At 48.6% G+C, this 72,089-nt stretch overlaps 1 protein-coding gene across 2 annotated transcripts; it reads right to left on the reverse strand.

Annotated features, from left to right (window-relative positions):
- Positions 1-11,296: 11,296 nt before the first annotated feature.
- Positions 11,297-40,954, reverse strand: LOC138663435 (gastrula zinc finger protein XlCGF66.1-like). 2 transcript variants are annotated; one of them, XM_069749641.1, is made up of 7 exons: positions 40,632-40,954; positions 26,250-26,399; positions 25,944-26,120; positions 25,737-25,860; positions 25,556-25,653; positions 24,363-24,451; positions 11,297-12,457 (listed from the first exon to the last, which is right to left on the reverse strand). In XM_069749641.1, the coding sequence occupies exons 1-6, from the start codon at positions 40,701-40,703 to the stop codon at positions 24,404-24,406; spliced, it is 669 nt and encodes a 222-aa protein (XP_069605742.1). In that variant the 5' UTR covers positions 40,704-40,954; the 3' UTR covers positions 11,297-12,457; positions 24,363-24,403. The 2 variants fall into 2 exon arrangements, with proteins under 2 accessions (XP_069605742.1, XP_069605743.1); XM_069749642.1 differs by lacking the exon at positions 40,632-40,954 and adding an exon at positions 38,453-38,561.
- Between the last annotated feature and the right edge of the window lie 31,135 nt (positions 40,955-72,089).

The raw sequence follows: 72,089 nt of genomic DNA on the forward strand, positions 1-72,089 counted from the left end.
AAAAAGGAAACAGAGAAGCACATTGCTAAGGAGAGTAAAACTAATCCCAAACTGTTCTTCAACTATATCAATAGTAAAAGAATAAAAACTGAAAATGTAGGCCCCTTAAAAAATAGTGAGGAAAGAATGGTTGTAGATGACGAGGAAAAAGCTAACATATTAAACACCTTCTTCTCCACGGTATTCACGGTGGAAAATGAAATGCTAGGTGAAATCCCAAGAAACAATGAAAACCCTATATTAAGGGTCACCAATCTAACCCAAGAAGAGGTGCGAAATCGGCTAAATAAGATTAAAATAGATAAATCTCCGGGTCCGGATGGCATACACCCACGAGTACTAAGAGAACTAAGTAATGTAATAGATAAACCATTATTTCTTATTTTTAGTGACTCTATAGCGACAGGGTCTGTTCCGCAGGACTGGCGCATAGCAAATATGGTGCCAATATTCAAAAAGGGCTCTAAAAGTGAACCTGGAAATTATAGGCCAGTAAGTCTAACCTCTATTGTTGGTAAAATATTTGAAGGGTTTCTGAGGGATGTTATTCTGGATTATCTCAATGAGAATAACTGTTTAACTCCATATCAGCATGGGTTTATGAGAAATCGCTCCTGTCAAACCAATCTAATCAGTTTTTATGAAGAGGTAAGCTATAGGCTGGACCACGGTGAGTCATTGGACGTGGTATATCTCGATTTTTCCAAAGCGTTTGATACCGTGCCGCACAAGAGGTTGGTACACAAAATGAGAATGCTTGGTCTGGGGGAAAATGTGTGTAAATGGGTTAGTAACTGGCTTAGTGATAGAAAGCAGAGGGTGGTTATAAATGGTATAGTCTCTAACTGGGTCGCTGTGACCAGTGGGGTACCGCAGGGGTCAGTATTGGGACCTGTTCTCTTCAACATATTCATTAATGATCTGGTAGAAGGTTTACACAGTAAAATATCGATATTTGCAGATGATACAAAACTATGTAAAGCAGTTAATACAAGAGAAGATAGTATTCTGCTACAGATGAATCTGGATAAGTTGGAAACTTGGGCTGAAAGGTGGCAGATGAGGTTTAACAATGATAAATGTAAGGTTATACACATGGGAAGAGGGAATCAATATCACCATTACACACTGAACGGGAAACCACTGGGTAAATCTGACAGGGAGAAGGACTTGGGGATCCTAGTTAATGATAAACTTACCTGGAGCAGCCAGTGCCAGGCAGCAGCTGCCAAGGCAAACAGGATCATGGGGTGCATTAAAAGAGGTCTGGATACACATGATGAGAGCATTATACTGCCTCTGTACAAATCCCTAGTTAGACCGTACATGGAGTACTGTGTCCAGTTTTGGGCACCGGTGCTCAGGAAGGATATAATGGAACTAGAGAGTACAAAGGAGGGCAACAAAATTAATAAAGGGGATGGGAGAACTACAATACCCAGATAGATTAGCGAAATTAGGATTATTTAGTCTAGAAAAAAGACGACTGAGGGGCGATCTAATAACCATGTATAAGTATATAAGGGGACAATACAAATATCTCGCTGAGGATCTGTTTATACCAAGGAAGGTGACGGGCACAAGGGGGCATTCTTTGCGTCTGGAGGAGAGAAGGTTTTTCCACCAACATAGAAGAGGATTCTTTACTGTTAGGGCAGTGAGAATCTGGAATTGCTTGCCTGAGGAGGTGGTGATGGCGAACTCAGTCGAGGGGTTCAAGAGAGGCCTGGATGTCTTCCTGGAGCAGAACAATATTGAATCATACAATTATTAGGTTCTGTAGAAGGACGTAGATCTGGGTATTTATTATGATGGAATATAGGCTGAACTGGATGGACAAATGTCTTTTTTCGGCCTTACTAACTATGTTACTATGTTACTATGTTACACACTGCAGCAGGGATTTTGGCCCACTCCCCCATACAGATCTCCAGTTAGTTCAGGTTTCAGGGCTGTCATCGGGCAACATTAAGTTTCAGCTCCCTCCAAAGTTTTTCTGGAGACTGGCTAGGCCACTTCAGGACTTTGAAATGCTTCTTACGAAGCCACTTTTAGTTGCCAAGACTGTGTTTGGGGTCAATGTCATGATGGAAGACCCAGCCATGACCCACCTTCAATGCTCTTACTGAGGAAAAGAGGTTGTTGGCCATAATCTTATGATACATGACCCCATTCATCCTCCCTTCAATATGGTGCAGTCATCTGATTTCTTTCGCATAAAAGCACCATAAGGTTTCCCCTATCATGCTTCATGGTTGGGATGTACTCATCCTTCTCACTCAAAACACAGAGTGGAGTTTATACCACAAAGTTATATTTTGTTCTCATCTGACCATATGACCTTCTCCCATGCTTCCTCTGGATCATCCACATGGTCACTGACAGATTTCCAACGGCCTGAACTTTTGCCGGAGTGAGCAGGGGGAACTTGTGTGCCCTGCAGGATTTTAATCTATGACAGCATAGTAGGTTACTGACAGTAAGTTTGAGACTGTAGTCCCAGCTCTTTTCAGGTCTTTGACCAGGTCCTGCCAATTAGTTCTGGGCTGATTCCTGACTTTTCTTAGAATCATACTTATCCCTTGAGACGAGATCTTGCAGGGAGCCCCAAATCGAGGAAGATTGACAGTGATCTTGTGTTTCTTCTATTTTCTAATAATTGCACCAAGGGTTGTTGCCTTCTCACCAAGCAGCTTGCCTATTGTCCTGGAACCCATGCAAGTCTTGTGCAGGTCTACCCTGGAGCCCATCCCAGTCTTATGCAGGTCTACAATTTTGTCCCTGGTGTCCTTAGACAGTTTTTTGTGCTTGGCCATGGTGGAGAGCTTTGAGACTGATTGAGTGTGGGGACAAGGGTCTTCTATACAGGTAATGATTTCAAACAGGTGCAATTAATACAGGTAATGAGTACAGAGTAGGAGAGTTTCTTAATCAAAAACTAACAGGTCTGTGAGAGACAGATTTCTTGCTGGTTGGTAAGTGATCAAATACTTACCGTATTTTTTGGAATATAAGATGCACTTTTTCCTCCAAAAAAGTGGAGGAAAATGGGGAGTGCGTATTATAGTCTGGTTGTGTTGGGGAGGTGGGTGAGTGGCATCGGGGGAGCAGCGGGTCACAGGAGGCTGTAGCCCGCTGCTGTGGCTAACTCCTGTGCGCGCTGCTAAAGAGAAATGAATATTCACTGCATGCCACGCTCATGGATGTGGAGGGCAATGAATATTTATTTCTCTTTAATAGTATCTTGGTATGATTGGCCCCCAACCCCGGTCTTGGTAAGCATGGCCCCCACCCCCATCTTTTCCTAGTATGCATGGCCCCATCCTTATTCTGGTATGATTGCCCCCCCCATCCCGCTCCTGGTATGCATGGCCCCATCAGAAAACATAAAAAAAAAAAAACATTACTTACCTTCCTGGCACTTCCTCAGAGCATTTTGTTCCGATGCCAGCAGCTGCTTTATGCTTGTAAGCAGCACATGGCAGGGTCATCATGCGCTGCTTGCAAGCCGATTGGCAGCTGCCGTAATACTCATTGCTCTGCACACCGGGACTGTGTGTGTGGTGGGTAGTGAGTATTCATTGCTCTTCAGTAGCGTGCACAGTGTCAGCTGCCGGCTTCCTGTTGCTGCCAGGCAGCCACGTGTGCCACTACTTAAGAGAAATGAATATTCACCTCTCTCCACGCCCAGAGAAGTGAATATTCATTTATCTTAAGCAGCTGCACATGTGACCACGGGCAGCAGCAGGAAGGCTCTGGCTGACACTGCACTACTGGAGCAATAAATACTGCTCTATGCGCACAGTCCCGGTCTGCAGAGCAGTGAGTATTCTGGCAGCTGTGCTCTGCTTATGAGCTGCGCATGACATCCCTGCCATGCGTTGCTTACAAGCATAAAGCAGCTGCTGGCACCAGAACAAGATGCTGCGAGGGGGCGCAGGGAATGTAAGTGAAATGATTTATTTTTTTAATGTTTGGGCGGGGCCAATCATAATCTACTATATAATTGTCTAAGGGTCACTTCTGTCTTTCTGTCTGTCTGTCCTTCTGTGACGGATATTCATTGGTCGCGGCCTCTGTCTGTCATGGAATCCAAGTCGCTGATTGGTCTCGCGAGCTGTCCGTCATGACTGCCGCGACCAATCAGCGACAGCCACAGTCCAATTAGTCCCTCCCTACTCCCTTGCAGTCAGTGCCCAGCGCCCACTCCTTACTCCCCGCAGTCACCGCTCACACAGGGTTAATGCCAGCGGTAACGGACCGCATTATGCCGCGGGTAACTCACTCTGTTACCGCCGCTATTAACCCTGTGTGACCAAATTTTTACTATTGATGCTGCCTATGCAGCGTCAACAGTAAAAAGATCTAATGTTAAAAATAATTTAAAAAAATAAAAAATCATTATATACTCACCTTTCGCGACGCTCCGGTGACCGCTCCATGCAAGCGGCAGGTTCCGGTGCTAAGGATGGTATGCGACAAGGACCTGCCATGACGTCACGGTCATGTGACCGTGATGTCATCACAGCTCCTGCGCGAGAAGGACTTGCCATGACGTCACGGTCATGTGACCGGGACGTCATCACACCCTGAGACCGGAAAGCTGCCGCGTGCACCACGCACAGGCAACAGAACTACAAGGGGACCTCGGATCGGAAGGTGTGTATATGTTTATTTTTTAACCTGTGACATACATGGCTGGGCAATATACTATGTGGCTCTGTGCTGTATACTACGTCATTGGGCAATATACTACGTAACTGGGCAATATTCTACGTGGCTGGGCAATATACTACGTGGCTGTGCAATATACTACGTGGACATGCATATTCTAGAATACCCGATGCGTTAGAATCGGGCCACCATCTAGTAATATTTATTTATTTATATCGCTCCAACATATTCCGCAGCGCTTTACAGTTTAACAGTTTCAAACACAACAGTCATAAGTAACAATTTTAACAATACAATAATTAAAGCAAAATAAGACGACCCTACTCATGAGAGCTTACAATCTACAATGAGGTGGGGAAGATACAAAGTAAAGGTGTGTATTTACAATGATGTATTTACAATGATGGTCCAACCATCTTCAGGGGGTGGGGGATAGGAGGAAGTAGTGAATGGGCTACACACATAAAATGACTGATTAGTGAATGTGATAGGCCGCTCTGAACAAATGTGTTTTGAGGGAGCGCCTAAAACTATGCAAATTGTAGATGGTCCTAATATCTAGAGGTAGATCATTCCAGAGGATTGGCGTAGCACGGGAGAAGTCTTGGAGTCAGGAGTGGGAGGTACGGATCAGTGCAGTTGAAAGTCGTTTGCAGAGCGCAGTGGTCAGTTAGGCCGATAGACCAAAATGAGGGAGGAGACATAAGGGGGTGCTGCACTGTGGAGAGCTTTGTGGGTGAGAACAAGTACTTTGAGTTGGATTCTATAATGAATGGGCAGCCAGTGTAATGACTGGTGAAGAGCGGACACGTCTGAATACCGATTAGCTACATGGACAACCCTGGCTGCTGCATTAAGGATAGACTGGGACCATGCATACCAGGACCGGGATGGGGGCCAATCATACCAGAATAAGGTTGGGGACATGCATACTAGGATGAGATGGGGGCCCTGTATACCAGAATAGGGGTGGGGCCATACATAATAGGACGAGATGGGGGCTCTGCATACCAGGATAGGGATTAGGCCATGCATACTAGGATGAGATTGGGGCCCTGCATACCAGGATAGAAATGAGGATGATCATTCCTGCCAGGATAGGAATGAAGAGGACCAATCTTACCAAGATAGGGATGAGAGGGCCCTGCATACCAGAGTAGGGATGAGGTGACCATGTGTGTCACGGTTACCACTGTGCTGCCAACAATATGTCACGGATCCCAATATATCAGGCATCCCAGATACCTTGATAATAAGGGGGCTGTTTGATTTCCCCTGGTTCCTTCCGAAGGGGATTTAGCTACATCCCACTTTCCAGTTCCGGTTTGGAACTTGCAGCTCTCGGGCGCCCCCTCTACCCTCAGGTCAGATCAGGTACTGCGCCTAGGGTAATTAGTCGCCAGAAAGGCTGCCTGCTATGTACTGGTTATTGGGCACACTGCAGCGAGGACAATATAACTACTCCCACTCAGCCGGGAACAATAATTATCAATGCCGCCGGTCGCTGCAAAGACGCCCAATTGCACAGAACAAGGTTGCTGCAACCAGCTCCGATTTTCACCAAAGGTTAACGGGTCCGGAGCCAACCCAAATCAGTAGCGTTATTCACCTTAGAGGACGCATAGTTGTATAGAGCATGAAGACAAGCTAGTAAAATTATAAATTTTACTCCATAAAAGATAGGCAGTATTTACAAAAATATTAAAAAGATATTATAAAGACGACGAATCATGTGTATATCGCAATTATAAATAAAAAGGGATTAACATTGAAAATTGACTTACAATTCTTTTATATCATTCAATGGTGGCTGGGGGAGGGGAGGGGACCTTCCCCACTTATTCTCACGTCAGATTGCACAGCCTGTCATAGCTAAATCCCCAGCAAAAGACACTGCAAGAATCCTGCTTTACACAGATATTTCCTGCCTAAAGCCCAGGCACTCCCCCTGTGGTGACATCACTTAGGGGCTGAAACCTCCCCTTTTCTTACAATATGAAAACTATTTTTTATGCATAATTTGCTGTGTGAACCTCACATAAGTACGACACGATGCTCATGATGTTCCCCACGTCAGGGGCGTTCTGTTAAGTGTAAAATCGGAGCCATTACATGAACTGCTTAAGGAGAAATCTGGAATTTGAACTCGTTGCGCCTAGTTGCTCGCGCTTTCAGTGGCCGATATATTCCGAATGTCCATCAGTAGACCTGTAATTCGTATAGTTCCAGCCCAAATCGGTGCCGCGATATGTAACTTTAATAGAACAAAGAAACTCATGTCTTACACCAGTTACAACTAGTACTAGATCAGAGGAGTGAGCAGCCTTCGCAGAAACTGCTATTTGCCGGGGGCAATAAAAATTCTTCTTCACACACACACAGGCAACCAGCAGAGAAAAGAGGGGGGGGGGGGGGGTCAGAATAGCCCACAGCATGTGTCTTATAAAGCTAGGCAGACTCAAACATGGCATATTCACATTATCGTGACAATGTATATCAGGATGTGGATGAGGGGACCATATACCAGGATAGGAGATATTAAGTACAAAATTTACCACATTTTTTGCTTCAGCTTTTATTTCCCTAATTTCCTCCGTTAAAAACCTAGGTGAGTCTTATGGTCCAGTGCATCTTATAGTCCGAAAAATACGTTATTTCATGCAATAAAATGCAACTTAATTATGCAAAAATCATAAAATGTTATTTCCTGGCTTTTATTTTTAGATTCTGTCTCTTACAGTTGAAGTGTACCTACAAAAAAAAAAAATTACAGACTTCATTCTTTGTAGCTGGAAAAACTTGCAAAAATCAGTATAGTATCCAATAGTTATTTTCCCCATTGTATATATTTTCTCCAGGTCAGAGCTAGTTTTGACAGTCAACAAAATACAATTTTCAAGTAATTCATTATTTACACTCTAGGTATGATAATGATCTCTCACTGTGTGGGATTTTTTTTTATGTTTTAAAGGGTTGTTCTTTACTTGGACAATCCCTTCTCAAGCCTTATGTTTGATCCTGTTAAAATAATTATTCAAACCTTCCATGCCGATGCAGTTCCAGCAGTGTCAGCACTTGCGTTCATGAAGCTCATGTGAGTTTGTCACGTCATGTGAGCCCTGCGGCCAATCAGCGCTGATGTCACTGTCCCCAACTTCAAATTAAACAACAGGAGGAAGTAGAGAGCAGTCGCAGCTCTGGTCTCCTTTTTATGTTCAATACTTCCGAAGGCAGGGACAGTGAAGCCGGCACCGATTGGGAGCAGGGCTTGGGTACTGTTACAACCTCACATGAATCCTGACACCGCTGAATTGGCGCTGGCAAGGGAGCTGTGTATGAGTATTTCTGTTTTAATGAGACCAAACATAAGGAATGACAAATCTCTTGTTGAATTGTTAATATTAAACCAGGGTAACCATTAATGTACTAAATCATATAATACCCCATAAAACCACTTTTATTTATAAATTATTAAAATACCACCAACCCTGTGGTAATACCATGTAAACAAAACACACCGTGAACAAACTGGTATAGGTGTTCCTACACTAATACCTAAACTGGTACCTGCTTGTTTGCAGGGGTTAATGCAAGTAGAGGAGCTGCGGAGACACCATCACGTGTTTCTCAACGCAGGCAGTGAATAGCCAGGCCTTTCCCCGGGAAGGAAAAACCAAGGGAAGGGCAGCATCCAATAAAGGAAAACATCCAATAAAGGAAAACCACCTATGCCAAGCATGGTATCCATCCACAGACAGCGGTTTCGGGGTTTTTGCCCCTCATCAGTGTGGAGTAGGAAACTGGCTATCAGGAGCAGTGCCTAGTAGAAAGTCTATAAAGGCACGGATGATTGACCTCGTGGAGACCAAAACATCCAACACCGCGGAGACACCATCACGTGTTTCTCAACGCAGTGATCCAGAACACTGCCCCCAAATATGCAAGTAGAGCCTTCACTGCCTGCGTTGAGAAACACGTGATGGTGTCTCCGCAGCTCCTCTACTTGCATTTGCATATTTGGGGGCAGTGTTCTGGATCACTGCGTTGAGAAACACGTGATGGTGTCTCCACGAGGTCAATCATCCGTGCCTTTATAGACTTTCTACTAGGCACTGCTCCTGATAGCCAGTTTCCTATTCCACACTGATGAGGGGCAAAAACCCCGAAACAGCTGTCTGTGGATGGATACCATGCTTGGCATAGGTGGTTTTCCTTTATTGGATGTTTTCCTTTATTGGATGCTGCCCTTCCCTTGGTTTTTCCTTCCCGGGGTAAGGCCTGGCTATTCACTGCCTGCGTTGAGAAACACGTGATGGTGTCTCCGCAGCTCCTCTACTTGCATTTGCATATTTGGGGGCAGTGTTCTGGATCACTGCGTTGAGAAACACGTGATGGTGTCTCCGCGGTGTTGGATGTTTTGGTCTCCACGAGGTCAATCATCCGTGCCTTTATAGACTGTTTGCGGGGGTTGGCACCCTAGGGGGAACGTTGTGGTGCCCCCACTCCACGACAGCTGGCTCTAGGGTCCTTGATGAACCCTATTGGATGCCCAGGGTCCCTCTACCCAATTATATAACTGAGGATACCCCTGACCACTATACACAGAACAATCCTATGTCTAAGGAATCCAAATCCCCACACCGTGCCATAAAAACAATGGAGAACACGTAGAAAGGTTTAGGACAGTAATTCGATCAATGCAGCACGCTGGCTCTCATTCCACATTCTAATGGGTCTTTATGCCCTTCAGATTTGAGATCTCAATATGTACTCAATTGTGTGGTTAATGCCCCTATATGATGTGCTGCACATATGCTGCCATAAATATAGGTAAGTATACTGGTGAGTATACATTCCGATACAAAACAATAAAGTACTCATCCAGCCAAAGCATGCCGTCCGCCTTTCCAAAGTACCGCCTCAACGCGTTTCGCCTCTCCGGCTCATCAGGAGGCCCAATTTAAGAACATGTGTCCCGATGGTGTCAGAAAGCTATGAACTTTGATACACTACCTCTGATTTAAAAAGGCCGCCCGGGCTCTATGTCCCTCTCATTTCTGGTTCAGCCAGAGGTCCGCCTCTGCGACCTTGCGTAGATACAGCATACTGCACAGAATCACCGTGGGATGCACTCATGATCTCGCGTTATCCAACCGTGTATTGCGCATGCTCCTTTCAGAACACACCTACCCTTTCGATTCAGGTGTGTGAAGACGTCACTGGGCCTATTGCGCTTGCAACTAGATGGGACGCATCGATTGCGTTCCACCCAATAAACACCAACTAGATGCTTCTGCGCAGACTCCTGGTTGTGCATCGCAAATGTTAGCCATCCAGTGCCTGCCGGCAGCATAACAGTGAATGTAAATTGTTGCCGCTTATGATATAGATATGCATATCTTATTCTTTCAAAATGTACCATTCTGAATACAGCTTAATGTCAAAAAGATCATACCAATACGTGGCACTATCTCTTACCCATGATCTAACGGTAAGAGTACAACATATATAAGCTTAGCCCGTTTCTTTAACATCGAAGACCCATAAGTAAGAGGATTTCTATTGTATGTTATATTTATCATACTAATCTATGTATCACCCTATCAAAGGATGAATTTTAGAGTAAAAGCATAGCCAGAATTTCTTCATGGAGATATACATCAAGTCCCTCCCAACTAACAGGAAATGGGGAACACTCTAATGACCAGAAAAAGCAATCACTTTACATAAAGCCCCACGCTACAGGAAACAAGCAAAGGACAATTGTTCATTCAGCCCCTTAGGGGTCATTGCGTCCATTCTAAAGGTCAATTCACATTCTCTCTAAGATATTTTTATCCATATTACCCCCTCTAGGGTTGGGTTTTATCACCTCAATGGCAATAAATCTGACATTCATCATATCACCCAGATGTTGAAGTCTCATGTGTCTCGCTAGAGTGGTGTCCCTGTTATTTCTGATGTCCCCCATATGTTCACCTACCCTCCTATGCAGCTCCCTCTTAGTTTTGCCAATATAGTCATTTGGACAGGGACAGGTGGCCATGTATTCCACCCCTGAAGACCTGCAGTTAGAAAAATCCCTCTGATAGAAGACCTTTCCTGTGGAGGAGCTCACAAAGGCCTTATTTGGTTTCATCCATTTACACATCTGACAGTCTCCACAACGAAATAAACCACAGGGTTTTTTATCATGCCACGAGCCCCCACCTTTTGGTCTACTGTAGTGGCTATAAACCAATACATCTTTTAGTGACTTTCTTCTTCAATAGGTGATATCTGGGTGAGGACCTAACAGATCCCTGAGGTCCGGATCCATTTTAAAGGATGTCCCAGTGTCTATTTATGATTTTCCTCACTTTATGATGTTGATGATCATAGGTCCCTATGATCCTGATCACATCCCGTGAGACGTCATGCTTGTGTAGTAGCTGTTGTCTACTTTTATTAGTTGCACCCTGATAATCTGTTTCCAAAACATGCCTAGGGTAGCCTTTTTCCATAACATAACATAAGGAATGACAAGGTGTTGTCCTAGTAGTAAGACAACTGTTTTAAGAAGTTACAATTTTTGGTTAAATATTTCCAACATTCTGAATATGAAAAAGGCTTCTCCCCTGTGCAACGTCTCTGATGTTTTATTAAAGAGTTGAATTCCATATAAAACATTTCCCACATTAGGAACAGGAAAAAGGCTTCTCCGCTGTGTGAATTCTTTGGTGTCTAACAAGATCTGATTTCCGATTAAAATATTTCCCACATTCTGAACATGAAAAGGGCTTCTCCCCTGTGTGAGTTCTCTGGTGACTAACAAGATTTGATTTATGGTTAAAACATTTCCCACATTCTGAACATGAGAAAGGCTTCTCTCCTGTGTGGATTCTCTGGTGGCTATCAAGATTCACTTTCTGAATAAAACATTTCCCACATTCTGAACATGAAAAAGGCTTTTCACCTGTGTGAGTTCTCTGGTGCTTAACCAAATCTGATTTCTGGTTAAAATATTTCCCACATTCTGAACATGAAAAAGGCTTCTCCCCTGTGTGGATTCTCTGGTGGCTATCAAGATGCGCTTTCTGATTAAAACATTTCCCACATTCTGAACATGAAAAAGGCTTCTCACCTGTGTGAGTTCTCTGGTGCTTAACCAAATCTGATTTCTGGTTAAAATATTTCCCACATTCTGAACATGAAAAAGGCTTCTCCCCTGTGTGGATTCTCTGGTGGCTATCAAGATGCGCTTTCCGATTAAAAGATTTCCCACATTCTGAAAATGAAAAAGACTGCTCACCTGTGTGAGTTCTCTGGTGCTCAACAAAATTTGATTTGTGTGTAAAATATTTACCACATTCTGAACATGAAAAAGGCTTCTCCCCTGTGTGAGTTCTTTGGTGTATAACAAGATTCCACTTCTGGTTAAAACATCTCCCACACTTGGAACAAAAAAATCTATTCTCTGCTGTGTGAATTTTTTGATGCTTAAGAAAAGATTCTTTGAGGGGAAAATGATTTCCATATTCTAAAAGTGAAAATGGCTTCTTTACTTCAGGACCAATTTGTTTTTTAATGCTCGTTTTGTGACTTCGATTTTCCTTAGTAGTCGGTAATGAATCAGAAGACAGGACCTGTTTCAAAAGATCAGACGATAGATCTTTGCTGTGAAGGGTTGATGGTATATCTGGAGTAATGGCATTCACTTCAATTGTATCCTGTGGGATCTCAAGATTATCTGATTTAAAAACTGAAGATGTCAGCTGCCCCTCTGATCGCCTGGTGCAGTCATCTGTTAAAAATAAAACCAATTAGTTTTCATAAAAAATTCCTTGAATTTTACATATTTTAACATTTGTACGTAAACTGTCCATAACATGACAAGTTATGTTGAATATGTAATTATTCACTAAGACAATGACAGCTCACAGTCTAATAGAAAACCTCATAGGATGAACCAGTAGAGTGTGGTGTTCAACTGTTTGTCCATTCTGCCTCCGAAATATAGAGTAAAAAGTCACCAAGCAATGTTATGTTGAGGAAAATTATACCAATAAACCTTCTACTCTTCTCCCAAAAAAACAAGTCCCCACTCAGGGCCATCATCTGTCAGTGAAAGCATTAAGCTACTTACTGGTAGCGGCATTTCTCGGAGGCCCATGACAGCACGACGAGAGAGGGGATCCGCCCATCAGGAACAGGAAACCTACAGATACAAAAGGGCGGCACCTCTCCCTTGCCTCAGTTGTACTTCAGAGTCTTGAGAGGACAACCGCGGTTAGTGGCACACAAAAATATACACTATATACAGATTATATACAAAATTTCAGCCATATATTGGAACTGGGTATCATATGTGAGATATATACATTTATAGGAAGTGCAACTCCCACGTGAATAGGGAGGGAACTAAGGGTGCTGTCATGGGCCTCCGAGAAATGCCGCTACCAGTAAGTAGCTTAATGCTTTACTCGGACTCCCATGACAGCACGACGAGAGAATTACAGAGATGTAAGGTACCTTAGGGAAGGACTATGGCCTGTAGCACCCTTAACCCGAATGTGAGATCAGAGGAAGCCCCCAAATCCAACCTATAGTGTTTAAAGAAGGTGGACGGGGATGACCATGTGGCCGCCTTACATATCTGGTCGATTGATACTCCAGATTTTTCCGCCCAGGATGTAGCCATGGCCCTGGTGGAATGCGCCCTCAGATTCTGCGGAGCCGGACCCCACCTGCAGTATAAGCCAAAGAGATAGCCTCCCTAATCCACTTTGCTAGTGTGTACTTTGATACCCTGAGTCCCTTTCTAGGATTTTGGAAAGATAAAAATAACGCATTATCTTTCTTCCACGTATCGGTAACAGAGATGTATTCTAGCAGGCATCTCCTAACATCTAATGTATGGAGTAGTTCTTCTTTAGGGTTGGAAGGATTGGGAAGGAAGGATGGTAAAACGATCTCCTGTGACCTGTGAAACCGTGATGACACCTTTGGTAAATAGGCCGGGTCCGGTCTGAGGACTACCCTATCCGGCAGAAACTCTGTATAAGGGGAAAGCCTGGAGAGAGCTTGTATGTCTCCCACTCTACGGGCAGATGTAATTGCTACCAGAAATGCTGTTTTAAGGGATAAGGCCTTAATTGAAGCTGATTGTAAATGGTTCAAACGGCTCCCTAGTCAATGCTGACAGGACTAGGTTGAGATCCCAAGGCATAGATCTATCTTTATGTATGGGTCTAGTTCTACCAGATGCTTTAATGAACCTTGAGATCCAATAATTATTGGCGATGTTACAGGAAAATAGGGCCCCTAGGGCCGAGACCTGTACCCTTAGAGTACTAGTGGATAGATCTAGCTCTAAGCCTCTTTGCAGGAATTCTAAGATTTGTTTTATAGGTATTCCCTCTTCTAAATTAAAATCAGAAGAGGCCAGAAACTTCCGCCAGGTTCTAGCATAGATTGTTGTGGTTATCTGCTTCCTACTTTTCATAAGGGTCTCAAATTCGGGGAGAACCCTTTGTTTTTTAGTAACGCCCTCTCAAACTCCATGCCGTTAAATGGAGATTCTTTACTTGCGGATGGCTGATCGGACCCTGGTAGAGCAAATCTGGAATCTCCGGAAGTACCCAGGGGTCCTCCACTGACATGATCCTGAGCCAAGTGAACCAGGCCCTTCTGGGCCAGAATGGGGCAATCAATATAACTCTGGCTCGATCTTCTCTTATCTTCCTGATTACCAGGGGTATCAGGCCTAGCGGGTGGGAACGCATAAGCCAGCCGAAAATCCCAATTGATAAGAAAGGCGTCTACCGCCAGAGGATTCTCCCTGGGATTTAGGGAACAGAATTTTATTGTCTTTCGGTTGTCCCTGGTGGCAAATAAATCTACCTCTGGATGTCCCCATTTGTGGACAATCTGGTCGAACACGAGAATGTTTAGAGACCACTCCCCTTGCCTTAAGGTGTTGCGGCTTAGAAAGTCCGCTTTGACATTTTCTTTTCCTCTTATATGTAGAGCGGTTAAAAATAAGAAATGATTTTCCGCTGTTTGGAACAGACGATCCGCCACTCTCATCAGTGATTCGGAATGAGTTCCACCCTGGTGATTTATGTATGCGACCGCCACCTGGTTGTCCGAGAGGATCTTGACATGATGACCCTGCAGATATATGAGGAATTTTTTAACTGAAAGTTCAACTGCCATTAACTCTTTTTGGTTGGAGGAGGCTGATGTTAGGGGGTTCCATAGACCCTGAACTATCATGTCCTCCATGTGTGCTCCCCAACCCGAAGGGCTAGCGTCTGTTACAATACGTGTTACCTGTGTCACCCAGGAAACTCCCGCCGATAAATTTTCATTGTTTAGCCACCACTTAAGAGATGTAAGAGCTTTTGGTCCCAAAGTAATCTGGCTCTGCAAGGACCCATGTAAAACTCTATCATTAACCAGCACCTCGGTTTGTAAAGGTCTGGTGTGAAATTGGGCCCAACGGACAGCGGGAATGCAAGAGGTTAGAGATCCTAATAGTGACATAGCCTGCCTAAGGGTCATGGATGGTTTATCAATTGCCTTAGACACCTGCTGCTGGATGTGTAACAATTTGTCGGGAGGAAGACAACACTGTTGGGATTCTGAATTTAACAACAGTCCTAAGAAACTTTGTATTTTTTTGGGCTGTAAACGGGATTTTTCATAATTTACGATCCACTCCAGACGCTCAAGTTTGGGTGTGCCTGTTTCTAGTTGAGAAAGGTAATGGTCTGCTGAACTCCCTACTATAAGGAAATCATCCAAGTAGGGAATAATCAGGATGTCAGACTCTCGTAAGTGCGCCATGACTTCGGCCACTAGCTTTGTAAACACCCTAGGAGCCGCTGATAAGCCAAAGGGAAGAGCTCTGTACTGGAAATGGCGAATCTGTCCCCCCATTGACACAGCTACTCTCAGGAACCTCTGGAAGTCTTCATGTATTGGAACATGATAGTATGCATCCTTTAGATCTACAACTACCATGAAGCAGTGGTTAAACAACATTTTTATTGCTGAATTAATTGTTTCCATTTTGAAAGATTAATTGACCAGGAACTCATTAAGACATTTGAGATTTATGATCGTTCTAAACGATCTGTCTGGCTTCTTGATCAGAAAAAGAGGAGAGTAAAATCCCCTCCCTCTTTCTGATTCTGGGATTTCAATCAAAACATTTTTGGAGCATAAGTTCATAACCTCTGCTTCTAGAGCTGCTTGTTCAAGGGGGGGGGAGGAACGTAAAGGGGTTAACTTAAATTTTTCTCGAGGCCAGTGATCGAAGTCCAGTCTTAGACCTTTTGTTATAATGCCTCTGACCCATTTACTGTTCGTAATGTCAAACCATGCTGAGGAGAACGCTGACAGTCTACCCCCCACAGGGATCGCTAGTCATTGGTCCGTTTTTTTCTGATCTTTTGAGGAACGGCGAAACATGTAGCCCGTACCTCTTCCGCGTCTATCTTCCCATCTAAAACTCTCTCTAGAGGGAGAGGACCCGCGTTTCTTCCCGCGACCAAACCGCCTTCTATTGAAGGGTCGGCGGTAGGATGCTGAATACAGATTGGGAAACTTCTTTTTGTCATCCCCTGCCTTTTCCAGTAACTCATCCAGAGTTGGACCAAAGAGATATTGTCCTTTACACGGAATGGTGCAGAGTTTAGTTCTGGACTGAATGTCACCTGACCAGCATTTTAACCATAAAGCCCTGCGAGCTGCGTTAGAGAGTCCTGCCGCTCTAGCCGCCATTCTGACTGAGTCCCCAGATGCGTCCGATAGGAAAGCCGCAGCATTCTGAATTGTTGGTAGAGCCTTCAGAATAGTATCTCTGGACGCACCGTCCTTAAGCTGGGACTCTAACTGATCTAGCCAGACCATTAATGACCTGGCTGTACATGTTGCGGCCACGGCTGGTCTGAGAGATCCAGCCGCCATCTCCCTTCCTGTCCAGAGGATCTTTGAGGGTCCCCATATCCTCAAAAGGTAATGAGGCTTTCTTTGACGCTTTTGCTACTGCCGCATCCAACTTAGGGGCTTTATCCCACGTATCCACAACCGGATCATCAAAGGGATACCTGCGTTTTAATGCTGGCGGTAAGGCACCCTTTTTTTCCGTTTTTTTCCATTCTCGGAGGATCAAGTCCTGGATCTTTTCGTTTACCGGAAAAGATCTATGTTTTTTACGATCCAATCCGCTAAACATCAACTCCTGTTTTGAGGGCTGTGATTTGGGTTCCTCTATACCCATCGTGCCTCTAACTGATTTGACTACTTTGTCTATCCTATCCAGGGGCAGACAGAATCGTCCAGACTCCTCATCCGATGAAGAGGAGAAAGGACTAGAGAGATAGGCACTTTCCTCTCTTTCTTCCTCTGAAGAATTAGAGTCCAGGGGGGTCCTATGTTTCGAGCCTTCCGCTTGGGATAGGGACTGTAGTGATTCCCTTACTTCCAGCCGGATCATTTCCTTTAGGTTTGCCGCACTCACAGACTCTTCCGCTACCTAGGGGAGGACAATATAGGTGATAACTACTATCTGACCTAAAGTCACTTCCACCCAACCACTCCTGTAGACCTCACAGTCTGTTGTATACAGGGGGCACATAACTTTTTAGAACAAGAATCAGGTAAGGGGACTCCACAGAGGGCACACTCCTTATGTTTTGATTTGTCCGTACTCTTCTTCCCCTGGAAAGATAAAGTATAAGGGGCCCGCGTCACAGAGTGAACTTTCACGTAGATCACTTACCCGTGCGCCAAAGTAAAGTACCGGAATACGAGGGGGTTCTTTCCGAGTCGAAGCTCTGGATCCCTGCTCGGATGAGCTTTTACGACTGGGCTGGTCGCCTCTGTCTTTCTGCTTGGGCTTCTGACGCACCTCGTCTGGCAGCTGCTGCTGCTCACCACCACTCTCCATGACGAATTGCGACCAAAAGCAGGGTTCTAACATCATCACCTGCTTAAATCCCCCTTGGATCCGGTCAGCAGATGGGCCAGCGCTGTCCCTATTGGCCCAGGACACAGCAGGGAGGGCAGGAGGACTTGCAGACAAACCGGCGTTCAGGATGCGATGGGCGCCGCCATCTTGGATCGACCGCGCATGCGCAGACGTCCGGCGACCCGGAAGCGGCTACTAACTCCGCCCCCCACGTCACTGCACCCGGAAACGCTCCAGCACGCGCTGAGAGCGGTGCAGGACGCCGGGGATGGATCGCAGCGCTCCGGGAGCTCACCCACACAGACCTGACCCCGGCACCCGCAACCACGCCGTACCGCTGCGCCACCAATGGGAGATACTTACCTGCGCCGACGCTGATGGAGGCAGGAAATCCTCCGGACTCCGCTCCCTGCTGCGAACGCCACCGCGTGCAATCCAGCAAGGACCACCGTGGCGTCTCCAGGGATCTCCGCACCGGCCGAGGTAGGAGACCCCCCCGCTACCGTATTCGGCCGGCCGGCCTGGGCTCCTCCTGTAGGCACCCGTCCCCTCATGAACTGGAAACCAACTGAGGCAAGAGAGAGGTGCCGCCCTTTTTTATCTGTAGGTTTCCTGTTCCTGATGGGCGGATCCCCTCTCTCGTCGTGCTGTCATGGGAGTCCGAGTAAAAACAGGTTTCTACATTACAAGTGGCTCAAAGGCTCTTGAAAAGCACCATGGCTTCCATACACCAATCCAGCAATATCCGCTCTCCCAAAGTCAAATTTTCCCCTCGCTTCTGAGCCTTGCAGTGTGCCCAAACCACATTTAGCATCCATGTATAGAGCACGTGTAAAGCGCCATGGAATAAATGGCGCTATAAAAATGAATAATGATAATAAATAATAATGTATTTGGCATTACTATAGTGATAAGAACCCACTTAATTTACAATGTGTGTCTCCTGGACCACAATCTGGGCACTGTGTGTTGGGTAATAAAATGGCATATTTGCAGTTTTCACTCTCCAAAATCCACTGCGTGCTAATTTTTGGAAAGTGGCTCTGGGGTGAACATAGTCACTACTACAATACATTAATCCCCTGAGGGTTATAATTTCCAAAATGAAGTCAATTTATGGGGATTTCTACTGCTCTGGTTTTCTGCCATTTTCTCATATTAGGGCTTCTGCATATGGTATATTCTATCTCCTCCAGGGGCGGATTATCAGAGGGTCAATATGGGCGGTAGCCCAGGGCCCAGTGGTCTGGGGGGGCCCTGGGCTACCGCAGATTAACCCTCTGATAATCGTCTGTGACTGCCCGCCGGGCGGCGTTTATGTGCCCCCGGACCCGGTGGGCAGAGAGAGGGGGCCCGCATTGGGCCCCTTCTCATCTGCTCACCGGGCCCCTTCCGGCGCTGCGGCGGCTTCCTATTGATGTGCGGGCGCGCGCCCGCACGTCAATAGTTAACAACAACAGCCGCCAGCCAATTGGAGGCTGGCAGCTGATGTCGGCCTCAGCGCACACGTCGCCGGCGTCTGACATCATTGTCAGTCGCCGGCGAGTGTGCGCTGCTGCAGGGAGCTCGCCGCCTGGAACGCGGACAGGTGAGGAGACTGCTTGTTTTTTTTTTTTTGTTTGTTTTTTTTGGATCAGTTATCGGTGGACATACTGGGGGGCAATGCTGGAGGACACACTGTGGGGCAATGCTGGAGACACTGGGGCAGATTGGAGGACACACTAAGGGAAATGCTGGAGACAGTGGGGCAGATTGCTGGAGACAGTGGGGCAGAATGCTGGAGACAGTGAGGCAGATTGGAGGACACACTGGGGGGGCAATGCTGGAGACACTGGGGTAGATTGGAGGACACACTGGGGGCAATGCTAGAGACAGTGAGGCAGATTGGAGGACATACTGGGGGGGCAATGCTGGAGGACACAGTGGGGCAGATTGCTGGAGACAGTGGGGCAGATTGCTGGAGACAGTGGGGCAGAATGCTGGAGACAGTGGGGCAGATTGGAGGACACACTGGGGGCAATGCTGGAGACAGTGGGGCAGATTGGAGGACACACTGGGGGCAGATTGCTGGAGACACTGGGGGCAGATTGCTGGAGACACTGGGGGCAGATTGCTGGAGACACTGGGGGCAGATTGCTGGAGACACTGGGGGCAGATTGCTGGAGACACTGGGGGCAGATTGCTGGAGACACTGGGGGCAGATTGCTGGAGACACTGGGGCAGATGATTGCTGGACACACTGGGGCAATGCTGGATACACTGGGGCAGATGATTGCTGGACACACTGGGGCAATGCTGGAGACACTGGGCCAGATTGCTGGACACACTGGTGGTAATATGCTGGACACACTGTCTGGGGGCAATATGCTGGACATACTGGGGCAGATTGCTGGACACACTGTCTGGGGGTAATATGCTGGACACACTGGGGGCAGGACTGGAGGCATGGGCAGAATGTAGACACGGGGCATGATTGGAGACATGGGGCAGGATTGGATCATGGGGCAGGATTGGATCATGGGGCAGGATGGATACGATGGAGACAGATGGGGCAGGATGGGGAGATCATATGGTGTAGAATGGATACTCATGAGTGCAGGATGGGAGAACATATGGCTGGAGCCAGGAATGAGATAAACGGAGCCAGGGTGGGGAATATTATTACCATAGGGGCTAATTAAGGGATATTATTACTGCAGTGATGTATTTATTTTATTTTTTGAGTATACTGTTTTAAATGGGGGGCGGTCCTGTTATTGTGCAGAGTGACACTATATCGCCTTTTTATCTTCATGTGGTGTAATGTAGAAGCTGTGAAAAATTAAGTAATGTGTTCTGCAAGTGGAGCTTGAGATAACTGTGTTATTTCCTGCAGAAACGAGTCCTGGCTGGAAGAAATGATGTCGGTCTGTGCTGGATGAAAGACGAAGGACTTCACCTAGAGACGTCACTGGTGAGTCAGTGTTGCCTATACACTGACACTATACACTGTATACTATATACAGAGCTCCTGTGTATAATACCACCAGTGATCTCTGTATTACCTCTACACAGACACTGCATACTAAGTACAGATCTCCTGTGAATACTGGCACTTATGGTGATAGTATTGTGTTTTTTGTTTTTTTATTATTGATCAGTATTGTGGTACTCAGTCACTATGTGGTGATAATATGTGGTCTGGAAATGGTGTTGTGGTATTTGTCCCTTGTATGTGCTATTTGGTCACCAAGTGGTAATATGTGGTCTTGACATGGTGCGGTGGTATTTGTTCCTTGTATGTGATATTATTCGATCACTGTGGTTGTAATTTGTGGTCTGGTCATGGCGCGGTGGTATTTGTTCCTTGTATGTGATATTATTCGATCACTGTGGTTGTAATTTGTGGTCTGGTCACGGTGCGGTTGTATTTGTTCCTTGTATGTGATATTATTGGTCAAGATATACCTAAATTGTATTGCAGATTTTAACAAATATTTAATAGGTTACAGTAGAGTAGGGCCCGGCCATTTTTCTGGAATAATCTGGTTCGGGTATATCATGACCCCCGTCTCGTGACCCCCGTCACATGACCGGGGGGGGGGGCCCAGTGTGTGTGAACAGCCCGGGGCCCTGGCTACCCTTAATCCACCCCTGATCTCCTCTGGGATCCGCTCATGTGATGTTTGGTTCTGTTACCAGGCACAACCTTATTCATTCTACAGGCGGCACTAGTAATGGAGGAGACATCGAAACCAGAAGCTCTGGGCGACCCATGCTCTGCCCTGCCACTGAGATTAGGGTGCCTGGGATTTGTAGTACCATCCAGTCTCGCAGTATGGATACGTGTTATCCAGCTCCCTGCTCCAGCCAGTTTGAAAGCACCACACCCTCCTAAAGCTGGAAGCATATTGCTGGAAGCTGTCAGATACAGCCTTCTCCTCTGGTTAATTCCTCTGTGCTCCTCTCCTGGCTTGTTTGTTTAATGTTGTGACCTCGGCTAGCTTAGGCTACGTTCACATTTGCGGTGTGCGCCGCAGCGTCGCCGCCGCAACAAAACGCATGCGTCGTGCGGCCCTATCTTTAACATTGGCGCCGCATGGGGCCGCATGTACATGCGTTGTAATGCGTTTTGGTGCGTTGTACGCCGCATGCGGCGTTAGGGCGCACCTGTCAGGGCGCGGCAAACGCAACATGTTGCATTTTTCGGGCGGCGCCGACCTTTTAAAAAACGCATGCGTCGTGTTTGCGTCGTTGATGTGCCTTTTCCCCCATTGACTTGTATTGACAACGCAGACGACGCAAGTACTTGCGTTGTACGACGCATGCGTTTTCCAATAAAAAATGCAAAACATTGTTTAGACACTAAAAAAAAAAAAACTTATATATATATATATATATATATATATATATATATATATATATAAAAAAGGGGTTTGGCATTGTCTTTCACAAGGCATCACACAAGACAAGACAGAGAGGAGAATCTGCTTTCCAAACCTGTAAACGCTCCATCATGAATACCAGCAAAATGGGAGGAATTCATCTCTGCCAGGGTATATACACAATTACATAACACCAACCCTCTTCTAGCCATTGGTGGTCCTTATCTATTGTGTAGACAATTTTTTTTTTGGGGGGGGGGGGATGAAGAATGACTCACTGCACAAAAAACGCATGCGTCGAAAAACGCTGCGTTTTTTGGTCAAAACGCAACTGCGTTTCAAAAAAACGCTGCGTTTTGCTGCGTTTTTGTTTGCGTTGTGGCGACGACGCTGCGGCGCACACCGCAAATGTGAACGTAGACTTACTGACTACTCTTGTGTCTTCTGATTTTGTATTTTCTCTGCTCTCCTAGCACTGACCCGATTACCTGACTATTCTTGCTACATCTCGCATCACATAACAGAAGGGAACACCATGGCCAAAGCCTAGGGGTCTCTGTCTAAGATCAGACCCAAGTAGAAGGGTTAAAGTAAGTGAACAAGGCAATCCCTGGGATCTGTAAAATGAAGTAGATAGCGCCAAGTCTGTTCATGGTGGCCATCTTTTGAGCTGCCAGGTGACCACGAACAGTGCCCCCAATGCATCGTATCTGCAAACTATTTCTGCAAGATCTGCAGTCAAATAGCTAAATAGCTTCTTAACCCTGCCATGTGCCCAGACAGTAGTGTACAATTGTATATAGGGTACTGTCAGATTCAAGAGAAGTTGGAAAATAATTTGTAAGGTCCATTTGTTTCCTATTATCCTTTGTGAAAAATTCCAAAGTTATCACTGCAAAGTGACACACATCAGGTTCGAAAAATTGGGTCCCGATTAGGAACAAAAAAGGACTGTGGGAAGTGGTTAAGTCAAAGGATTTGAGCAGTAACTACTGTAGTCAAAAACTGTGACTAAAGACAATAACACATCTACTGAAATGATCAAACTCAACAGTCACTTCCGTCTGTCTGTCCCGGAAATCCTGCGTCGCTGATTGGTTGCGGCCGCCAGGCACAGTCCGGCTGAGAATTAGTCCCTCCCTACTCCCCAGACGTCAGTGCCGGCTCCATACTCCCCTCCAGTCAGCGCTCACACAGGGTTAATGGCAGCGTTACACCGCATTATGCCGCGGTGTAACGCACTCCGTTAACGCTGCTATTAACCCTGTGTGACCAACTTTTTACTATTGATGCTACCTATGCAGCATCAATAGTAAGAAGATCTAATGTTAAAAAAAATAATAATAAAAAAAAAATCATTATATACTCACATTCCGGCGCCTTTCCCGCTCCTCCGGACGCTTCTGTGACTGGTCCATGCATTGCGGTCTCGTGAGGTGATGACGTAGCGGTCTCACCACACCGCTACGTCATCATCTCGCAAGACCGCAATGCACTCTTGGGACCGGAGCGTCACGAGGAGCATCGGCAAAGGCCTCGCCTGGATCCGGGGGCCAACAGAAGGTGAGTATATAACTATTTTTTATTTTAATTCTTTTTTTAACAGGGATATGGTGCCCACATTGCTATATACCAGAGGTCCCCAACTCCAGTCCTCAAGGCCCACCAACAGGTCATGTTTTCAGGATTTCCTTTGCATTGCACAGGTGATGCAATTATTACCTGGGCAAGACTAAGGAAATCCTGAAAACATGACCTGTTGGTGGGCCTTGAGGACTGGAGTTGGGGACCTCTGCTATATACTACGTGGGCTGCATTATATACTACATCTCTGTGCTATATACTATATGGGCTGTGCTATATACTGGCTGTGGTATATATTACGTGGCTGGGCAATATACTACATCGTTGTGCTCTATAATACGTGGCCTGTGTTATATACTGCGTGGGCAGTGTTAAATACTACGTCTCTGTGCTATATACTACGTGGCTGTGCAATATATTACGTGGCTGTGCAATATATTAACAGCCACCATCTAGTCAGTAATAAATGAGTAACTAGTGGTGAAACCTCTCTGGGGTAATTAGAGTATGGGGCTCAGTGGCTCTTTCAAGCTAAACTATTATAAGGACCAATGGTAGATGTCAGATCAGTTTCAAGAAGAAATATTAGACATTCAAATACTTTTTTTATAACAGTTTAGAGCTGATGTGTCAAAGTTTGGATGGAGGAGAATGTTGAGGTCTAGAGGCAAAATGGTGAACACCCGATTGTGATACAACCGGGCTATACAACCGATAAAGCAGCCACAGCCGGTGACTGAGAAGAATCTGTGACTTCTCTACATTTAGTGGATACTACTTACCTGGGTAGTCATATGTGGGAATCTCCTCTTTACACCACTCATCACCCCTCACATGTCTCTGTAGTATTAATATGGGTCAGATCTTCACCCTGAAGCAAATATTGTAAAAGTCACAGACAGATGAATAGAAAAGATAGTCACATCTATGATCAGCTATAATCCTGCCATCAGTTCCGCCATCAGAGCATTATAGCCGTTACTGGCGAATAGGGCCTGGCAAGCAGAGGGGGCCCGCAGCAGGACGCCTCTCCTCTACGGGCCCCAGCGGCTCAACTGATCATGCATCATCAGACGCACGGCAAGTTAAAATCTGTTGCCTTGCGGTAGATCACAAGCTGGCAGCTGATGTCAGAGGGCACATTGCCGGCGTATAATGACACTCACATATGATGGTACACGCCTCAGATGTATCAGGTGGAGGACACCGCTGGACCTCAGCCAGGTCAGGATAAACTTTTTTTTTGTAAAGCTGCAGTATGATGCTGCATTATACTAGTATGGGGGTGCATTATACTATTATGGGGGTGCATTATACCATGAAGTGCATCATACCACTATGGGAGGGCATTATACAATGAGGTGCATTATACTATTATGGGGGTGCATTATACTACTATGGGGGTGCATTATACTACTATGGGGGTGCATTATACTACTATGGGGGTGCATTATACTATTATGGGGGTGCATTATACTATTATGGGGGTGCATTATACTACTATGGGGGTGCATTATACTACTATGGGGGTGCATTATACTACTATGGGGGTACATTATACTATTATGGGGGTACATTATACTACTATGGGGGTGCATTATACTATGAGGTGCATTATAGTACTATAGAGGTACATTATACTCCTAAGGGGATGTATTATTCAACTATTTATGACTATGGGATGCATTATACAGATGAAAGATGCAGAGTGTTTCTATGAGTGGGCAGTGGGACTGTGGAAGGTTCAAGAGCTGGAGGCGGAGCTGGGGAGGGTGTAGCCTGGGCAGAGGCCCAAACGTTTTGCCAGTATGGGACACCGAAACTCCTGGTGGCTGCCCTGCCTGCCATCTCCACCGTTCTCATTACACAAGTATAAAACATATAATACTGGTGAATAAAACAAGACTGAGCACAAGACCTTCACAGATGTCTACACATCATAGGAGAGATCTCATGACACCTTCTCTCCATCTACCTGATGATCCTGAGGAACATTGGGATCTTCTTGTTTACAGTCCTGTGGAAGAAGAGGACGGGGACATCTCTCGGGTGTTGTCCTCCTACTGGATAGATCTGGAGGAAACACATACAGGGACTGAATTCATTCTCTACATACAGATAATTATAGGCCGTGTGTATTTAGTCCTGTCTATTACCTGGTGATGTGAGGGGCTGGGGAACCTCCATCATGACGTCCTTGTACAGATCTTTGTGTCCTTCTAAATACTCCCACTCCTCCATGGAGAAATAGACGGCGACATCCTGACACCTTATAGGAACCTGACACATATAATGATACCGTCATCCCCCCGATCCCTTCATAGTGTTACTGTATAATGTCCCAGCATTCCCAGCAGTGTCACCTCTCCAGACAGCAGCTCAATCATCTTGTAGGTGAGTTCTAGGATCTTCTGGTCATTGAAGTCCTCATGTATCAGGTGAGGTGGAGGCCCCGTGATTGGGCTCAGGGGTCTTCCCCATCCCTCAGACACAGGGTCCTGACAGCGCTCACTAGAGGTCTTCTTCACTACTATATAATCCTGGTTATGGAGAGACACATTAATAAATCTCACTACAGACATTTCCAGAGTCCTCACCTCTCCAGTTCTGTCCATCTGTTATTCCCATAGATAAGAATGATGTAATGTGACGTCATCAGAATCTCTCACCTCTCCGGTAAGGTGGAAGAGGATCTCTAGGGTGAGGTGTAATATCCTCTCCCCCATCTTGTCTCTGTCCATATCCATCTCTGATGGGTAAATCAGGAAAATTCTCTTATATAGAAGATCTTCACTGAGAGGATCCGATATTGTAGAGACCTGAATGAGAAGAAGATGAGCCGATGTAACATCATAAAAATCCTGTGTAATAATACAATTACTGGAGAGAATAAGGGAAACATATGAGGAGATTTATTATTATACAGTATTTAGTTTTCTTCTTTACATCTAGAACCTCCAGCACCGACCTCCACCCGCAGAGCCGCACTCCACATAGAGAATAATGGAGCCTCCAGCACCGACCTCCACCCGCAGAGCCGCACTCCACATAGAGAATAATGGAGCCTCCAGCACCGACCTCCACCCGCAGAGCCGCACTCCACATAGAGAATAATGGAGCCTCCAGCACCGACCTCCACCCGCAGAGCCACACTCCACATAGAGAATAATGGAGCCTCCAGCACCGACCTCCACCCGCAGAGCCACACTCCACATAGAGAATAATGGGGCCTCCAGCACCGACCTCCACCCACACTCCACATAGAGGATAATGGAGCCTCCAGCACCGACCTCCACCCGCAGAGCCGCACTCCACATAGAGAATAATGGAGCCTCCAGCACCGACCTCCACCCGCAGAGCCACACTCCACATAGAGAATAATGGAGCCTCCAGCACCGACCTCCACCTGCAGAGCCGCACTCCACATAGAGAATAATGGAGCCTCCAGCACCGACCTCCACCCGCAGAGCCACACTCCACATAGAGAATAATGGAGCCTCCAGCACCGACCTCCACCAGCAGAGCCGCAGTCCACATAGAGAATAATGGAGCCGCCAGCACCGACCTCCACCCGCAGAGCCGCACTCCACATAGAGAATAATGGAGCCTCCAGCACCGACCTCCACCCACACTCCACATAGAGGATAATGGAGCCTCCAGCACCGACCTCCACCCGCAGAGCCGCACTCCACATAGAGAATAATGGAGCCTCCAGCACCGACCTCCACCCGCAGAGCCGCACTCCACATAGAGAATAATGGAGCCTCCAGCACCGACCTCCACCACAGAGCCGCACTCCACATAGAGAATAATGGAGCCTCCAGCACCGACCTCCACCCGCAGAGCCGCACTCCACATAGAGAATAATGGAGCCTCCAGCACCGACCTCCACCCGCAGAGCCGCACTCCACATAGAGAATAATGGAGCCTCCAGCACCTACCTCCACCCGCAGAGCCACAGGACACCACATAGAGAATAATGGAGCCTCCAGCACCGACCTCCACCCGCAGAGCCACACTCCACATAGAGAATAATGGAGCCTCCAGCACCGACCTCCACCCGCAGAGCCGCACTCCTCATAGAGAATAATGGAGCCTCCAGCACCGACCTCCACCGCAGAGCCACACTCCACATAGAGAATAATGGAGCCTCCAGCACCGACCTCCACCCACAGAGCCGCACTCCACATAGAGAATAATGGGGCCTCCAGCACCGACCTCCACCCACAGAGCCGCACTCCACATAGAGAATAATGGAGCCTCCAGCACCGACCTCCACCAGCAGAGCCGCACTCCACATAGAGAATAATGGAGCCTCCAGCACCGACCTCCACCTGCAGAGCCGCACTCCACATAGAGAATAATGGAGCCTCCAGCACCGACCTCCACCCGCAGAGCCACACTCCACATAGAGAATAATGGAGCCTCCAGCACCGACCTCCACCTGCAGAGCCGCACTCCACATAGAGAATAATGGAGCCTCCAGCACCGACCTCCACCCGCAGAGCCGCACTCCACATAGAGAATAATGGAGCCTCCAGCACCGACCTCCACCCACACTCCACATAGAGGATAATGGAGCCTCCAGCACCGACCTCCACCCGCAGAGCCGCACTCCACATAGAGAATAATGGAGCCTCCAGCACCGACCTCCACCCGCAGAGCCGCACTCCACATAGAGAATAATGGAGCCTCCAGCACCGACCTCCACCACAGAGCCGCACTCCACATAGAGAATAATGGAGCCTCCAGCACCGACCTCCACCACAGAGCCGCACTCCACATAGAGAATAATGGAGCCTCCAGCACCGACCTCCACCCACAGAGCCGCACTCCACATAGAGAATAATGGAGCCTCCAGCACCGACCTCCACCCGCAGAGCCGCACTCCACATAGAGAATAATGGAGCCTCCAGCACCGACCTCCACCACAGAGCCGCACTCCACATAGAGAATAATGGAGCCTCCAGCACCGACCTCCACCCACAGAGCCGCACTCCACATAGAGAATAATGGAGCCTCCAGCACCGACCTCCACCCGCAGAGCCGCACTCCACATAGAGAATAATGGAGCCTCCAGCACCGACCTCCACCCGCAGAGCCACACTCCACATAGAGAATAATGGAGCCTCCAGCACCGACCTCCACCGCAGAGCCACACTCCACATAGAGAATAATGGAGCCTCCAGCACCGACCTCCACCCGCAGAGCCGGACTCCACATAGAGAATAATGGAGCCTCCAGCACCGACCTCCACCCGCACTCCACATAGAGAATAATGGAGCCTCCAGCACCGACCTCCACCCGCAGAGCCGCACTCCACATAGAGAATAATGGAGCCTCCAGCACCGCCCTCCACCGCAGAGCCGCACTCCACATAGAGAATAATGGAGCCTCCAGCACCGACCTCCACCCGCAGAGCCGCACTCCACATAGAGAATAATGGAGCCTCCAGCACCGACCTCCACCCGCAGAGCCGCACTCCACATAGAGAATAATGGAGCCTCCAGCACCGACCTCCACCCGCAGAGCCGCACTCCACATAGAGAATAATGGAGCCTCCAGCACCGACCTCCACCGCAGAGCCACACTCCACATAGAGAATAATGGAGCCTCCAGCACCGACCTCCACCCGCAGAGCCGCACTCCACATAGAGAATAATGGAGCCTCCAGCACCGACCTCCACCCACAGAGCCGCACTCCACATAGAGAATAATGAAGCCTCCAGCACCGGCCTCCACCCGCAGAGCCGCACTCCACATAGAGAATAATGGAGCCTCCAGCACCGACCTCCACCCGCAGAGCCGCACTCCACATAGAGAATAATGGAGCCCCCAGCACCGACCTCCACCCACAGAGCCGCACTCCACATAGAGAATAATGGAGCCTCCAGCACCGACCTCCACCCGCACTCCACATAGAGGATAATGGGGCCTCCAGCACCGACCTTCACCCGCAGAGCCACACTCCACATAGAGAATAATGGAGCCTCCAGCACCGACCTCCACCCGCAGAGCCGCACTCCACATAGAGAATAATGGAGCCTCCAGCACCGACCTCCACCCGCAGAGCCGCACTCCACATAGAGAATAATGGAGCCTCCAGCACCGACCTCCACCCGCACTCCACATAGAGGATAATGGGGCCTCCAGCACCGACCTTCACCCGCAGAGCCACACTCCACATAGAGAATAATGGAGCCTCCAGCACCGACCTCCACCCGCAGAGCCGCACTCCACATAGAGAATAATGGAGCCTCCAGCACCGACCTCCACCCGCACTCCACATAGAGGATAATGGGGCCTCCAGCACCGACCTTCACCCGCAGAGCCACACTCCACATAGAGAATAATGGAACCTCCAGCACCGACCTCCACCCACAGAGCCGCACTCCACATAGAGAATAATGGAGCCTCCAGCACCGACCTCCACCCGCAGAGCCGCACTCCACATAGAGAATAATGGAGCCTCCAGCACCGACCTCCACCGCAGAGCCACACTCCACATAGAGAATAATGGAGCCTCCAGCACCGACCTCCACCCGCAGAGCCGCACTCCACATAGAGAATAATGGGGGCTCCAGCACCGACCTCCACCGCAGAGCCACACTCCACATAGAGAATAATGGAGCCTCCAGCACCGACCTCCACCGCAGAGCCACACTCCACATAGAGAATAATGGAGCCTCCAGCACCGACCTCCACCCGCAGAGCCGCACTCCACATAGAGAATAATGGAGCCTCCAGCACCGACCTCCACCCGCAGAGCCGCACTCCACATAGAGAATAATGGAGCCTCCAGCACCGACCTCCACCGCAGAGCCACACTCCACATAGAGAATAATGGAGCCTCCAGCACCGACCTCCACCCGCAGAGCCGTACTCCACATAGAGAATAATGGAGCCTCCAGCACCGACCTCCACCGCAGAGCCACACTCCACATAGAGAATAATGGAGCCTCCAGCACCGACCTCCACCCGCAGAGCCGCACTCCACATAGAGAATAATGGAGCCTCCAGCACCGACCTCCACCGCAGAGCCACACTCCACATAGAGAATAATGGAGCCTCCAGCACCGACCTCCACCCGCAGAGCCGCACTCCACATAGAGAATAATGGAGCCTCCAGCACCGACCTCCACCCGCAGAGCCGCACTCCACATAGAGAATAATGGAGCCTCCAGCACCGACCTCCACCCACAGAGCCGCACTCCACATAGAGAATAATGAAGCCTCCAGCACCTACCTCCACCCGCAGAGCCGCACTCCACATAGAGAATGATGGAGCCTCCAGCACCGACCTCCACCCACAGAGCCGCACTCCACATAGAGAATAATGGAGCCTCCAGCACCGACCTCCACCCGCAGAGCCGCACTCCACATAGAGAATAATGGAGCCTCCAGCACCGACCTCCACCCGCACTCCACATAGAGAATAATGGAGCCTCCAGCACCGACCTCCACCCGCAGAGCCGGACTCCACATAGAGAATAATGGAGCCTCCAGCACCGACCTCCACCCGCAGAGCCGCACTCCACATAGAGAATAATGGAGCCTCCAGCACCGACCTCCACCCGCAGATCCACACTCCACATAGAGAATAATGGAGCCTCCAGGACCGACCTCCACCCGCAGAGCCGCACTCCTCATAGAGAATAATGGAGCCTCCAGCACCGACCTCCACCCGCAGAGCCGCACTCCACATAGAGAATAATGGAGCCTTCAGCACCGACCTCCACCCGCAGAGCCGCACTCCACATAGAGAATAATGGAACCTCCAGCACCGACCTCCACCCCCAGAGCCGCACTCCACATAGAGAATAATGGAGCCTCCAGCACCGACCTCCACCGCAGAGCCGCACTCCACATAGAGAATAATGGAGCCTCCAGCACCGACCTCCACCGCAGAGCCGCACTCCACATAGAGAATAATGGAGCCTCCAGCACCGACCTCCACCCGCAGAGCCGCACTCCTCATAGAGAATAATGGAGCCTCCAGCACCGACCTCCACCCGCAGAGCCGCACTCCACATAGAGAATAATGGAGCCTCCAGCACCGACCTCCACCCGCAGAGCCGCACTCCACATAGAGAATAATGGAGCCTCCAGCACAGACCTCCACCCGCAGAGCCGCACTCCACATAGAGAATAATGGAGCCTCCAGCACCGACCTCCACCCGCAGAGCCGCACTCCACATAGAGAATAATGGAGCCTCCAGCACCGACCTCCACCCGCAGAGCCGCACTCCACATAGAGAATAATGGAGCCTCCAGCACCGACCTCCACCCGCAGAGCCGCACTCCACATAGAGAATAATGGAGCCTCTAGCACCGACCTCCACCCGCAGAGCCACACTCCACATAGAGAATAATGGAGCCTCCAGCACCGACCTCCACCCGCAGAGCCGCACTCCACATAGAGAATAATGGAGCCTCCAGCACCGACCTCCACCCGCAGAGCCGCACTCCTCATAGAGAATAATGGAGCCTCCAGCACCGACCTCCACCCGCAGAGCCGCACTCCACATAGAGAATAATGGAGCCTCCAGCACCTACCTCCACCCGCACTCCACATAGAGCATAATGGAGCCTCCAGCACCGACCTCCACCCGCAGAGCCGCACTCCACATAGAGAATAATGGAGCCTCCAGCACCGACCTCCACCCGCAGAGCCACACTCCACATAGAGAATAATGGAACCTCCAGCACCGACCTCCACCCGCAGAGCCGCACTCCACATAGAGAATAATGGAGCGTCCAGCAACGACCTCCACCCGCAGATCCGCACTCCACATAGAGAATAATGGAGCCTCCAGCACCGACCTCCACCCGCAGAGCCGCACTCCACATAGAGAATAATGGAGCCTCCAGCACCGACCTCCACCCGCAGAGCCACACTCCACATAGAGAATAATGGAACCTCCAGCACCGACCTCCACCCGCAGAGCCGCACTCCACATAGAGAATAATGGAGCGTCCAGCAACGACCTCCACCCGCAGATCCGCACTCCACATAGAGAATAATGGAGCCTCCAGCACCGACCTCCACCCGCAGAGCCGCACTCCACATAGAGAATAATGGAGCGTCCAGCAACGACCTCCACCCGCAGAGCCGCACTCCACATAGAGAATAATGGAGCCTCCAGCACCGACCTCCACCCGCAGAGCCGCACTCCACAGAGAATAATGGAGCCTCCAGCACCGACCTCCACCCGCAGAGCCGCACTCCACATAGAGAATAATGGAGCCTCTAGCACCGACCTCCACCCGCAGAGCCACACTCCACATAGAGAATAATGGAGCCTCCAGCACCGACCTCCACCCGCAGAGCCGCACTCCACATAGAGAATAATGGAGCCTCCAGCCCCGACCTCCACCCGCAGAGCCGCACTCCACATAGAGAATAATGGAGCTTCCAGCACCGACCTCCACCCGCAGAGCCGCACTCCTCATAGAGAATAATGGAGCCTCCAGCACCGACCTCCACCCGCAGAGCCGCACTCCACATAGAGAATAATGGAGCCTCCAGCACCTACCTCCACCCGCACTCCACATAGAGCATAATGGAGCCTCCAGCACCGACCTACACCCGCAGAGTCGCACTCCACATAGAGAATAATGGAGCCTCCAGCACCGACCTCCACCCGCAGAGCCACACTCCACATAGAGAATAATGGAGCCTCCAGCACAGACCTCCACCCGCAGAGCCGCACTCCACATAGAGAATAATGGAGCCTCCAGCACCGACCTCCACCCGCAGAGCCGCACTCCACATAGAGAATAATGGAGCCTCCAGCACCGACCTCCACCCGCAGAGCCGCACTCCACATAGAGAATAATGGAACCTCCAGCACCGACCTCCACCCGCAGAGCCGCACTCCACATAGAGAATAATGGAGCCTCCAGCACCGACCTCCACCCGCAGAGCCACACACCACATAGAGAATAATGGAGCCTCCAGCACCGACCTCCACCCGCAGAGCCGCACTCCACATAGAGAATAATGGAGCCTCCAGCACCGACCTCCACCGCAGAGCCGCACTCCACATAGAGAATAATGGAGCCTCCAGCACAGACCTCCACCCGCAGAGCCGCACTCCACATAGAGAATAATGGAGCCTCCAGCACCGACCTCCACCCGCAGAGCCGCACTCCACATAGAGAATAATGGAACCTCCAGCACCGACCTCCACCCACAGAGCCACACTCCACATAGAGAATAATGGAGCCTCCAGCACCGACCTCCACCCGCAGAGCCGCACTCCACATAGAGAATAATGGAGCCTCCAGCACCGACCTCCACCCGCAAAGCCGCACTCCACACAGAGAATAATGGAGCCTCCAGCACCGACCTCCACCCACACTCCACATAGAGAATGGGGCCTCCAGCACCGACCTCCACCCGCAGAGCCGCACTCCACATAGAGAATAATGGGGCCTCCAGCACCGACTTCAACCCGCAGAGCCGCACTCCACATAGAGAATAATGGGGCCTCCAGCACCGACCTCCACCCGCAGAGCCGCACTCCACATAGAGAATAATGGAGCCTTCAGCACCTACCTCCACCCGCAGAGCCGCACTCCACATAGAGAATAATGGAGCCTCCAGCACCGACCTCCACCCGCAGAGCCACACTCCACATAGAGAATAATGGAGCCTCCAGCACCGACCTCCACCCGCAGAGCCGCACTCCACATAGAGAATAATGGAGCCTCCAGCACCGACCTCCACCCGCAGAGCCGCACTCCACATAGAAAATAATGGAGCCTCCAGCACCAACCTCCACCCGCAGAGCCACACTCCACATAGAGAATAATGGGGCCTCCAGCACCGACCTCCACCCGCAGAGCCGCACTCCACATAGAGAATAATGGACCCTTCAGCACCTACCTCCACCCGCAGAGCCGCACTCCACATAGAGAATAATGGAGCCTCCAGCACCGACCTCCACCCACAGAGCCGCACTCCACAGAGAATAATGGAGCCTCCAGCACCGACCTCCACCCGCAGAGCCGCACTCCACATAGAGGATAATGGAGCCTCCAGCACCGACCTCCACCCGCAGAGCCACACTCCACATAGAGAATAATGGAGCCTCCAGCACCGACCTCCACCCGCAGAGCCGCACTCCACATAGAGAACAAAGGAGCCTCCAGCACCGACCTCCACCTGCAGAGCCGCACTCCACATAGAGAATAATGGAGCCTCCAGCATCGACCTCCACCCGCAGAGCCGCACTCCACATAGAGAATAATGGAGCCTCCAGCACCGACCTCCACCTGCAGAGCCGCACTCCACATAGAGAATAATGGAGCCTGCAGCACCGACCTCCACCCGCACTCCACATAGAGAATAATGGAGCATCTAGCACCGACCTCCACCCGCAGAGCCACACTCCACATAGAGAATAATGGAGCCTCCAGCACCGACCTCCACCCGCAGAGCCGCACTCCACATAGAGAATAATGGAGCTTCCAGCACCGACCTCCACCCGCAGAGCCGCACTCCACATAGAGAATAATGGGGCCTCCAGCACCGACCTCCACCCGCAGAGCCACACTCCACATAGAGAATAATGGAGCCTCCAGCACCGACCTCCACCCGCACTCCACATAGAGAATAATGGGGCCTCCAGCACCGACCTCCATCCGCAGAGCCACACTCCACATAGAGAATAATGGAGCCTCCAGCACCTACCTCCACCCGCAGAGCCGCACTCCACATAGAGAATAATGGAGCCTCCAGCACCGACCTCCACCTGCAGAGCCGCACTCCACATAGAGAATAATGGGGCCTCCAGCACCGACCTCCACCCGCAGAGCCACACTCCACATAGAGAATAATGGAGCCTCCAGCACCGACCTCCACCCGCACTCCACATAGAGAATAATGGAGCCTCCAGCACCGACCTCCACCCGCAGAGCCGCACTCCACATAGAGAATAATGGAGCCTCCAGCACCGACCTCGACCCGCAGAGCCGCACTCCACATAGAGAATAATGGAGCCTCCAGCACCGACCTCCACCCGCAGAGCCGCACTCCACATAGAGAATAATGGAGCCTCCAGCACCGACCTCCACCCGCAGAGCCGCACTCCACATAGAGAATAATGGAGCCTCCAGCACCGACCTCCACCCGCAGAGCCGCACTCCACATAGAGAATAATGGAGCCTCCAGCACTGACCTCCACCCGCAGAGCCGCACTCCACATAGAGAATAATGGGGCCTCCAGCACCTACCTCCACCCACAGAGCCACACTCCACATAGAGAATAATGGAGCCTCCAGCACCGACCTCCACCCACAGAGCCGCACTCCACATAGAGAATAATGGGGAATCTCCAGCACCGACCTCCACCCGCAGAGCCACACTCCACATAGAGAATAATGGAGCCTCCAGCACCGACCTCCACCCGCAGAGCCACACTCCACATAGAGAATAATGGAGCCTCCAGCACCGACCTCCACCCACAGAGCCGCACTCCACATAGAGAATAATGGGGAATCTCCAGCACCGACCTCCACCCACAGAGCCGCACTCCACATAGAGAATAATGGAGCCTCCAGCACCGACCTCCACCTGCAGAGCCGCACTCCACATAGAGAATAATGGGGCCTCCAGCACCGACCTCCACCCGCAGAGCCGCACTCCACATAGAGAATAATGGGGCCTCCAGCACCGACCTCCATCCGCAGAGCCACACTCCACATAGAGAACAATGGAGCCTCCAGCACCTACCTCCACCCGCAGAGCCGCACTCCACATAGAGAATAATGGAGCCTCTAGCACCGACCTCCACCCGCAGAGCCGCACTCCACATAGAGAATAATGGAGCCTCCAGCACCGACCTCCACCCGCAGAACCGCACTCCACATAGAGAATAATGGAGCCTCCAGCACCGACCTCCACCCACAGAGCCGCACTCCACATAGAGAATAATGGAGCCTCCAGCACCGACCTCCACCCGCAGAGCCGCACTCCACATAGAGAATAATGGAGCCTCCAGCACCGATCTCCACCCGCAGAGCCGCACTCCACATAGAGAATAATGGAGCCTCCAGCACCGACCTCCACCCGCAGAGCCGCACTCCACATAGAGAATAATGGAGCCTCCAGCACCGACCTCCACCCGCAGAGCCGCACTTCACATAGAGAATAATGGAGCCTCCAGCACCGACCTTCACCCGCAGAGCCGCACTCCACATACAGAATAATGGGGCCTCCAGCACCGACCTCCACCCGCAGAGCAGCACTCCACATAGAGAATAATGGGGCCTCCAGCACCGACCTCCACCCGCAGAGCCACACTCCACATAGAGAATAATGGAGCCTCCAGCACCGACCTCCACCCGCACTCCACATAGAGAATAATGGAGCCTCCAGCACCTACCTCCACCCGCAGAGCCGCACTCCACAGAGAATAATGGAGCCTCCAGCACCGACCTCCACCCGCAGAGCCGCACTCCACATAGAGAATAATGGAGCCTCCAGCACCGACCTCCACCCGCAGAGCCGCACTCCACATAGAGAATAATGGAGCCTCCAGCACCGACCTCCACCCACAGAGCCACACTCCACATAGAGAATAATGGAGCCTCCAGCACCGACCTCCACCCACAGAGCCGCACTCCACATAGAGAATAATGGGGAATCTCCAGCACCGACCTCCACCCGCAGAGCCACACTCCACATAGAGAATAATGGAGCCTCCAGCACCGACCTCCACCCGCAGAGCCACACTCCACATAGAGAATAATGGAGCCTCCAGCACCGACCTCCACCCACAGAGCCGCACTCCACATAGAGAATAATGGGGAATCTCCAGCACCGACCTCCACCCACAGAGCCGCACTCCACATAGAGAATAATGGAGCCTCCAGCACCGACCTCCACCCGCAGAGCCGCACTCCACATAGAGAATAATGGAGCCTCCAGCACCGACCTCCACCCACAGAGCCGCACTCCACATAGAGAATAATGGGGAATCTCCAGCACCGACCTCCACCCACAGAGCCGCACTCCACATAGAGAATAATGGAGCCTCCAGCACCGACCTCCACCTGCAGAGCCGCACTCCACATAGAGAATAATGGGGCCTCCAGCACCGACCTCCACCCGCAGAGCCGCACTCCACATAGAGAATAATGGGGCCTCCAGCACCGACCTCCATCCGCAGAGCCACACTCCACATAGAGAATAATGGAGCCTCCAGCACCTACCTCCACCCGCAGAGCCGCACTCCACATAGAGAATAATGGAGCCTCCAACACCGACCTCCACCCGCAGAGCCGCACTCCACATAGAGAATAATGGAGCCTCAAGCACCGACCTCCACTCGCAGAACCGCACTCCACATAGAGAATAATGGAGCCTCCAGCACCGACCTCCACCCGCAGAGCCGCACTCCACATAGTGAATAATGGAGCCTCCAGCACCGACCTCCACCCGCAGAGCCACACTCCACATAGAGAATAATGGAGCCTCCAGCACCGACCTCCACCCGCAGAGCCGCACTCCACATAGAGAATAATGGAGCCTCCAGCACCGACCTCCACCCGCAGAGCCGCACTCCACATAGAGAATAATGGAGCCTCCAGCACCGACCTCCACCCGCAGAGCAGCACTCCACATAGAGAATAATGGAGCCTCCAGCACCGACCTCCACCCGCAGAGCCGCACTCCACATAGAGAATAATGGAGCCTCCAGCACCGACCTCCACCCGCAGAGCCGCACTCCACATAGAGAATAATGGAGCCTCCAGCACCGACCTCCACCCGCACTCCACATAGAGAATAATGGAGCCTCCAGCACCGACCTCCACCCGCAGAGCCGCACTCCACATAGAGAATAATGGGGCCTCCAGCACCGACCTCCACCCGCAGAGCCGCACTCCACATAGAGAATAATGGGGCCTCCAGCACCGACTTCCACCCGCAGAGCCACAGGACACCACATATATGGTCGTTCTGTGTGCACAGGACCTGTGATGAGGTCACAGGAGGGGAGGAGTCAGGGGTCACATGATCAGGGGCCTCAGTGTATGCAGGACTCTGCTGTGCTGGTTGTTATGGTGTTGGATGTTTGGGGTCAGGAGGGGTTTACAGTGTGGATACAGCAGAGCCACGAGTGTACGGAGCCAGGGGCGTAGCTAGAGCTTTTGCCGCCCGGGGCTGCTCTCGAGTTTGTTGCCCCCCCCCCCCCCCCCCTCGGCTCAATACACACAAAGTTTACCAAAAATAGGACAACACGCATGATCGGGACTGCAAAAAAAAAAAAACAAGTTCTGCTTACCTGACCGCGCTCCTGCTCTCTCCACGCAGCTGAAGCGTGCATTCGCCGGCGACTGACAATGACGTCAGCAGTGCCCCAGTGTCTCCAGCAATCTGCCCAGTGTCTCCAGCATTGCCCCAGTGTCTCCAGCAATCTGCCCCAGTGTCTCCAGCATTGCCCCAGTGTCTCCAGCAATCTGCCCCAGTGTCTCCAGCAATCTGCCCCAGTGTCTCCAGCAATCTGCCCCAGTGTCTCCAGCATTGCCCCAGTGTGTCCAACGTTAGCTTATAAAAACAAAACAAACAGAGTCTCCTCAGGGCCCGCACGTCAATAGCGTTAAACAGCTGCAGCGCCGGCCGCGGTTTTAGAGGGCCCCGGGCGAAAGAGTCTCAGTGGGCCCCCCCTTTAACACATAGCACGATTCACGATGCAGATACAGCAGAGAAATATAGCATAGCCACATAGCATATGACACAGCCCACATAGCATATAGCATAGCCACGTAGTGTATAACACAGCCCACGCAGTATATAACACAGCCCACATAGCGTATAGCACAGCCATGTAGTATATAACACAGCCACGTAGTATATTGCACAGCCCACATAGCATATAACACAGCCACGTAGTATATAACACAGCCATGTAGCATATTGCACAGCCCACGTAGCATATTGCCCAGCCACGTAGTATATTGCCCAGCCACGTAGCATATTGCCCAGCCACGTAGTATATTGCCCAGCCACGTAGTATATTGCCCAGTCACGTAGTATATTGCTCAGTCACGTAGTATATTGCCCAGCCACGTAGTATATTGCCCAGCCACGTAGTATATTGCCCAGCCACGTAGTATATTGCCCAGCCACATAGTATATTGCCCAGCGATGTAGTATATTGCCCAGCCACGTAGTATATTGCCCAGTCACGTAGTATATTGCCCAGCCACGTAGTATATTGCCCAGCCACATAGTATATTGCCCAGCCACGTAGTATATTGCCCAGCCACGTAGTATATTGCCCAGTCACGTAGTATATTGCCCAGCCACGTAGTATATTGCCCAGTAACGGAGTATACAGCACAGAGTCACGTAGTATACAGACTTAAAATAAAAAATAAACATATACTCACCCTCCGATGAAGTTCTGGCCCTGTACCGCACGAGGCAGCTTCCGGTCCCAGGGTTGGTATGAGCGCAGGACCTGTGATGACGTTGCGGTCACATGACCGTGACGTCATGGCAGGTCCTTCTCACATACCATCCTTGGCACCGGAAGCTGCCGCTTGCATGGAGCGGGCACTGGAGCGTGGCGAGGAGCGGGAAAGGCGATGGAGGGTGAGTATAGCAGGTTTTTTGTTTTTTTATTACTTTTAACATGACATATTTTTACTATTGATGCTGCATAGGCAGCATCATTAGTAAATAGTTGGGGACACAGAGGGTTAATAGCAGCGGTAACGGAGTGCGTTACACCGCGGCCCGTTACTGCTGCTATTAACCCTGTGTGAGTGGTGACTGGAGGGGATTATGGAGCGGGCACTGATTGTGGTGAGGAAGGAGCGGGCGCCGGGCACTGACTGCAGCGGAGGGACTAATCGGACAGTGCCCGTCGCTGATTGGTCGCGGCAGCCATGACAGGCAGCTGCCGAGACCAATCAGCGACGACAGACAGAGGCTGCGACCAATGAATATCCGTGAAAGAAAGAAAGACAGAAGGACAGACAGAAAGACGGAAGTGTGACCCTTAGACAAGTATATATATATATTACATCATTCTCACCTGTGTCTTGCCTCTCTCTCTGTTGTGTTTTCTGTCTCTCACATCTTTTCTGTCTCCCGCTCTGATTTTCATATTTCCTTCTGCCTCTTCTTCCTGCTTGTCCGTGGCTCCGCCCCGACATTTAGCCCCGGCCCTCCATGGCTCTTCACAGTGTGAGAGCTGTGACGCTGCTGGAGGGGAGGGATCGGAGCTTCTGCTGCTGACTGCAGGTGCGGGGGTGAGTCACAGCGTGTGTGACTGTGTGCCCCCGCTACACTGCAGCCAGCAACTCTGCACGGCCGCGCGCACTGCCAGCGCTCTGCTCCAGTCCTCACTATGCAGGGAGGGAGGAGCAGAGAATGAGTGCGCGCAGCCGCGCTGATACCCGCCCCCCGCATTGTGCCGCCCGGGGCGGCCCACCCCCCCGCACCCCATTTCCTACGCCACTGTACGGAGCGGAGCCGTGAGTGTTCGAGGTGTACGGAGCGGAGCCGCGTTTGTATGAGGTGTACGAAAAAGGGAAAGGAAAGGAAAACAGGCAATAGTAGGCACACCATCCAGTCATAATGACCTAGACTAAATGAATAATACGGGTAACATAACATAGTTATTAAGGTTGAAGGAAGACTTTAAGTCCATCTAGTTCAACCCATAGCCTAACCTAACATGCCTGAACATGTTGATCCAGAGGAAGGCAAAAAAAAAACCATGTGGCAAAGAGTAAGCTCCACATTGGGGGAAAAAATTCCTTCCCGACTCCACACACGGCAATCAGACTAGTTCCCTGGATCAATGCCCTATCAAGGAATCTGGTATATATACCCTGTAACATTATACGTTTCCAGAAAGGCATCCAGTCCCCTCTTAAATTTAAGTAACGAATCACTCATTACAACATCATACGGCAGAGAGTTCCATAGTCTCACTGCTCTTACAGTAAAGAATCCGCGTCTGTTATTATGCTTAAACCTTCTTTCCTCCAAACGTAGAGGATGCCCCCTTGTCCCTGTCTCAGGTCTATGATTAAAAAGATCATCAGAAAGGTCTTTGTACTGTCCCCTCATATATTTATACATTGTAATAAGATCACCCCTTAGTCTTCGTTTTTTCAAACTAAATAAGCCTGCAAATGGAATAGTGTGGGACACACCAATGCTAGAAAGCGAACAACCACAGAAAAAATGGTGCAATAAAGTCCAAAAAGTAATATTAACCCCTTAGTGACAGAGCCAATTTGGCACTTAATGACCAGGCCAATTTTTGCAATTCTGACCACTGTCACTTTATGAGGTTATAACTCTGGAACGCTTCAACGGATCCCGCTGATTCTGAGATTTATTTTTTCGTGACATATTGTACTTCATGTTAGTGGTAACATTTCTTCAATATTACTTGCGATTATTTATGAAAAAAACGGAAATATGGCGAAAAGTTTTAAAATTTTGCAATTTTCAAACTTTATATTTTTATGCCCTTAAATCAGAGAGATATGTCACGAAAAATAGTTAATAAATAACATTTCCCACATGTCTACTTTACATCAGCACAATTTTGGAAACAAAATTTTTTTTTGTTAGGGAGTTATAAGGGTTAAAAGTTGACCAGCAATTTCTCATTTTTACAACACCATTTTTTTTAGGGACCACATCACATTTGAATTCATTTTGAGGGGTCTATATGATAGAAAATAATGAAGTGTGACACCATTCTAAAAACTACACCCCTCAAGGTTCTCAAAACCACATCCAAGAAGTTTATTAACCCTTTACGTGCTTCACAGGAACTGAAACAATGTGGAAGGAAAAAATGAACATTTAACTTTTTTTTGCAAACCTCTGAATTCAGAACTATTTTTTTTATTTTCACAAGTGTAAAAACAGAAATGTAACCATAAATTTTGTTACGCAATTTCTCCTGAATATGCCAATACCCCATATGTGGGGGTAAACCACTTTTTGGGCGCACCGCAGAACTTGGAAGTGAAGGAGCGCCGTTTGACTTTTTCAATGCAGAATTGGCTGGAATTGAGATCGGACGCCATGTCACGTTTAGAGAGCCCCTGATGTGCCTAAACAGTGGAAACCCCTCAAGTGACACCATTTTAGAAACTAGACCCCTTAAGGAACTTATCTAGATGTGTGGTGAGCACTTTGAACCCCCAAGTGCTTCACAGAAGTTTATAACGTAGAGCCGTGAAAATAAAAAATCGCTTTTGTTTACACAAATATGATCGTTTTGCCCACAAATTTTTATTTTCACAAAGGTAACAGGAGAAATTAGACCACAAAAGTTGTTGTGCAATTTCTCCTGAGTACGCTGATACCCAATATGTGGGGGTAAACCACTGTTAGGGCGCACCGCAGAGCTTGGAAGAGAAGGAGTGCCGTTTTACTTTTTCAATGTAGAATTGGCTGGAATTGAGATTGGACGCCATGTCGCGTTTGGAGAGCCCCTGATGTGCCTAAACAGTGGAAACCCCCCACAAGTGACACCATTTTGGAAACTAGACCCCTTAAGGAACTTATCTAGATGTGTGGCGAGCACTTTGAACCCCCATGTGCTTCACAGAAGTTTATAACGTAGAGCCGTGAAAAAAAAAATTGCATTTTTTCTACAAAAATGATCTTTTTGCCCACAAATTTTTATTTTCACAAGGGTAACAGGAGAAATTAGACCACTAAAGTTGTTGTACAATTTCTCCTGAGTACGTCGATACCCAATATGTGGGGGTAAACCACTGTTTGGGCGCACCGCAGAGCTTGGAAGAGAAAGAGTGCCGTTTTACTTTTTCAATGTAGAATTGGCTGGAATTGAGATCGGACGCCATGTCGCGTTTGGAGAGCCCCTGATGTGCCTAAACAGTAGAAATCCCCCACAAGTGACCCCATTTTGGAAACTAGACCCCCCATGGAACTTATCTAGATGTGTGGTGAGAACCTTGAATGCCCAAGTGCTTCACAGAAGTTTATAATGCAGAGCCGTGAAAATAAAAAATATATTTTTTTTCCACAAAAAAGATATTGTAGCCCCCAAGTTTTTATTTTCACAAGGGTAACAAGAGAAATTGGACCCCAAAAGTTGTTGTCCAATTTGTCCTGAGTATGGTGGTACCCCATATGTGGGGGTAAACCACTGTGTGGGCGCACGGCAGAGCTCGGAAGGAAGGAGCGCCTTTTTGGAATGCAGACTTTGATAGAATGGTCTGTGGGCATTATGTTGCGATTGCAGAGCCCCTGATGTACCTAAACTGTAGTAACCCCCCACAAGTGACCCCATTTTGGAAACTAGACCCCCCAAGGAACTTATCTAGATGTGTGGTGAGAACTTTGAATGCCCAAGTGCTTCACAGAAGTTTAGAATGCAGAGTCGTGAAAATAAAAAATATTTTTTTTCACAAAAAAGATATTGTAGCCCCCAAGTTTTTATTTTCACAAGGGTAACAAGAGAAATTGGACCCCAGAAGTTGTTGTCCAATTTATCCCGAGAACGCTGATGCCCCATATGTGGGGGTAACCCACTGTTTGGGCGCACGGCAGAGCTCAGAAGGGAGGAAGCACCATTTGACTTTTTGAGCGCAAAATTGGCTGTCGTGTTTGGAGACCCCCTGATATACCTAAACAGTGGAAACCCCCCAATTCTAGCTCCAACCCTAACCCCAACACACCCCTAACCCTAATCCCAACCTGATCCATAATCCTAATCACTAACCCTAACCATAATCACAACCCTTACCCCAAAACAACCCTAATGTCAACCCTAACCATAACCCTAATCAAAACCAATCCAAAACCAAATCCAACACACCCCTAATCCTAATCTCAACCCTAACCTCAAACCTAACCCTAATCCCAATACACCCCTAATCACAACCCTAACCTTAACCCTAATCCCAAACCTAACCCTAATCCCAAGCGTAACCCTAATGCCAACCCTAACCCTAATACCAACCCTAATCCAAACCCTAACCCTAATCCCAGCTCTAACCCTAACTTTAGCCCCAACCCTAGCCCTAACTTTAGCCCCAACCCTAACCCTAAGGCTACTTTCACACTTGCGTCGTTTGGCATTCCGTCGCAATCCGTCGTTTTGGACAAGAAACGGATCCTGCAAATGTGCCCGCAGGATGCGTTTTTTGCCCATAGACTTGTATTGCCGACGGATCGTGACGGATGGCCACACGTCGCGTCCATCGTGCACTGGATCAGTTGTGTTTTGGCGGAGCGTCGGCACAAAAAAACGTTCAATGAAACGTTTTTTTGTACGTCGCATCCGCCATTTCTGACCGCGCATGCGTGGCCGTAACTCCGCCCCCTCCTCCCCAGGACATAGATTGGGCAGCGGATGCGTTGAAAAACTACAGCTGCTGCCCACGTTGTGCACAATTTTCACAACGTGCGTTGGTATGTCGGGCCGACGCATTGCGACGGCCCCGTACCGACGTAAGTGTGAAAGAAGCCTAACCTTAAATTTAGCCCCAACCCTAACCCTAAATTTAGCCCCAACCCTATATTTAGCCCCAACCCTAGCCCTAACCCTACCCCTAACCTAACCCTAACCCTACCCCTAACCTAACCCTACCCCTAACCCTAATTTTAGCCCCAACTGCTGTTCTCCTGCCGGCCGGCAGATGGAGACAGATGGCGGGCGCACTGGGCATGCGCCCGCCATGTTCTTCTGCCGGCGGCCAGGAGGAGCAGCAAGAGGATCCAGGGACACAGGTGAGTATTGTAGGGTCCCCGAATCCCCCTATTTCTCTGTCCTCTGATGTGCGATCACATCAGAGGACAGAGAATTACACTTTACTTTTTTTTTTTTTTTGCGGTCGCCGGTAAACAGTTAATTACCAGCGATCGCAAAACAGGGGTCGGTAAAACCGACCCCGATCATGCTCTTTGGGGTCTCGGCTACCCCCGGCAGCCGAGACCCCAAAGATTCTCCCGGTGCCGGCCGGCGGGCGCACTGCGCGTGCCGGCCGGCGGGCGCACTGCGCATGCGCCCGCCATTTTGAAGATGGCGGCGCCCACCGGGAGACACGAGGAGCATCGGGGGAGCTAGGTGAGTATTGGGGGGGCCACCTGGGACCCCTTTTCTCTGTCCTCCGATGTGCGATCACATCGGAGGACAGAGAAATTAAAAAGAGATCGCTTTTTTTTTTTTTTTTTTGCGATCGCCGGTAAACGGTTAATTACCGGCGATCGCAAATGCGGGGTGGGTTAAAAACCCCCCGAATCATGTTCTCTGGGGTCTTGGCTACCCCCGGCAGCCGAGACCCCGGAGAAAATCGGCCTGTGGGGGGCGCTATTGACTTTTTCCACAGCGCCGTTAATTAACGGCGCTGTGGTTTAAGTACCCTTAGCGGCCGCCGTTAAAAGGCGTATCGGCGGTCGCTAAGGGGTTAAATAACTTTATTAGGTATAAATATACAAACTACAGAAATTTGGACAATAGCGGGTTAAAATTGCCAGCAAATTACATGGAGCGCATGGAGTTGAGCACAAATCCCCATAACAACCACTGAATAGCCAGACACCGGACACAGGCACTAATAATCAAGTCACTCATGTTCCATACTAGTAGCAATATATTAAATGTTGAATTGGGAACACGGTGAAAGTATAAACATAAATCATTGTGCATACCAATGTCCGCAAACAGTGGCCCAGATATCTCACATACCGGTAGTAGAGTACGGGGACTTGTCAGCTCCAACCCACCCCGACGCGCGTTTCAGAGTGTTCTTTCTTCAGGGGGCGTGCCATGACCCATCAAAACATGCTATTTATAGCCACCATCAGTAAAATTGAGCCAATCCACCGCTGCCTTGCACTAAGTACGGCACATTAACCAGCCCCGGAAAGCACAGGCCCATGCAATCCGGCACAAGGGAACGGACTGAAAGTGAAGGAGACGGAGATCAGAACTGCGCATGAGCGGAAGTCCATATGTGGCCATCTTGGAAATGGGTAAACCAGTAACCATCCGCACGGCAATAGAAATGATGAACAAAAAAAAGGGTAAGGTCCAAATGTATGCACAAACATGAACATCACTAGCGTAGCTACTGGGGGGGCAGAGGGGGCCATCGCCCCGGGCCCAGTCACATGAAGGGGCCCACTAGGAGCCGGCACTGCCACTTCTGTGCTGAGGCACAATACAGCACAGGAGGAGAGCAGGCATGCTCTCCGGAATGAGATTCTGCACGCTGGTCGGACAGTGGCCAGTTAGGCTACATTCAGATTAGCGTTTCCCGACGCTGCGTCGGGCGACGCAGCGGCGACGCACGCGTCATGCGCCCCTATGTTTAACATGGGGGACGCATGCGTTTTTCTTGTTGCGTTTTCCGACACGTGCGTCGTTTTTGACGCTAGCGTCGGACGCAAGAAAATGCAACAAGTTGCATTTTTCTTGCGTCCGATTTTCGTCAAAAAACGACGCACGCGTCGCAAAACGCAGCGTTTTTGCGTGCGTCGTGCGTCGCCGACGCAGCGGCGCGCAACGCTAATCTGAACGTAGCCTTAGGCTATGTTCACACTCTGCAGATTCCACTGCGGATTTTTCCGCAGCAGAATTGCAAAATCCGCAGTGAAAACCCATCGCGGTTTTTACTGCGGATTTATCGCGGTTTTTACTGCGTTTTCTTCTGCGGATTTTCATCTGCAGTTTTCTATTGGAGCAGGTGAAAATCCGCAGAAAAGAAGTGACATGCTGCGGAATGTAATCCGCAGCGTTTCCGCGCGGATTTTTCTGCAGCATGTGCACAGCGTTTTTTGTTTCCCATAGGTTTACATTGAAATGTAAACTCATGGGAAACTGCTGCGGATCCGCAGCGGTCAAATCCGCTGCGGATCCGCAGCAAAATCCGCAAAGTGTGAATATAGCCTTACAAGTCTCCCTCCTGCACTGTATTGTGCTGACCGACCTCAGGAGCTTCTCCCGGGCTGCAGGTTTCTTCCTTCCCTGTGCACGCTGGGACTGGCTCAGGGCAGCGCGCTGGGTCCTAGTGTCCACCTGCATTTTATTCAGACACTTCCTGGTCCTGCTGCAATCTTCATTGGTAAGTGGGGATAAGATTTATAGGCATGTCATAGTCCCTGGGGGGTAAATGTGAGAGGATGGGGGTGTTGTGGGGGCTTAGGTGGGGGAGAGGAACAGGGCACTAATCGTGAATATGAGAAGATAAGGGTATTGTGAGGGGCGACAGGCACTGGGGGACTGATTATTAGATGGTTACCAGATTATATGCACTCCATCACATGACATGACACAGGATGCAGGAGGAGTGCAGGGAAGTGGACGCCGAGGGACGTGACGGACACCGGAATGTAAGTATGTAGTGTTTGTTTTTTTTTACATTTACAATGGTAACCAGGGTAAATATCGGGTTACTAAGCGCGGCCCTGCGCTTAGTAACCCGATATTTACCCTGGTTACCAGTGAATACATCGCTGGATCGGCGTCACACACGCCGATCCAGCGATGTCAGCGGGTGATCCAGCGACGAAATAAAGTTCTGGCCTTCTAGCTCCGACCAGCGATCTCACAGCAGGATCCAGATCGCTGCTGCGTGTCAAACACAACGATATCGCTATCCAGGACGCTGCAACATCACGGATCGCTATCGTTATCGTTCTAAAGTCGCTCAGTGTGAAGGTACCTTAAGAGGCGCAGTTACAGCTGCTGCTCTATACTCAGAGCGGTGACTGAAACCGTGCTGGCGCCGCTGCCGAGGCTGCAGTGAGGAATAAAGTTAATTTCCTCCTGGCAGTGTGACTCTCAGTGCAGGCGACACAGTGTCAGAACACTATTAACTATTATACTGTGTTTTGGAGGACCAATGGGGATATCATTCTATGTATAGGGGAACTCTAATGGACATCATACTGCATGTACGGGAGCTGCCGGCCCATCATACTGTGTATAGGGGAGCAGTGGTGACATCATACTGTGTATACGGCAGCAGTGGAGACATCATACTGTGTATAGGGGCGGTGGGTTCAAAATATTGTGTATAGGGGAGCTGTGGGGGCATTGTACTGTGTATAGGAAAGCTGTGGGCCCACCATACTGTGTCATGGAGGCTACTCCAGGGGACGTTATTAAATGCTAAGTGGGCACTTAAACATTATTGTTATATGGGCACTCACAGTACTGAGACCATCAAAATTTCATGTGTGGTATTTTTACTTTTTAGGGACAAAATATGGAGGGCACTAGCACAGGGCATTAATGTTTTCTAGAGGTGAATTTTATTATCTAGAGAGCACAAAAGAGTCGTTATTACTATGTAAGGGGCACAGTGGTGGCATTACTATGTGGGGCGGCACCATTATTGTACTACACAGCAGGTGCTGTAGGACACATATGGCAGCAGCAGCTCACTATTGGGGTATCAGCAGGATGAGGAGTTTGTGCAGGTTGGGGATAGATGAGGACGGGGCTGGAAATGTGAGAAGTCTGATGTGTCATCATAATTTCTGCAGACGAGTCCTGGGTGGAGAAGTTGTCTTGTCGGTCTGGGCCAGATGGAAAAGACGAGAAAAATGAACGATTCCATCAGAAAGAACATCAGCAGTAAGTCATTATCTATAACTGTGCTGTGATCTCTTATATGGTCTGTAGAACTGGTATCTACCAATATGTGGTCCTCATATAGTAGTATCAGTGTTTATTTTTGTATATAGATGTATTTTCAGTCACAGTGCGGTCATCTGCTGATGTTCCCCTATGCTCACAATTAGGGTGCACCATGTAGCTGTAGTCAGGGGTACCTCGTTAGGGGCCCACTCAGACTTTTCGCCCCCCCTAAGCTGAAACCCTAGCTACGCCTCTGATGAACATGCAGATATACAGTACAGACCAAAAGTTTAGACACACCTTATCATTTAAAGATTTTTCTGTATTTTCATGACTATGAAAATTGTACATTCACAATGAAGGCATCAAAACTATGAATTAACACGTGGAATTATATACTTAACAAAAAAGTGTGAAACAACTGAAATTATGTCTTATATTCTAGGTTCTTCAAAGTAGCCACCTTTTGCTTTGATGACTGCTTTGCACACTCTTAGTATTCTCTTGATGAGCTTCAAGAGGTAGTCACTGGGAATGGTCTTCCAACAATCTTTAAGGAGTTCCCAGAGATGCTTAGCACTTGTTGGTCCTTTTGCCTTCACTCTGCGGTCCAGCTCACCTGTTATGAAAGGTAATTCAGTACCACAATGGACATAGAGGTCAGCGCACATACAGTGACCTGGCAATAACCCAAAAAACAAGAACGAGCTCTGAGACGTGGGAACTCTGTTGACCGCAATCCCTAATCCTCTCCAACCACACTAAAGGCAGCCGTGGATTGCGCCTAACGCTCCCTATGCAACTCGGCACGGCCTGAGAAACTAGCTAGCCTGAAGATAGAAAATAAGCCTACCTTGCCTCAGAGAAATACCCCAAAGAAAAAAAGGCAGCCCCCACATATAATGACTGTGAGTTAAGATGAAAAGACAAACGTAGAGATGAAATAGATTTAGCAAAGTGAGGCCCAACTTTCTGAACAGAGCGAGGATAGGAAAGGTAACTTTGCGGTCAACACAAAACCCTACAAAAACCACGCAAAGGGGGCAAAAAGACCCTCCGTACCGAACTAACGGCATGGAGGTACACCCTCTGCGTCCCAGAGCTTCCAGCAAGCAGAAAAAAACAATTGACAAGCTGGACAGAAAAAAAAAGCAAAAAAATAGCAAAGAAGAACTTAGCTATGCAGAGCAGCAGGCCACAGGAACGATCCAGGAGGAAACAGGTCCAATACTAGAACATTGACTGGAGGCCAGGATCAAAGCACTAGGTGGAGTTAAATAGAGCAGCACCTAACGACTTCACCACATCACCTGAGGAAGGAAACTCAGAAGCCGCAGTACCACTTTCCTCCACCAACGGAAGCTCACAGAGAGAACCAGCCGAAGTACCACTTGTGACCACAGGAGGGAGCTCTGCCACAGAATTCACAACACTCACCCCAAACCATCTCGATTGGGTTCAGGTCTGGTGACTGTGGAGGCCAGTTCATTTGGAGTAGCACCCCATCACTCTCCTTCTTTGTCAAATAGCCCTTACACAGCCTGGAGGTGTGTTTGGGTCATTGTCCTGTTGAAAAATAAATGATGGTTGGGGGCGTGGCCTGTCTGCCGATGGAGTAGGTCGCTCAGAGCGGGAGCTCCTCAGCCAGGAACCTTAAAGCGGCACATTTCTACCCCTCCGGTGTCCTCGTTTGCCTCCACGACATCGGTACTGGCTCCCGGTGCGTCAGTGAATGTATGGGGAAATCCAGAGCTGGCACCCGTGACCCCTCCAGGAGAATTCCTGACTTCTTTGCGGCCACCCCACAGCCACCGCCGGAATCCAAGATGGCGCCGCCCTCCCCCAGGCCTTCCCGCTCTTCACAACGCAACGCTCAGGCGTCGCAGTCGGGCGCTGCGGCGTCGCATCCAGGCGGAGCAGCGTCGCATCCAGGCGGAGCAGCGTCGCATTCGGGCGGAGCAGCATTGAATTCAAGCGGTACGGCGTCTGATTCGGCCGACGGTCTGGTGACCGCTTCTCTCCTCAAAGGTCTACTTGGAGACCTCAGAACCTCCATCCAAGAGGATATGCGCACTATGCTGGCTGAGCTGAGAGGGGAGGTGGCGGAGCTGGGTAATCGCACGGACCGTTTGGAACACAAGATGGCGGAGCTAGTCTCTTCTCATAACGAACTCTGGGACGCCCATGAGACCCTGCAAACCCTGGCCGCTAAAACTCACTCTAAAGCCCAGGACCTGGAAATTAGGTCCAGGAGAAATAACGTCAAACTTCGAGGCATTGAGGAATCTGTCCTGGCAGGGGATTTGAAGCTATTTCTGCAGGACTTTATGGCGGCAGCCCTACCGCAGTTCGCGCCAAAGGACTTCATAATTGACCGCGTGCACAGGATCCCTAAACCCTCTGGCCTGGGGCCCTCCATCCCCAGAGATGTGCTGGCACGCATACACTTTTTTGAAATGAAGGAGGACTTTCTACAGGCCCTGAGGAGGAACCCAGCTCTTCCTGAAAGATTTGCAAGCATCTCAGTCTTTCCGGATCTCTCCCCGGGTACTTTGGCCTTCGGAGGGCCTTTGCCCCCTATACTACCATCCTCAGAGAGAAGGGCATCCTGTACCGTTGGGGGTTTCCTACCAAGCTGCTCATCTGCAAAGACGGATCAATCACCACCTGCCTAACTCCGTCCCACTCAGCTTCTGCTCTCTCTAAATGGGGACTCCCGACTCCAGACCCCTCGATCTCCGTGAACCTTTCTAAGCCTGGAGCTGGCGGAGGTCTCAGGGCCCGCATTACACCGGACTGGGAGGTGGCCTGAGCCCACTGCAACTATGGTTCCTGGCTATTTTCCCGCACGGATACACTTGGTTTTTCCTTTTTCTTTTTTTTAAGCTGCGTTGGTTTCTCTCTTGAGAGTTCCCGCAGCATTTGTTTGCCCCATAGGTGAACTGTTTTTCTGATTCTCACCTTTTGGACTCAGGGTATCCCTGAATGGACCTCGGTCCACTGGTTTATTTGTCGTATGTCTTGTTTGTTTCCCTATTTCTCTCCTCCCTGTTCCCGGTCTGCCCTTACTTATGTCCTAGTCTATTGGCCACATGTTTTCTTTGCCTTTGCACAGGCTATCGGTGTCTGAGGATTGTAAAACTGTTTTTATGCCTTTTCAATGAGTATCTCACTGTATTCAATTAACGTTAATGGCCTCAACTCGCCGGGCAAGAGGTCTGTGGTCTGGCGTCAGTTGGGCAAATCCCGCCATGATATTTTATGTCTTCAGGAAACTCACTTGCTGGAATGTGATAATCCCAGAATGCAATCAGGTTTATACCCGCATCAGTTTTTCGCCAATGGCCCGTCAAAAAAGGCGGGAGTAGCCATTTTTTTCAGCAGGTCCAACTCCTTTCAGCTGGTTCGCTCTGTAGCGGATCCGCTGGGTAGATTCATTGTGGTTCTATGCCTTATTAATAATGCCCCCTATACTATTGCCTCGATCTACGCTCCTAACGTAGGGCAGCTTAAGTTTCTGGAGGGCGTTTTCAAAACTCTACACGATATCCAACACGGTCACAAACTGATTGCTGGTGACTTCAATGCCCCAATGTCTAGAGTTCTTGACTGCTCTGCCTCTTCCCTGACTAGATGCGAGATCGGGCCTCTAACTGACTCTTTCCACTTGCATGATGTCTGGCGATATCTGCATTGCGGTGAGAGAGATTACACATTTTTGTCTCCCAGACACGGTTTGATTTTGTGCTGGTGAATGACGTGGCTCTTCCTCACTGCATCTCATCGGATATAGGCAGTATCACCTGGTCGGACCATGCCCCGGTGTCCCTTACCCTGAAAGACCCCTTGGCCATCAGACCCCCTGCGTACTGGCGTCTCAATGCCCATCTCCTTGCTGACCAATCCAACTCCCAATGTATAGAGGAGGCCTTGGGGGAATTTTTTGCCTCCAATGATACTCCTGACATAGGTGATGACACCCTCTGGTTCGCCCACAAGGTGGTAATTAGGGGTCATTTCATTAAGCTGGTGGCAAAGGCTAAGAGGAAGTACAATGCGGCCCTCCATTCAGCCCTAGACGAATTATCTCGTCTGGAGTCTGCTCATAAACTATCTCCTACCCCAGCGCTTCTCTCTGACCTTTCTAAAGCCCGAATGCATGTTCGTAATCTACTCCTCCACAAAGCTGAGAAGGCCCTGAGGAAAACTAGAGCCAAATTTTACACAATGGGGGATCGAGCGGGTGCTGTTCTGGCCAGACGTGTTAGGAAGAGAGAAGCTCAATCCAAGATCCCATTTTTGCTCAGGCCTGACGGCTCCCAGGTTCGCAACCCGATTTAGATTGCTGAGGAGTTTGCATCTTATTATTCCTCTCTCTATGACCTCGGGTGTGACCCAGGGATTCCCCAGCCTTCGCGGGAGTCAATTTTGGCGTTCTTGGAGAGGGCTAATCTCCCCTCGGTCACCCAGGAGCAGCTCTCTTTCCTAAACGCTCCCATTGTCGAGTCTGAACTCTCGCAGATTGTTAGAGAGGCCAATAAGAGTTCCTCCCCGGGGCCTGATGGCTTTTCTTTCCTTTACTATGCTCAGTTCTTCTCTGTCCTCTCGCCCTATCTTTTGCGCCTTTTTAATAATTGGTTGTCGGTTGGCAGTATTAGGGCGGAGGGGTTGGAAGCTTCCATTGCGACTCTCCCCAAACAAGGGAAACCCACAACATCTCCGGGGAACTTCCGCCCGATAGCACTTCTAAACTGCGACGTTAAGATTTATGCAAAAATCTGGGCCAACAGATTATTCTCGGTCCTTCCTAGTCTCATCCACCCCGACCAAGTTGGGTTTGTTCCTGGCAGACAGACCAGGGATGGCACCAGGCGCCTGATAGATCTCTTGGATGTGGTGGAGAGGGGGAGCCTCCCCAGTGTATTTCTGTCGCTTGATGCCGAAAAGGCATTCGACAGGGTGCACTGGGGTTATATTGAACTCACACTGGAGAGATTTGGGCTCACCAGGCAGATTGGCAAAGCGGTTATGGCATTATATTCCAATCCATGCGCGTCGGTTCGATCGGCGGGATTCGGGTCTCGGACATTTCCTATTCGGAATGGTACTCGTCAGGGCTGCCCCCTCTCCCCTATCATCTTTGCTCTGGTCATGGAGCCTTTGGCTGCCATGGTCAGGCAGAGCGCGGACATAAAGGGAATCGCGGTGGGGGATCTGAACATAAAATCGGTCTCTATGCCGACGACGTGGTCCTGACCTGCACCTCACCCTTAACCTCACTGAATGCGATCACTTCCATCCTATCTGAGTTTTCGGCGGTTTCATATTATAAGCTTAATCTGACCAAATCCACAATTTTTCCCCTTTTCCTCCCCGCCCCCCTTCAGATTCAAATTCAATCTCAATATGCGTTTATTTGGGCTCCCTTGGGCTTTACGTACCTAGGCATCAGGATAACTAAGCTAGATAACATAGTCCGTATGAATTGTGAAGAAACTCTTTCGGAGGTTAGGAAGGGCATGGAGCAATTATCAAGTGCGTCCCTCTCATGGATGGCCCGCATACAAACGGCGAAAATGCTATTCCTTCCCAAAATAATGTACCTTTTTCGGTGCCTCCCCCTTTTCATCCCCTCGAAGTTTATTTCAGCTTTTCAATCCCTTATAGACCGATTTATTTGGAATAAGAAGCCCCATAGGGTCAAGCGTCGGATCATGTCCCTACCGTACTCTGTGGGGGGGGTTGGGAGCTCCTGCGGTGCAGTCTTACTATAGGGCGGCGATCTTTGAGCCCCTTAAAATATGGTGGGAGGCGAACTCATGTTTGCCTTGGTTTCTGATTGAATCTCATTTTGCCCCCAAAAACTCGCTTAGATTGCTCTTGGAGCTTCATCTGCTTCAAGTTCCTCTTGTGGGCCCTTGTCTCCGTTCTATTAGGAATGCTTCTAAACTATGGGCGCTGCTTAGCACTTCCCATCTAATATTTATGTTTGACTATGTTTCTTTGCAGGCTCTGGAGTGTGCCATCGGCCACATTTCTCTTTCCTCCTGGACGAGGCGTGGGGTGCTCCGGGTGGCGGACCTTTTCGGCTCGGACGGCATTTTGTCGTTTGAGGACCTCTCAGGGAGATTCTCCCTTACTAAGTCTGACTTCTTTCAATACCTGCAGATCCGCAGCTTTCTCAGGTCATGTCGGCCATTCGGGGCGCCCCCGCCTTCGACAGAGGATCCGGCCCATAGATTCTTCAGACCGGCCACTATTGTGCCACATGGCATCTCCATAATCTATAAAGCCCTCATTTCATTTGGTTCCACTGACAAGCTTCCCTTCATGTCTTCCTGGGAGTCCGCGCTGGGTTTTGAGGCCCCCCTGGAGGATTGGCAATTTGCTATGGTACACCCTTCCAGGTTCTCGTCTTGTCTTGGCCACTTGGAATAGGTGAAAAAAATTCAGCTCCACTGGTACCTCACCCCCGTCCACCTGGCGAAGGTTTTCCCAGCTTCCTCCCCTCTCTGCTGGAGGAAATGTGGCGCCTTGGGGTCCTCCTCTCATATCTGGTGGTCGTGCCCGCAGATTCAGGTCTTCTGGCGCGAAGTGGAAGCTTTGATTGTTGATCTGACCCGTCTCCCCCTTGTGCTGAGTGGTCAGCTCGCTGTTCTAGGCATCATTGCTCTCCCTTCCCCCCTTCGGCCCATAGTTTCTAATATCCTAGTTGCCGCTAGACAATGTATCGCGAAGCATTGGAAGTCCTCGGATGTCCCTTCCAGAGCAGAGCTGATCTCCAGGATCAACTTACACTTCTGCTATGAGGTTATTATGGCTCAGGGTCTATCGAGGAGAGCTAGGGTCCTCTCGTTGTGGGATCCCTGGATGTCCTCGGCATATATATCCCAGTCTGCTCTCTCCCTCATTTAAATTGTATGCTTCTCTAATTCTGTTTTTTTTTTTTTTTGCTTTATCTGACACTGTATTTGTGTATTTTGTACTGATTACATTGTGGTCTTTAATATGTTATGCATTGGACCTTTCCCCTTATCCCCTTTCCTCCCCCCCCACCCCCGTCTACCTCTTTCATTCTCCCTCTGCCCCCTCGCCCTGAAGTTTTCTGATGTGTTGTTTAACATGTAAAATTTTCAATAAACATTGATTGGTTAAAAAAAAATAAAAAAATAAATGATGGTTCAACTAAATGCAAACCGGATGGAATAGAATGCCGCTGCAAGATGCTGTGGTAGCCATGCTGGTTCAGGATGCCTTCAATCTTGAATAAATCCCCAACAGTCACCAGCAAAGCACCCCCACACCATCACACCTCCTCCTCCATGCTTCACGGAGGTAACCACGCATGTAGAGTCCATCCGTTCACCTTTTCTGCGTCGCACAAAAACACAGTGGTTGGAACCAAAGATCTCAAATTTGGACTCATCAGACCAAAGCACAGATTTCCACTGTTCTAATGTCCATTCCTTGTGATCTTTAGCCCAAACAAGTCTCTTCTGCTTGTTCCTTGTCCTTAGCAGTGGTTTCCTAGCAGCTATTTTACCATGAAGGCCTGCTGCACAAAGTCTCCTCTTAACAGGTGTTGTAGAGATGTGTTGTGAATTCTGTTATCGAACTCCCTCCTGTGGTCATGAATGGTACTTCGGCGAGTTCTGTCCATGGACTCCCTCTGGTGGCTGTGAGTGGAGCTGCTGCTTCTGAGGTTCCTTCCACAGGTGGCGTAGTTTATTTTTTGGCTGGCTGTTCTATTTAACTCCACTCAGATCGTTACTCCATGCCAGCTGTCAATGTTCTTGTACTGGTTCAGTTCGCTCTTGGATCTTTCTGGTGACCTGTCTACTCCAGCAGAAGCTAAGTCCCTGCTAGTTATTAATTTGTTCATTGTTTCCTTGTCCAGCTGGCTATTATGATCTTGCCCTGCTAGCTGGAAGCTCTGGGATGCAGAGTGGCACCTCCGCACCGTGAGTCGGTGCGGAGGTCTTTTTGCACACTCTGTGTGGTCTTAAGCCTCTAGGTGGTTCAGGACACAGGTGTAGATATGGACATTCAAGGTCTGTCCTCTTGTGTGGATCATCTCACTGCAAGGGTTCAAAACATTCAAGATTTTGTGGTTCAGAATCCGATGTTAGAGCCTAGAATTCCAATTCCTGATTTGTTTTCTGGGGATAGATCTAAGTTCCTGAATTTCAAAAATAATTATAAACTGTTTCTAGCTTTGAAACCCCGCTCCTCTGGTGACCCCGTTCAACAAGTAAAAATCATTATTTCTTTGTTGCATGGTGACCCTCAAGACTGGGCATTTTCCCTTGCGCCAGGAGATCCTGCATTGCGTGATGTAGATGCGTTTTTTTTTGGCGCTTGGATTGCTTTATGATGAACCAAATTCAGTGGATCAGGCAGAGAAAATCTTGCTGGCTTTGTGTCAGGGTCAGGATGAAGCGGAGGTGTACTGTCAGAAGTTTAGAAAGTGGTCTGTGCTTACTCAGTGGAATGAGTGTGCCCTGGCGGCAATTTTCAGAAAGGGTCTTTCTGAAGCCCTTAAGGATGTCATGGTGGGATTTCACACGCCTGCTGGTCTGAATGAGTCTATGTCCTTGGCCATTCAGATCGATCGGCGCTTGCGCGAGCGCAATGCTGTGCACCATTTGGCGGTATTCTCTGAGCATAGGCCTGAGCCTATGCAGTGTGATAGGACTTTGACTAGAGCTGAACGGCAAGAACACAGACGTCGGAATGGGCTGTGTTTTTTCTGTGGTGATTCCACTCATGCTATCTCCGATTGTCCTAAGCGCACTAAGCGGTTCGCTAGGTCTGCCACTATTAGTACTAAATTTCTTTTGTCCGTTACTCTGATTTGCTGTCTGTCGTCCTATTCTGTTATGGCATTTGTGGATTCAGGCGCTGCCCTGAATTTGATGGACTTGGACTTTGCCAGGCGCTGTGGTTTTTTCCTGGAGCCCTTGAAGTATCCTATTCCATTGAGAGGAATTGATGCTACGCCTTTGGCCAAGAATAAGCCTCAGTACTAGACTCAATTGACCATGTGCATGGCTCCTGCACATCAGGAGGATATTCGCTTTTTGGTGTTGCATAATCTGCATGATGTGGTCGTTTTGGGGTTGCCATGGCTACAGGTCCATAATCCAGTATTGGATTGGAAATCTATGTCTGTGTCCGGCTGGGGTTGTCAGGGGGTACATGGTGATGTTCCATTGCTGTCAATTTCGCCTTCCACTCCTTCTGAAGTCCCTGAGTTTTTGTCATCAGATTACCGGGATGTATTTGAAGAGCCCAAATCCGGTGCCTTACCTCCTCATAGGGATTGCGATTGTGCTATTAATTTGATTCCTGGTAGTAAGTTTCCTAAGGGCCGACTGTTTAATTTATCTGTGCCAGAGCACGCCGCTATACGGAGTTATATAATGGAATCCTTGGAGAAAGGTCATATTCGCCCGTCATCATCACCATTGGGAGCAGGGTTCTTTTTTGTGGCCAAGAAGGATGGCTCTTTGAGACCTTGTATTGATTACCGCCTTCTTAATAAGATCACAGTCAAATTTCAGTACCCTTTGCCGCTGCTGTCTGATTTGTTTGCTCGAATTAAGGGGGCTAGTTGGTTCACCAAGATAGATCTTCGAGGGGCGTATAATCTTGTGCGAATTAAACAGGGAGATGAATGGAAAACAGCATTTAATACGCCCGAGGGCCATTTTGAGTACCTGGTTATGCCATTCGGGCTTTCTAATGCTCCATCTGTGTTTCAGTCCTTTTTGCATGACATCTTCCGAGAGTACCTGGATAGATTCATGATTGTATATTTGGATGATATTTTGGTCTTTTCGGATGATTGGAAGTCTCATGTGAAGCAGGTCAGAAAGGTGTTCCAGGTCCTTCGTGCGAATTCCTTGTTTGTGAAGGGGTCGAAATGTCTCTTTGGGATTCAGAAGGTTTCATTTTTGGGTTTAATTTTTTCCCCTTCTACTATCGAGATGGATCCTGTTAAAGTTCAGGCCATTTATGATTGGACTCAGCCGACATCTGTGAAGAGCCTGCAGAAGTTCCTGGGCTTTGCTAATTTTTACCGTCGCTTCATCGCTAATTTTGCTATTGTTGCTAAACCGTTGACTGATTTGACCAAGAAAGGTGCTGATGTGGTCAATTGGTCCTCTGCGGCTGTAGAGGCTTTTCGGGAGTTGAATCGTCGTTTTTCTTCTGCCCCTGTGTTGTGCCAGCCAGATGTTTTGCTCCCGTTTCAGGTCGAGGTTGATGCATCTGAGATTGGAGCAGGGGCTGTTTTGTCGCAAATAAGTTCTGATGGCTCGGTGATGAAACCATGTGCCTTCTTTTCTAGAAAATTCTCGCCTGCTGAGCACAATTATGATGTTGGCAATCGAGAGTTGTTGGCCATGAAGTGGGCATTCGAGGAGTGGCGACATTGGCTTGAAGGAGCCAAGCATCGCGTGGTGGTCTTGACGGATCACAAGAATTTGACTTATCTCGAGTCTGCCAAACTAGTGAATCCTAGACAGGCTCGATGGTCGCTGTTTTTCTCCTGTTTTGATTTTGTGGTTTCGTACCTTCCGCGCTCTAAGAATGTGAAGGCTGATGCCCTGTCAAGGAGTTTTGTGCCTGACTCTCCGGGTGTTCCTGAGCCGGCGGGTATTCTCAAAGAGGGGGTAATTTTGTCTGCCATCTCCCCTGATTTGCGGCGTGTGCTGCAGAAGTTTCAGGCTGATAGACCTGACCGTTGTCCAGCGGAGATACTGTTTGTCCCTGATAGATGGACTAGTAGAGTTATCTCTGAGGTTCATTGTTCGGTGTTGGCGGGTCATCCTGGAATCTTTGGTACCAGAGATTTGGTGGCTAGATCCTTTTGGTGGCCTTCTTTGTCAGGGGATGTGCGTTCTTTTGTGCAGTCCTGTGGGACTTGTGCTCGGGCTAAGCCCTGCTGTTCTTGTGCCAGTGGGTTGCTTTTGCCCTTGCCGGTTTCGAAGAGGCCCTGGACGCATATTTCCATGGATTTTATTTCAGATCTCCCTGTCTCTCAAAGGATGTCGGTCATTTGGGTGGTTTGTGATCGCTTCTCTAAGATGGTCCATTTGGTACCCTTGTCTAAATTGCCTTCCTCCTCTGATTTGGTGCCATTGTTTTTCCAGCATGTGGTTCGTTTGCATGGCATTCCGGAGAACATCGTCTCGGACAGAGGTTCCCAGTTTGTTTCGAGGTTTTGGCGGTCCTTTTGTGCTAAGATGGGCATTGATTTGTCTTTTTCTTCGGCTTTCCATCCTCAGACAAATGGCCAAACCGAACGAACTAATCAGACTTTGGAAACATATCTGAGATGCTTTGTTTCTGCTGATCAGGATGATTGGGTGTCCTTCTTGCCTTTGGCTGAGTTCGCCCTTAATAATCGGGCCAGCTCGGCTACTTTGGTTTCGCCTTTTTTCTGTAATTCTGGTTTCCATCCTCGTTTCTCTTCAAGGCAGGTTGAGCCTTCGGACTGTCCTGGTGTGGATACGGTGGTGGACAGGTTGCAGCAGATTTGGACTCATGTGGTGGACAGTTTGACATTGTCCCAGGAGAAGGCTCAACGTTTCGCTAACCGCCGGCGCTGTGTTGGTCCCCGACTTCGTGTTGGGGATTTGGTTTGGTTGTCATCTCGTCATGTTCCTATGAAGGTTTCCTCTCCTAAGTTTAAGCCTCGTTTCATTGGTCCGTATAAGATTTCTGAAGTTCTCAATCCTGTGTCATTTCGTTTGGCCCTTCCAGCTTCTTTTGCCATCCATAATGTGTTCCATAGGTCGTTATTGCGGAGATACGTAGCGCCTATGGTTCCCTCCGTTGATCCTCCTGCCCGGTGTTGGTCGAGGGGGAGTTGGAGTATGTGGTGGAGAAGATTTTGGATTCTCGTATTTCGAGACGGAAACTCCAGTACCTGGTCAAGTGGAAGGGTTATGGTCAGGAAGATAATTCCTGGGTTTTTGCCTCTGATGTTCATGCTGCCGATCTAGTTCGTGCCTTTCATTTGGCTCGTCCTGATCGGCCTGGGGGCTCTGGTGAGGGTTCGGTGACCCCTCCTCAAGGGGGGGGTACTGTTGTGAATTCTGTTATCGAACTCCCTCCTGTGGTCATGAATGGTACTTCGGCGAGTTCTGTCCATGGACTCCCTCTGGTGGCTGTGAGTGGAGCTGCTGCTTCTGAGGTTCCTTCCACAGGTGACGTAGTTTACTCTTTGGCTGGCTGTTCTATTTAACTCCACTCAGATTGTTACTCCATGTCAATGTTCTTGTACTGGTTCAGTTTGCTCTTGGATCTTTCTGGTGACCTGTCTACTCCAGCAGAAGCTAAGTCCCTGCTAGTTATTAATTTGTTCATTGTTTCCTTGTCCAGCTGGCTATCATGATCTTGCCCTGCTAGCTGGAAGCTCTGGGATGCAGAGTGGCACCTCCGCACCGTGAGTCAGTGCGGAGGTCTTTTTGCACACTCTGCGTGGTCTTTTTGTAGGGTTTTGTGCTGACCGCAAAGATACCTTTCCTACCCTCAGTCTGTTTAGTAAATCTGACCTCCCTTTGCTAAAACCTGTTTCATTTCTGTGTTTGTGACTTTCATCTTATCTCACAGTCAATATATGTGGGGGGCTGCCTTTTCCTTTGGGGAATTTCTCTGAGGCAAGGTAGGCTTTATTTTCTATCTTTAGGGCTAGTTAGCTCTTAGGCTGTGAAGAGGCGTCTAGGTCGTGTTAGGTACGCTCCATGGCTATTTCTAGTTGTGTGATAGGATTAGGGGTTGCGGTCGGCAGAGCTCCCACTTCCCAGAGCTTGTCCTGTGTGAGTTTAACCATCAGGTCGTTCCAGGTGCTCCTAACCACCAGGTCATAACAGAGATGTGTCTGCTGCTAGAACTCTGTGTGGCATTGACCTGGTCTCTAATCTGAGCTGCTGTTAACCTGTGATTTCTGAGGCTGGTGACTCAGATAAACTTATCCTCAGAAGCAGAGGTGACTCTTGGTCTTTCTTTCCTGGGGCGGTCCTCATGTGAGCCAATTTCTTTGTAGCGCCTGATGGTTTTTGCCACTACACTTGGGGACACTTTCAAAGTTTTCCCAATTTTTCGAACTGACTGACCTTCATTTCTTAAAGTAATGATGGCCACTCGTTTTTCTTTACTTAGCTGCTTTTATCTTGCCATAATACAAATTCTAACAGTCTATTCAGTAGGACTATCAACTGTGTATCCACCAGACTTCTGCACAACACAACTGATGGTCCCAACACCATTTATTAGGCAAAAAATCCCACTTATTAAACCTGACAGGGCACACCTGTGAATTGAAAACCTTTCCCGGTGACTACCTCTTGAAGCTCATCAAGAGAATGACAAGAGTGTGCAAAGCAGTCATCAAAGCAAAAGGTGGCTACTTTGAAGAATCTAGAATATAAGACATAATTTCAGTTGTTTCACATTTTTTTATTAAGTATATAATTCCACATGTGTTAATTCATAGTTCTGATGCCTTCAATATGAATGTACAATTTTCATAGTCAAGAAAATACACAGAAATCTTTAAATGAGAAGGTGTGTCCAAACTTTTGATCTGTACTGTATAAGTAGGTCAACTTTTGAATGGCCTGGTGGCATTTTAAAATTTAAATTCATTTAGCGTTTTGTTTGTTTTTTGTGCCAACTATTTACAGGAAAGTTTGTGGACCATTCACTGTCCATGGCCTCAGTGTCTCTTTAAACAAATGAACTTTTAAACTTTAGCAGTCATAAACTCTTAGCAACATTTAATTAACTCTCTGCTTCCTCTTATGCCTGCCAGGCCAGGGACTGCTGCCTCTCCTGCTTTTCCTGATGTCTACAGTGCTCCCGCCAGGTTATAATGGGGATTTCTCCTTGGAACACTATCTTGTCCACCACTGCGGGTCCCTCTTCAAACACCACGGGTTCGGTATAGTTAACCCAGGGCCCGCTGGCTGGAACTAACGGAGCTTTCATTTGGTCCAGGCTTCCGTCCCGCTGGTCCCAGTGTAGTAGATGGCCTATCCCTCTGGGCCTTGGAGTCGGCGGGGTCAGTAAGGGGCCCACCAGGGTGTCATCTGGCGCAGGGGTTGCAACGAGACTTGAGGCTGAGGTACCCTCGGCGTACAGTGACATTTCACCAAGGGACCAAAAACTCTGATCGGGTGTGTACAGCAGTAGGGGTGATTCGGGCCTAGCTGTTGGGCCTTCTGCCGCACCCCTTATCTTTTCTTCCGGAGCACTGGATCTTCTTTCCTGCTCCCGGGCAGAGAAGGTTGCTGGCGGTGATCCATTAAGGTACCCGAGGAAGGCCTCCTTCCACCCGGCCACAGCCTCCAGCTGCATTTGGTTGGGATTAGGGTTGGTTGTGTGTTGGGGTTAGGGTTGTAGTTAGGGTTGGGATTAGGGTTAGAGGTGTGTTGGGGTTAGGGTTGTGGTTAGAGGTGTGTTGGGGTTAGGGTTGTGATTACGGTTATGTTACAGTTGGGATTAAAGGTGTGCCGGGGTTAGTGTTGGAGTGAGAATTGAGGGGTTTCCAATGTTTAGGCACATCAGGGGGTCTCCAATCACGACATGGCGCCACCATTGATTCCAGCCAATCTTGCATTCAAAAAGTCAAATGGTGCTCCCTCCCTTCCGAGTCCCGACTTGCGTCCACACAGTGGTTTACCCAAACATATGGGTCATAAGCTTACTCAGGAAGAATTGTACAACAATTTTGGGGGTCTAATTTCTCCTGTTACTCTTGGAAAAATAAAAAATTGTGGGCTAAAAAATTATTTTTGTGGGGAAAAAATTATTTTTTATTTTCATGGCTCTGCGTTATAAAATTCTGTGAAGCACTTGGGGGTTCAAAGTACTCACCACACATCTAGATAAGTTCCTTGGGGGGTCTAATTTCCAAAATGGGGTCACTCGTGGTGGGTTTCTACTGCTTAGGTACATCAGGGGCTCTGCAAACACAACGTGACGCTTGCAGACCATTCCATCAAAGTCTGCATTTCAAAATGTCACTACTTCATTTCCGAGCCCCAACGTGTGCCCAAACAGTGGTTTACCCCCACATATGGGGTATCAGCATACTCAGGACAAACTGGACAACAACTATTGGGGTTCAGTTTCTCCTGTTACCTTTGTGAAAATATAAAATTGCGGGCTAAAAAAATCATTTTTGAGGTAAAAAAAAGATTTTTTATTTTCATGGCTCTGCGTTATAAACTTCTGTGAAGCACTTGGGGGTTCAAAGTGCTCATCACACATCTAGATAAGTTCCTTGGAGGGTCTAGTTTCCAAAATGGTGCCACTTGTGGGGGAGTTCATATGTTTAGACACACAGGGGCTCTCAAAACGCAACATGGTGACCGCTAACGATTGGAGCTAATTTTTAATTCTAAAAGTCAAATGGCGCTCTTTCCCTTCCGAACCTTGCCATGTGCCCAGACAGTGGTTTACCCCCACATTTGAGGTATCGGTGTACTCAGGAGAAATTGCCCAAAACATTTTAAGATCCATTTTATCCTGTAGCCCATGAAAAAATGAAGAAATTGAGGCTAAAAGAATTTTTTTCTGGAAAAAAAGTACTTTTTAACTTTTACGGGTAAATTTGTGAAGCACCTGGGGGTTAAAAGTGCTCACTATGCATCTAGATAAGTTCCTTGGGGGGGTCTAGTTTCCAAAATGGGGTCACTTGTGGGGGAGCTCCAATCTTTAGGCACACAGGGGCTCTCCAAACGCAACATGGTGTCCACTAAAGATTGGAGCCAATTTTTCATTCAAAAAGTCAAGTGGTGTGCCTTCCGTTCCTAGCCCTGTTGTGCGCCCAAACAGTGATTCCCCCCCACATTTGGGGTATCGACGTACTCAGGACAAATTGTACAACAACTTTTGGGATCCAGTTTCTCTTTTTATCCTTGGGAAAATAAAAAAATTGTTGCTAAAAGTTCATTTTTGTGACTAAAAAGTTAAATGTTCATTTTTTCCTTCCATGTTGCTTCTGCTGCTGTGAAACACCTGAAGGGTTAATAAACTTATTGAATGTGGTTTTGAGCACCTTGAGGGGTGCAGTTTTTAAAATCGTGTCACTTTGGGGTATTTTCAGCCATATAGATCCCTCAAACTGACTTCAAATGTTAGGTGGTCCCTAAAAAAAATGGTTTTGTAAATTTTGTTGTAAAAATGAGAAATTGCTGGTCAAATTTTAACCCGTATAACTTCCTAGCAAAAAAAAAAATTATTTCCAAATTTGTGCTGATGTAAAGTAGACATGTGGGAAATGTTATTTATTAACTATTTGTGTTACATAACTCTCTGGTTTAAAAGAATAAAAATTCATAATTTGAAAATTGCTAAATTTTCAAAATTTTTGCTAAATTTACGTTTTTTTCACTAGTAAACGCAAAAATGATTGACCTAAATTTACCACTAACACGAAGCTCAATATGTCACAAAAAAAATCTCAGAATCGCTAGGATCCGTTGAAGCGTTCTTGAGTTATTACTTCATAAATGGACACTGGTCAGAATTTCAAAAAGTGGCCAGGTCATTAAGGTCAAAATAGGCTGGGTCATGAAGGGGTTAATTCTTAGTTTTAGGCTGCCGTCACACTAGCAGTATTTGGTCAGTATTTTAGATCAGTATTTGTAAGCCAAAACCAGGAGTGGAACAAATAGAGGAAAAGTATAATAGAAACATATGCACAAGTTCTGCATTTATCACCCACTCCTGGTTTTGGCTTACAAATATTGATGTAAAATACTGACCAAATACTGATAGTGTGACGGCAGCCTTACACTGTGTCTCACTATGAGACAATCATTTTGTGCAGGCTGATCGCTTCTATAACATACAGAGCTGCATGCTATAGAAGCTTTCAGTGCTGCACGGAGTTGCACACTGACCTGAGAGACTTCCTGGTCATCACTGCACATGACCGGAAGTCTCTCAGCAGTAGAGACCCGGATGTCATCATGACCACATCGGGTCTCCATGGCAGCAATCGGGACCCCACGTCATGCCGTGGGATCTCCGAACCAAAGGCAGAGGGTCTGTCAGCCCCACTGCCAGCTCCGGAATGCTGTGGTCATGTTTGATCGCAGTGTTTCAGGGGTTAAAGTGCCGGGAGTGGTCCGTGACCGCTCCTGGCACTTAGTACTGGGTGTCACCTCTGATAATCATCTGACACCCGGCCACGATCAGCCGCGCTCCCCCATGAGCGCAGCTGATTGCATGGGACGTACTATTCCATCCATGAGAATTAGGTCCCAGGTCACATGGACGGAATAATACGTCTGATGGCAGAAAGGGGTTAAAGTGATATTGTAACAATGGTGGGAAGAATAATAATTTCACATTTCTTCAGATAATTTAAAGACACAAACTTATTAGGAGGCAGGAAAGATAGTTTTGAGAGAGAAATTAATACAGAAATTTGCATACATTAAAAAAAAGACCTTCAAATAAGAAGAGTTTAGCAATAAACAGAGAAAAATGTGTAGTCTTCGGATGACAAAAAAACTGAAAAGGCCGGAGAAAACTGGAAGGAGGCCCAAAAAATTGTTAAAGAATGAGCAGAGAAGAGAGGAATGTTTAGGAAGACACAAATGGACATTGAGTTGAGGAGGTTTGGGGATAAAGTGGGTGTTAGGGGTCAATTTCCCGCTTCTGCACAGGGGGAATCTCGGGCCATCTCCGCTGCAGTCTCCCATTCTTCTCCTGCCGCAGTGGAGCCTGCTCAGCAGAGACGTCAGTCCCAGCGTCTCGCTCAGTCTGACTCTGTACAAAGAGTTACTGCTGCTTTTCCTACTTCTGCCATTGAAGTCAGTTCTGGGCAGCGGTGAGCAGACGCTTCTGGGACTAAGTCCTGCTTTTCTCGTTCTGAGCATGCCCAGAGTAAGAGCTCTCAGTGGAGATCGAGGATCACATGATCATATACTGCAGCTAAAGTCACTGGTCCTTCAGGAAGGTCATGTAGGTGCTCACGCTCTGTGGCAACCTCTCATTGGTCCTTCTAGGAAGGTCCTGTACGTGCTGCAACTATTTAAAGCTCGCATTGCCGCACGGCCATGCGCTAGTATCGTTCTATGTTATGTGCTTTGCGCCATTGTGGTCATGTGAGTTTGTGTTCAGGGACCTGGCTGAAATAAGCCCCTAGAATGCTGGCACCTCCGGTGAGGAGATTTTGTGTGAATGTATTCAGGGACCTGGCTGAAATAAGCCCCTAGAATGCTGGCACCTCCTGCGAGTAGTTTTTGTGTGCATTCATGACCACTAACTGCTCTCAGTTGGGTAGTTAGCCTGTGCCACTGTGAAGTCAAATAGGGCGCAGTGCTTTGAGTTCACGGCTACTCTGTGAAGTAACAGAGTTAGCTCATACCGCCATATAGTTCCGCCGTTTACTAGCAGCAGGTTCTCCTGCACGGTGGACCCCGGGCTGCGAACGCATCTATTATAATAAAACTTCTATATTTACTCGGTTTGTTCCACTAGCCCTAACAGTGGACAGGCTACTAGCAAATTTGGCAAAAGGAAGTAAGGGAAAAAAAATATAATAAAACTTAAGAATAAAGAGGGTCTAGTAGTGGATAATCCCAAAGAGATAAGCTCAATCCTGGGGGATTTTTATGGAAACTTATACTAAGATGAGTCACAGGGGGATGACAGAAGCAGAGATTTTTTGAGTAAACTACAATGCCTAATTTCACAGAAACATATTTGACTTTGCTAAATGTCCCTGTTACGGAGGAAGAGGTGAAGAGTAGGGTTGAGCGAAACGGGTCGTTCATTTTCAAAAGTCGCCGACTTTTGGCAAAGTCGGGTTTTGAAACCCGATCCGACTCTTGTGCGGGGTCGGCCATGCGGTACGCGACTTTCGCGCCAAAGTCGCGTTTCAATGACGCGAAAAGCGCCATTTCTCAGCCAATGAAGGTGAACGCAGAGTGTGGGCAGCGTGATGACATAGGTCCTGGTCCCCGCCATCTTAGAGAAGGGCAATGCAGTGATTGGCTTGCTGTCTGCGGCGTCACAGGGGCTATAAACGGGCGTTCCCGCCGACCGCCATCTTACTGCTGCTGATCTGAGCTTAGGGAGAGGTTGCTGCCGCTTCGTCAGAAGCAGGGATAGCGTTAGGCCAGGTCCATTAACCACCAAACCGCTTGTGCTGTAGCGATTTCCACTGTCCAACACCACCTTCGGTGTGCAGGGACAGTGGAAGCTACATTTTTTTTTTCTCAGCGCTGTAGCTCATTGGGCTGCCCTAGAAGGCTCCCTGATAGCTGCATTGCTGTGTGTACGCCGCTGTGCAAACCAACTGCTTTTTTCAAAGCACAAATCCTCTTGTTCCTTCCTTTCTGCACAGCTATCTTTTTTGTTTGTCCACACTTTTTATTTAATTTGTGCATCAGTCCACTCCTTATTGCTGCCTGCCATACCTGGCTGAGATTACTGCAGGGAGATAGTAATTGTAGAACAGTCCCTGTTTTTTTTTTTGTGGGAGATTAAGATTGGCATTTCTGCTAGAGTGCCATCCCTGTGTGTGCCATCCCTCACTCAGTGGGCCATAGAAAGCCTATTTATTTTTTTGCTTGATTTTGGTTCTAAAATCTACCTGAAAAAATCACTACATCAATCAGTGGGAGAAAAATATTGGCCTCTGGGCTTGTGTGCCACTCCTGACTCCTGTGTGTGCCATCTCTCACTCAGTGGGCCATAGAAAGCCTATTTATTTTTTTGCTTGATTTGGGTTCTAAAATCTACCTGAAAAATCACTACATCAATCAGTGGGAGAAAAATATTGGCCTCTGGGCTTGTGTGCCACTCCTGACTCCTGTGTTTGCCATCTCTCACTCAGTGGGCCATAGAAAGCCTATTTTTTTTTTTTATTTGGTTTCTAAATTCTCCCTGAAAAAATCATTTTATTTTATTTGGTTTCTAAATTCTTCCTGAAAAAATCATTTTATTTTATTTTGTTTCTAAAGTCTCCCTGAAAAAAAAAAAAAAACAGTGGGAGATTAATATTGCCCTTTCTGCTTGTGTCCCAGTCTTGACTCCTGGGTGTTCCATCTCTCTCTCTCTCTCTCAAATAGTGGGCCATAGAAAGCCTATTAATTTTTTTGGTTGATTTGGGTTCTAAATTCTACCTAAAAAAATCAATAAATCAATCAGTGGGAGAAAAATATTGGCTTCTGGGCTTGTGTGCCACTCCTGACTCCTGTGTGTGCCATCTCTCACTCAGTGGGCCATAGAAAGCCTATTTTTTTTTTTTTTGGTTTCTAAATTCTCCCTGAAAAAATAATTTTATTTTATTTGGTTTCTAAATTCTTCCTGAAAAAATCATTTTATTTTATTTTGTTTCTAAAGTCTCCCTGAAAAAAAAAAAAAAAAATCAGTGGGAGATTAATATTGCCCTTTCTGCTTGTGTGCCAGTCTTGACTCCTGGGTGTGCCATCTCTCTCTCTCTCTCTCTCAAATAGTGGGCCATAGAAAGCCTATTTATTTTTTTGCTTGATTTGGGTTCTAAATTCTACCTGAAAAAATCAATAAATCAATCAGTGGGAGATAAATATTGGCCTCTGGGCTTGTGTGCCACTCCTGACTCCTGTGTGTGCCATCTCTCACTCAGTGGGCCATAGAAAGCCTTTTTTTTTAAATTTGGTTTCTAAATTCTCCCTGAAAAAATCATTTTATTTTATTTGGTTTCTAAATTCTTCCTGAAAAAATCATTTTATTTTATTTTGTTTCTAAAGTCTCCCTGAAAAAAAAAAAAAAAAAAAAATCAGTGGGAGATTAATATAGACATTTGTGCTTGAGTGACAGTCCTGCGTGTGTGGTATCTCTGTGATTTGGTGCCACAGAAAACAGAGTGTGTAACATTGTGCCTGATTTTCCTTGTGGTCTCACCAACCTGTAAAGGGATATCGAAATCATACTGAAGTTATAGCTCACCGTGTAAGTTGTTTGACAGCAACAAATAAAGTTACTTTGGTTAAGTTTTTAAAACAATGAGGAAGTCTGGTGCAAGAGGTCGTGGCCGTGGGCGTTCATTGTCAGCTGGTAATGATGGTAGTGGTAGTGGAGCATCAGGTGGTCGTGGGAAAAAAAAATATTCCACCTAAGTCTGGAGCTGTGGAGCCAGGTTTGTCGTCTGGCTACACAAGGCCTCGAACGCTCTCTTTTCTGGGAGTAGGAAAACCGCTTTTAAAGCCGGAGTAGCAACAGCAAGTTTTGGCTTACCTTGCAGACTCAGCCTCTAGCTCTTTTGCCTCCTCTTCTGAAACTGGTAAATGTAAAAGCAGCGCGTCGTTTGTGGATGTTCACGGTCAGGGACAAGTCGCTTCCTTGTCCTCTTCAGCAAAAACAACAACAAGAGAGAAGGATGCAGCAGGCGACACAACGGGTTACTCCATGGAGCTCTTTACACATACCGTCCCTGGCTTAGAAAGTGAAACAGTTAACAGGATATGCCCATTACAAGTAGATTCTGACATGGAGTGCACTGATGCACAGCCACAGCCAGACTACTATGCTGGTCCTTTGACTCAGACCACAACATTGCCCTCTCAGGGTATTGATCCACAATCAGACCCTGATGAGACTATGTTGCCCCGTCACGAACGCTATACCACCGACCGACACGGTGACACAGACGAAGTTGCACACGAGCTAGAAGAGGAGGTAATAGATGACCCAGTTGTTGACCCCGATTGGCATCCATTGGGGGAACAGGGTGCAGGAGGCAGTAGTTCTGAAGCGGAGGTGGAGGAGGGGCCGCAGCAGGCATCAACATCGCAACAGGTTCCATCTGCCGGGCCCGTATCTGGCCCAAAACGCGTGGCAAAGCCAAAACCTGTTGGAGGACAGCGTGGCCATCCGGTTAAAGCTCAGTCTGCAATCCCTGAAAAGGGATCCGATGCTAGGAAGAGTGCAGTCTGGCATTTTTTTTAAACAACATCCAATTGATCAGCGCAAAGGCATCTGTCAAAAATGTTCAACTAGCTTAAGCAGAGGTCAGAATCTGAAAAGTCTCAATACAAGTTGCATGCATAGACATTTAACCACCATGCATTTGCAAGCCTGGACTAACTACCAAACGTCCCTTAAGGTTGTAGCACCCTCGGCCAATGAAGCTAGTCAGCAACGCAACATCCCTTCCGTCACTGTAAGGCCACCATTTTCCGCACCACCGGCAGTTTCTGTGCAGGTTTCTTTGCCAGCAAAAAGCAGTCAGGGTCAGGGAATCACCAGTTTTATAGGAGGAAATATTGCATCTAGGGCACCGGCGGAAACAATACCGTCTCTAACCGTCTCTCAGTCTGCCATGTCCACCGGCACACCCGCTAGTTCCACGATCTCCAGCTCTCCAGTCCAGCTCACCCTACATGAGACTCTGGTTAGAAAAAGGAAGTACTTATCCTCGCATCCGCGTACACAGGGTTTTAACGCTCACATAGCTAGACTAATCTCGTTAGAGATGATGCCCTACCGGTTAGTTGAAAGCAAAGCTTTCAAAGCCCTGATGGAGTACGCTGAACCACGCTACGAGCTACCCAGTCGAAACTTTTTTTCCAGAAAAGCCATCCCAGCCCTGCACCAGCATGTTAAACAGCGCATCATCCATGCACTCAGGCAATCTGTGAGTACAAAGGTGCACCTGACTACAGATGCATGGACCAGTAGGCATGGCCAGGGACGTTACGTGTCCATCACGGCACACTGGGTGAATGTGGTGGATGCAGGGTCCACAGGGGACATCAATTTTCGGGACAGTTGTGCCTAGCCCACGGTCTAGGAAACAGTTGGCTGTAGGCGTTCGCACCCCCTCCTCCTCGTCCTCCTGCAGAAGCGAGAGCTCTTCCACAGACCGCAGTCGCCCAACCACTCCATCGGCAG

Source organism: Ranitomeya imitator, chromosome 2, assembly GCF_032444005.1.
Source record: "Ranitomeya imitator isolate aRanImi1 chromosome 2, aRanImi1.pri, whole genome shotgun sequence".
NCBI classification, from domain to species: Eukaryota; Metazoa; Chordata; class Amphibia; order Anura; family Dendrobatidae; genus Ranitomeya; species Ranitomeya imitator.

Bases quoted from the DNA above. Each gene is read 5' to 3' on its own strand.
- LOC138663435 (XM_069749641.1), bottom strand. From the start codon at position 40,703: ATGAAAATCAGAGCGGGAGACAGAAAAGATGTGAGAGACAGAAAACAC. The intron at 26,121-26,249 runs GTGAGAGATTCT...CTCCATAACCAG, and splicing joins TCTTCCACCTTACCGGAGAG to GATTATATAGTAGTGAAGAA. The intron at 25,861-25,943 runs GTGACACTGCTG...TATATGTGTCAG, and splicing joins TTGAGCTGCTGTCTGGAGAG to GTTCCTATAAGGTGTCAGGA.